Below are 60,358 nucleotides of genomic sequence, written 5' to 3'. Positions count from 1 at the left end.
AAGACATCTTTGAATTTTTGAGCTATTTCCCCACCTAGGATCCCTAAAAAAATAGCATAATATATAATATAAACGAGGTTGGAGTGACAATTTACGTGATAATAACTTTTCCAATGAGGTCTCGCTTCATCTCCGTAGTGATACATGTTCCGATCTTCACCTCCTGTCCTTCTCCTAAACTCACAATTTCAACTAATTCTTTGTGAGGTAGGATTTGTTTCTCATCTTGTTCTACCATCCTCAGTAAATCAGGAGATAGGTTACAGCCTTGGTCATCTTCAAAATCCTGAGAATCATCCATACACGCATCTTGCTCGAAAGGAAATTCTGAGTCACTAGCAGTGTCACTCGTATCATTAATATCTAGGGACCTGTTATGAGGACGAAGGCAGATACAAAGAATCAAAAGAATTCGAAACGTTTATTTGCGTGATATGATTATGGATGACAAATGAAAGAGTATGTAAAAGAATGTTTCAAGAATAAAAGAATTTGAAAGTAATCATTTGTATGGTTATAAATGAAATTGAAAGGACGAGATAACATCTGCTCAAAAATGATAATAACCGTGCATTTTATTGAAATATCATTTTTAAACATCAGCCTATTTCACAAAAGATTCTTATCACTCCTAGGCCTAGAGCAATAAGTGTGTTTTGGACATTACTCTGTATTCGTTCTAAAAACTACAGGGATCTCTTCCGCAGTCCAGTTGTCCAGAACACTTCCAGGTGTGTAAGGGCCAATGTCTGATAAACTTTCTCTTCCGGTCTCCTCTTCATACATGACGTTGATGTCCAAACTTTTCAGGCTTTTTTCTATAACTCCCATCATTGATGTGTCTCTTTCGGGATAGATGATTCCCCCGGACACAAATGTTTTCAATATATGGGGGAATATCATTGGTTTCCACTTGATTTCCTTTCCCGTTAATCTAGCTCTCCTTCTTTCCTGCTTCTTTTCCAGCTCCCTTCTCCTTTGTTTCGCGTCCGGCTTAAATCCTAAGCCGAAGCGGTCTCTCTCATCTTTTAGCATTGGCGTTGCAGTTATTCCTTGTAGATGTCTCCCAAGTCCTTTTCTGGGTAGGGCCCCTTTTCCAAATGTCAGCTGGAGGCTCATCCTCGTGGTTTTGGACAATTTCGGCACCGAAATTTTACTTCCCTCGGCGATGAACGTCGCGTTAACAAATTCCAAAGATCGAAATGAGCATTCGATTGCTTCGTCATCTGTCTCCAAATAGGGTGCATTATTGCTCACAGTTGCAATAATATCTTCTTCAGCCTTAATCGTTATCAACCTTCCCTCCGACACCAGCTTCAATTTTTGATGCAACGAGGAAGGCACTGCCCCAGCTGAATGTATCCAGGACCTCCCCAATAAGCAATTATATGAGGTTTTGATGTCCATTACAAGGAAATCCACCTCATATGTGTTTGACCCAATCTGAAAGGGTACCTCGATTCTTCCCATCACCTTTCTCTCCGTGCCATCGAATGCCTTCACGATGTTCTGGCACTCCTTCATGTGAGAGCTGTCTATAGGTAATCTGTTCAGCGTGGTCAATGGCAGGACGTTCTGGGCGGATCCATTGTCAATTAGTACGCCTGGCAGTGTATACCCTTTACAGCGTGTGGTGATATGCAGAGCTTTAGTCGACCCCATGCCCCCGGGTGGTATCTCATCGTCATTAAAGAAGATATAATTATCGGTACTGATATTGTTAACCAAGCGGTCCAACTTGTTAACGGAGATATCATTGGGAACATACGTTTCATTCAAGACCTTCATTAGCGCGCTGCGATGGACTTCCGAGCTCAGAAGCAAAGCCAGCACTGAAATGCGGGTTGGTTGTTTGCGTAACTGTTCGACCACACTGTATTCGCTATGCTTTAGGAATTTTAAAAACTCCTTGGCCTCTTCTTCGTTAACTGGCTCGTTAACAGGTTTGGTTGCTTTTCCTTTCACTTCCTCGACCATCTAGGCTTTTCCTTTTGTGGGTTGTGCCTCCTCATTCGCCGTATCGTAACGTCTCCTGCTACGTGTATAGGATCCCTTGTCCTGATCCCCTATTGAAGCGTCAATTGGGCTCTCCTTTCCCGGCGTCATCACACTGCAATCATAATTCCATGTGACCTTTTTGCTGTCTTTGTAAGGGAAGATTGCAGGGCTTTGGATTATGACCCTCGGTGGCATTTGTACTCCAGCTTTATTATTTTTGGGTCTCGAAATGATCACCACAGGATAGTTAGGTGTTCGATTTTGTGCCGTCGATTCCCCCTCTGATGCGCATATATCTCTCACTACGGGGTTTTTGGCTTCTTCATAAAATTCCATTTCTTTATTGCTCATCATGTTTTGTATTAGGGCCTTGAACTCCACGCAATCTTGGATTTCATGCCCCACTTCGTCATGAAACTCACAGTAGTTTCTCTCTTCTTCAGGTTCTTCCCTCGAATCCAACGCGATCAATCCTCTCTTGACCATCTTCATCCATACTCGCCTCAACGGAGTCCTGACTTCCCTCAACCTCATACTTGGTCTTCTTGTTCAAGCCTTCGCATATCCCATTCACTCCTTGGTCGGTATGATTGGGGAGCGAGTTTCCCACTATATTGGATGTGGCTAGGTCGTCAAATCTCACGATCCCCATCTTAATGAGTCTTTCAACTAATTTTTTAAACACTGTGCAGTTTTCGATAGAGTGCCTAGTGATTCCCGCATGGTACTCACATTGGGCGTTCACGTCATACCATTTGGGATACGGATGCTACAGTGGCTTTAGGTAGAAAGGGGAGACCACATGAGCATTGAACAGGTTCTGGTACAACTCCCTATACGTCATGGATATAGGGGTGAATTGTGGTCTTTCTGTGTTCTCCCTCGCGTTGGATTCTTGTCTTACAGAGCTTTGCTGATTGGTGGTCACCGTCTTGGGTTGATTACGGTGAATGACTTAGGCTGACCTTTGCTAGATGTGCTTGTGTTGTTCACTTCATTGTCTCTTTTCCTCGGGATCGACTTTCTGGTACTTTCTCCGGCTTCTATCTTGCCACTCCTTACAGCATTTTTGATCATTTCTCCTGTCATTACTATATCAGAGAAGCTCTTGGTGGCGCTTCCCAACATATGAGTAATAAAAGGAGCCTTCAAGGTATTAATAAAGAGCATCGTTGTCTCCTTTTCTAGAAGTGGTGGCTGAACTTGTATGGCCACCTCCCTCCATCTTTGTGCGTACTGCCTGAAGCTTTCATTCGATTTCTTCTCCATATTCTGGAGAGTGATTCTGTCAGGGGTCATGTCTGTCACATGATTGTATTGCTTCATAAAGGCCTGGGCCAGGTCCTTTCACGAGTTAATCTTAGAGCGACTCAATTGGTTGTACCACTTAGACGCCGCCCCGACCAGACTATCTTGAAAGCAATGGATTAATAACTGATCGTTGTTAACATATCCCGTCATTCGCCTGCAGAACATAGTGATGTGGGCTTCAGGGCAGCTCATTCCATTGTATTTCTCAAATTCGGGCATTTTGAATTTAGGGAGAAGGACTAAATCTGGGACCAAACTCAGGTCCTTGGCATCAATCCCTTGATGATGATTCGCGCTTTCCATGGCTTTAAATTTTTCCTCGAGCCATATGCATCGTTCTTCCAATTGTTTTTGTGAATCCATCCTCGCCTTTTCCTTCTCGGCAATTTCATCCAAGTCAAGAACGGGCGGATAGTTCGGGTTGTTGACAAAGTTAGAGCCTGGGTCGGTTTGGAAATTTATCGATCAAGCTCCTACCGAACTCACTTTGGGCATGATCGTGACAGATGGTTTCGGTAAATTAATCTCGGGCTTCATCGGTACATGCGTCGGAGTGAAGCCAGGGGGTATTGAAGATCCTCGTTAGTTTCTTCAACTTTGTCCATAAGGCCCTTTCCCTTATCCGTTCCTCCTAACAGCAGCTGGGATAACTGACTCATCATTTCCCTCTGGGACTCCATCATTTGCTCTTTCATCTCTCGCTGAATCTTGGCTAGTTGCTCTTGCATCTAAGACTGCATTTGTTCTTGTATTTCTTTTTGCATCTGCTCCAATTTCTCGAGTCTCTTATCCATTGATCTTTTTCTTGTTCCGTAGGGGTGTATGGTTGGTTGGTTTTCGTTGGTTTCCAGGTTACTGAAATAATTTTTAATTAATTAATTAAAAAACTCTTATGGCCTTTAATGCATAACGATATGATGCAAATGCATAATGATATGATGCAAATGCAAATGCATGAATGCAAAGGAGACATCAATTTTTTGATTCAATTGCTTTTAGAAAGTTTCTCTTGAAAATAAAATCTTTTACATAAAGTCGAGTTACAAATAAAATTTCGCTCTAACACTTAAAGTCTTAATCTTTTTAAACAACGAGGCCAGCTCTTGTTCGTGATCCGACTGCAACTCATATTTCACGCTCAGTGTGTTCGCCTGAACTGCTAAAGTTTGCAAGTAGTCGACTACCTCCCGAATCTGGGTTATGGCTTCCCCCATAAGATAATCTCTGTTTCTGACTTGGTCTTGCACATGGTGAAGCTGCTTTTTCCAACGATCCTCGTTTGCCTCGAAAAACTGGATACGCATCTCACAGTTCTGCAGTGATGCCTCTAACTCTCTTATTCTTCCTTTTATTTCTTCTATCTTGCTCAAACTTACCCTCAGCTCTATTACGGTGTTACGATTTCTGTACTGATGCAGAGACTTCTCGAGTTCTATTACTCTAGCCCTTAATTCACTTCGCTCGATTCTACTTTCTGACAGACTCTTCTCCAAATCTTCGTTTCGTGCTTGAGCTTCTCAGAATTTTCTTTCCCACCGGTCGGTATTGGCCTTTTCTTCCCAAATTTCATGGCGCCACTGTTCGGAAGTCTTACCTAAGCCCGCAGTCCTCATAGATAGGCGTAGCTTCTTGTAGTCCGTCTTCAGGCTGTCTAGGTCTTCTTCGGCCTTGGTTTTTCCTTTTCTCCACTTCTCAGCCTCTGACCTCTGAACATCGGCATCTAACCTTAAGTGCATCTTTTCTTCTTCCAATTGCTTGATCTTCTTCCCAAGTTCTAAACTCTTTTTCTCGAAATCTTGCTTTATAATTTCCAATTCTGATGGGGCAACTTGTAATTGTTCCCCGATAGGTCGAGCACTCTCTAAGTTTGGCCTAGGAATATTGTCATTAATCCTCTTCTTAAACCACTCGTTGTACTCGGGCGTTACCATGGAACCAACGGCTAACCTTTTCATCCAACAAGTTTGCTTCCAAGCATCCGATAACTCCCGAACTCTCTTTTTATAATGAGCACCCTTAAAAGAGAATTCACTCTGAGCAAGTCCGTAGGTCATGGGTACAAACTGCCTCGACTTATATTGCCTCAAGGCTATCAACGTAGCTCCCCAAATTCCTAACAGTGGTACCCAATCGAAGTTACCACATCAGTACATGATCTCGTCAGGGACCATCCAATAAGATCTCCATTCAATATCCCCCTCCTTGAGGTTTTGAAAAATATCCATCCATTTCTCTTCCGAGATATCCTCTCTCCTCTGTATAGCTGCTTCTTCCTTCAAAGGGGAATAACCTTCGGAAAAGACTCGGTAGGAAACCTTGTCTACCTTCCAAAAGTGCCCATGAAACCATACCATCAATAGTTGAGCACATCCAATAAATTGGCCCTCGCCCGTCTTCCGACATGAGCTCAAAGATCTGAAAATTTCTGCCAATATCACCGGTACAGGAGTGATTCCCTTCTCAAGGCGATCGAACAAGTCGATGACCGCCTCGTCCACGTGCCTCAAAGCCTTAGGAAAGATCACTAATCCGTAGATGCTTAAGGAAAATATATTGACCCTCTTTCTTTCGTCTGGATGAGTCAAGATCAAATCTCGCAAATTCTCCCAAGGGACACATTTGCTATCTCCTTTTTGCTGAATCCGAGCGGTGACCCAAGGCTCGCTCATCCCAGAAATGTTCATCAGTTTCTTCACGAAAGCCTAACTACTAAAAACCTGGGCATAAGTCTTCCGGACCTAAATCTTTGGACACCTAAGCAGCGTAGTGTATTCCTCTATAGTAGGTACCAAATCCACTTCTCCAAAGGTGAAACACTTATATGCGGAATTCCAAAACTGCACCAAGGCTCGGAACAAATGCTTATCCACTCTAATGTCTAGCAGGTAGGATATATCACCATAACTTTGGTAAAATAACTACTTGATCCTTTCATCCCAGCTAGCCCAAATGTCTCTCAACTCTTGCAGCTCATTCTGTACTACATTGACGTGAATGAAATCCTGTAGCTCCGATACATGCCCTTCTGCCAAGCTATCCCCTCTCTCAAATTGTAGCCTTTCCGACCAAGCACGAACAGCCGCATTATCCTCGAATTTACTAAGAAATTCATTCTCCATGTCAAATTTTCTAACTTAGTAATTGAATGTAGATTAACGCCTCCTTTAGTATGCAATGACATGCAAAAAAGACAATCAGAACAAAACATCGGTTAGTATCAAATAATAACGATAAAATGCAAGCACATAAACGGTGATTATAACGCCTATACAGGTAAGTACTAAGGCTCGACGCGGCTCCACCCAAGGATAGCTCCTAAGGTTCACTATATGTGGTTTAGTTCTAGGAAAAGGGGTACCCGAACCAGCAGATTCCTCAATCCTCACCCATTATAGGCTCATATAGATCGAGTTCGGTTCGGGGGGATACATTTCCCTATGACCATGCGGAGATGAAGATCTCACGAAATCATAGGTACGGAAGTACCCCGGAAGCAATCCACTAGCCCATGCGGAGGTGAAAACCTTACGAAAGCGTAGTTTCTTACTCCCACTTAGAAGGTGTGACCACAGTGGCCATGCAATGAAATGCAGTGCTATTTTACAAGACCCGCACCAAAACAATCATACAATCAAATGCAATCGAAAGATAAATGATTTTTAAAATAAATTTTCGGTCTTTTAACAAAAGGACAGTAGATAATCGATTTTTATGGCTTGACTCTCAAGTTCAGTCCCCAGTGGAGTCGCCATGCTGTCGAAACCATCCCTCAATTTAAAAAATTTTATTTTAATGAGAAATGGTGAAGTCGACTTTTTGGGAAATAAAAATATGGAGTCGCCACCGATCTTTTGTTTTGGTGTGATCGGGTCACCTAAGGATTTGATTATTTTAATAAAATGTTTTGGTTTACTAGAATAACGATTTTGGTCTACGAAAATATGAGAAAATGGGCTTGGGAGTCGGTTACGTATGAGGAAGGATTAGCACCCTCACTACGCCCAAAATTGGTACCAAATCGATTAAATACTGTCCTTAGGTCTAAGATAAAAATGTTTTGGAAATGTGGTTCTTTTCTAATAATGTTCGAGTGATCCGAGTTGATTGTCAAAAATCTTCTTATTTTGATGACCGAAAATTTATAATTTGAAAATCACGAAAGGATGCTCAACTATTTAGTCCAATGAAAAATCGAAACCCAGCACAGTAGGGTACGATTCCTCGAATTTCTAAACATTGACCATTGCCTCCCCTTATAAAATACGTGTAAAATTCCGAGGAGATATTCAATTATTTTAGACAAATAAAAAAGCGCAACCCAGCACGATAGGGCACGATTCTCAAATCGTCAAACGTTGAACATCGTCTTCGTTTTTAAGAATGTTTTCTAAAAGTGAGTGAAAACCTAAAGAAATATTTGATTGTTTTGACTAAACGAGAAATCACAACCCAGCACGATAGGGCATGATTCCCGAATCGTCAAACACCGAGTATTGCCTCCATTTTAAAGGATTTTTAGAAGAGCCGAGTGAAATTTTGAAGGGATATTTGATTATTTTAAACAATCGGGAAATTGCTACCCAACACGTTAGGGCATGATCCTGCGAATTGCCAAATATCACATATCGCCTTCGTTTTAGAGATTTTAAAAGACACGAGCAAAATTTTAAAGTGATATTCGATTATTTTGAACAAATGCGAAATTGCAACCCAACACGTTAGGGCACGATTCCGCGAATGGCCAAACATCAAATCTCATCTTCATTTAAGGGATTTTAAAAGATATGAATGAAATTTCGAAGGGAAATTCGATTATTTTGAGCAAATACGAAATTGTAACCCAACACGTTAGGGCACGATTCCTTGAATAGCCGAACATCAAATTTCGTCTTCGTTTTGAAGAATTTTTGGATGAATACTTAAAAACATATTAATTCGATTTGAAATAAGATGACATTAATCATAGAAATTAGATTTTATAAAACCACATTTCGAAAAACCAAATGAAAACGATGAGATGGGATAATAGGCGCATATGAGATACCATACTTGATGAATGAGAATATCGATCAACCAAGAAAATGAGCAATTAAGTATAATTAGCTTGAAAATATGACTCAACCTCAATTATGCATGGAGAACAATTAATCATGGCAATAATGAATAAAATGCAACGACGGCATACATGACATAATAAAATTATTAGAGGCATAAAATAGAATGCAATTCAAAGAAGCAACATGGTATAAAATTATTGTAAAATAATGTCAAGCTTAATAGACACATGCAATCATTAAAATATATATATCGTAGAATGAATATTTTAAAACACATAATGTATGAATTGATGATTTACATAAAAATAAGAATATATATATATAATTATTGAAATAGATATTAGAAAATGAAAATCAATTAAATTGAATGTAAAATGATTTCAGCACAAATTTATTTAAAGAGTTGACAAAAGTATGCGATAATTTAAAATATATACAATACAAAAGAATAGTGGAGATATATGACAAGACATAATGCACAAAATAAATTTATAAAACATGTGTATACGCAAGTTTATTGTAAAAAAACATGAGATTAATAATAAGATATATACATATACATACATATAAATCTAAAGGCAAATACATGCAAAAACATTTAAATATTATGTATAGGGCTAAATTAATTTTATTATAAACTACATAATAGTTTTACTTAACATGCTCATATATATATATAAAGAAAACTACGGTATAAATACATAGATTTAGTAACATATATATATATAAATAGATTAAGCATAGGTGTTAATAAAAAACATATATATATATATATATATACACCATAATAATTTAAAACCATGTTATAAGAGATTATATAATAAAAGACGAGAATATATTTAAAAGAAACTATATATATAGAATAATGTAAGATTAATAACATGCGTAAAATAAAAGTAACCTTATTATAAAGTGTATATATATATAGGAGTTTAAACAAACAAATTTAAAAGAAAATAGATAGATGTATATATGTATATATACATATATATAGTTACATGTATAGATGTATTTACATATAAATAAAAGTACGAATAACAAACCATGCAAAACTTGATAAAATATTCCAAAATAATATATTAAATGGTGAATAATAAATAAGTCTCAAAAATAGAAGGGTTTCAAAGAATAAAAATGCTGAAAATAACAAAAAAAACTCAATTGAAACAAAAATGAGACTAAAAGGATCATTAATAAATAAAATCGATTCTTGAAATTAGGAAAAGGACTAAGTTTTGACGCAGCGAAATGCAAGGGACTAAAACTGGCAATATACCAGAACCCAAAATGATGCGTTTAGGCGCGGATCAGATTGCAACAAAGCATAAATTATAAGCCTAAATAATAAAAAAAGCAAGGCGCATAAGGCGCAATCGAAGGCTCGCGCGAATACAGAGGACCCAGCGCGCAAATTTCCCATTCCGAATGAAAAGGCGCAGATCCGGGTTGCTATCCGGGTTGACGTGCGGACCTTCAATATCCCAAACGGCGCCGTTTCGTCTAATTCCTAAAATTAAAGGCCATTGAATGGCTTTTAGCCATAAGCAGAGAACCCAATTATTAGGTTCTCAACACAGCCGATTTCGATGCTTCCTTAACCCTCTGTTCGACCATTTGACTACCACATTCCACCATTGAAACCGATGGAAGATAGCTCGCCATGAAGTCGTTTCATTTTCCTACTTTAGACCCCGCTCCAAAAGGTAAGATTTTTAGCCCGAAAACCTCTCTTAAGCTTCGATCTCAACGAAGAAGAGATGGTCTCCAATGGCTCATATGCGCAGGTAGATCCTTTCCTCTTTACTTTATTTGCTTTCAAATTAAAATAAAAAAAAAAAAGCAAGAGAATAATCACAAAGAAAGAAAGCCTGGAGATTTAGATCGGAAAATCACCTTCCGATATTGGTTGCTTTTTTGTATTGCTCGTATATCTTGCGTAAAAATGTGTAGGCGTTCGTAACCCTTACAAGGATTAAAAGCTTGGCTTTTTATAGCCGAAGAAAAAAAAAAAGAAAAAAAATGAAAAACGCCCTTTTTCAATTGCTGTTCTGCTATTTTTGTTTGTGTTTGCTGCCGTGTGGTTTGTCCTTTTTGCAGGTAGAGTACGGACGTGCGTTGGCCCTTGGCGTGAGGCGTACGGGGCTGTGTTGGCGTGGTTGCTGGAGACTGGGGCGTACGGAGGCGATGTGGTTGCTGCTCGTGAAGGCTGCGACGAAAGGACCCTTCTGCCCTAGGGTTTGCCGAAGTTTGGCTTGGCTTTCGGGCCGTTTGGGTCTTAGAGCTTTGGGTTGTTTTATAACTGGGCTAGGGTATTAGTTATAGGGTCATGTAATTGGGCTGTTTGTGTTTTAAACTTTTTGTTTATTGATTTATTTTATATTTTGTTTTGGTCTTTTGTGTTTGTTTGGGCCGGGCAAATTTGGCCCACTACAGCCATAATAAAACTATGGTCTTGTACATAGTCACATATCACACACCGAAGCCATAGCCCAGCCATGGTCTTACACAGATCACATACCACACTGATGCTATCCCAGATATGGTCTTACACAGAAGCACATATCACACTGATGCCATATCCCAAATATAGTCTTATACGGAAGCACATAATCACATCACACCAATGCCATAGCCCAACTATGGTCTTATACGGAAATCACATATCACAAGTTTCCATGGTCCAACCATGGTCTTTTTCCTCAATTCGTCTTGGCCACTGAACGAAAGTACTCAAATCCGTCGTTCTAACTAATTTGTACTTTTACTCAAACATTATTTCCCAATCATCACAATTTGATAACATTCATATACAATAATATGCCATATAATTCATGAAATTTTCATAACAAAACATTGAATTTAGCCGTATGAACTTACCTGGCAAATTTGTAAAGGTCGTAAAAAATTCAGGGACTATTCTGGCAATTTTTCTTTTCCACGATTTGCTTCGGTTTCTTGATCTATAATTATAAAATCATGTATTCATTAGCATTTATCTAAATTTTGCTCTACTTCATAATTTATGCCTTTTAATTTTTTAAATTACACTTTTACCCCAAAATTTTTAATTTTTTTACAATTTAGTCCCTGCTCAATTTATTCATCAATTGAACTAATTCCTCTCAAATAACACTTTATCTAGACATGATAAACTATTTCATAACCTTTTACATTCAAAATTTCAACACAAAACCCTAATTCTAAATTCTTCCACAATTTAGTCCTAAATATCAATTTCTATTTAATCATCTCCATAAAATCATCACAAAATGAAGTTAAAGCTTCAATTCCATATTAACTCATCATAAAATTCCAGCACTTATTCATGGAAACTTTATAAATCATTCATAAAATCAAAAACTAATGAATTAGATAAAAGGACCTAGTTGTAAAAGCCTCAAAATCATAAAATTTACAAGAAATAATCAAAAATTGAGCTTACATGTAGTAAAATATGAGAAAAAAGCTTAAGAAAACCCTTCAATGGTGTTTTTGACTGGAGAAGATGAAGAAAAATGAAGAGAAATCTAGATATTCTAATTTAATCCAATTTTTAACTATTCCATTTCAACTTAATTATAGTTTTGCCATTAGTTCACACTGTTTCTCAGACATTTCCTTACCTAACCATCCAACCCAGTTTATTTGGGTCAAATTGCTCTTTAAGTCCCTCTTACTTATTATTTAAGCCATTTAATCACGTTTCACAGTTTTACATCTTATTCAATTTAGTCCTTTTCATTCAATTGACTAACGAAACATTAATACTAACTTATTAACACTCCATAAATATTTATAAAAATATTTATGACTTGTTTTATAATTCCAAGGCCTCGATACCTTGTTTTTATCTCAATTTAACTAAAAATTTTCTTTAATTTGCAAAATTCAATAATTCAAAAATATTTCTAAAATCACACCTAACTTTTACTTATTAATATCTAAACTCACATGTCAGATTTAGTGATCTCAAATCACTATTCTGACACCACTGAAATTTGGGCCGTTACACACCATAATCATTTTCCTCACCCTTGTACTTTGAAGACATAATACTTTCACCATTATGATCACCTCCTGTGATCATAAGAAGTAAAACCACAACAACAAGTTTCACTATAAAAATAATGCTCTTACAAGGTTATTCTCACAATAATAGATTAAATGCCTAATTCTCTTCAACTATTTCTTAGGCAATTCTCTCAAATATATAGACTTTGATTTCGAGGCTTGCTTACAACAGGAGATCCAATACAATCCCAATAAAATAGTAATACTATATAATAACATATGAAATAAGTATGGACTCTATAATAGCTCATCAGCAGAATTACGATCCAATCCAAAGTCCATAATCCAAGAGATTGCTTTAGGAAATTTTGATCCAAATTAATTACCAATATTTGTATTCCTAAGTAGTATGCTCAAATATAAGATTCAATAAATTGTAAACACCTAAATATGAAAATTGCCTCCACATAGATTTGGTGGGTAGGGGAGAGGGTACTCGCTCTGGCACCAAATTGCCAGTTTCATATTTTTCAACAATGTTGGTAGTCAAATTGGACTCTTTTTAAAAGGTTGGGGGCCAAATGAAGCAAAAAACAAAAAAGAAAAAAAGGTATACATTAAAAGGCTAAATTTGTCATTATGCCATTTAAATAACTATATTTCAATGCAATAATTTTGATAACATTAGTGACTATTTTCATCTTTCATTGCCTTTTTTTTCTTTTTTCATGAAGATCTGTATTGGCTCTTCCCAAATCATTAAAATTAATATATATATATATATATATATGTTTTATTTATAGCTAAAATAAAATCTTGACTTGAAATTTGAAAGGAGAAGAAGTTAACAGTCCAGTGACAAAAAGGTAACAATTTGATAATATTAATGACTATTATATAAATTTTAAAAATCAAATAATCGAAATGTAATTTTAAACAAAATTTAAATACTAATTCTTATATATGAACTCCTCCTTAAAATGGGCGGCTGGAATGGATATTAATTAGGGAAAATGACAGGGAACGAATATAATTCGGCGCAGACATGAGGCAGCTAAGAGTAAGATCTGTTCATGTTTTTTTTGCTGAAACGTGGATAGGAATGGTGACCAAAAGGCTTTTTATTTAAACAGTTAATATTATATATAACATCGACATAAATGGGGTATTATCATCAACAGTTTGGATTTAGATAGATGGTGTGGTGTATTTAATTTTTTCTTAAATTATAGTATTGTTATAATATTATTAATTTTATCGTCATTGTTATTTTTACACAAACCACAAACAAACGATATCTTGTCCCATTTAAATTCACTCTTAACTTTTTATTTATTATATATATAAAAATAAATAAATTATCAGAATATTAAAGAAAAGTAATTTGCTACTTTAGAAAAAAAAGGTGATTTGCTCAATCAACTGGATGACATTATTTCACTATTATCATAAACAAAAATAATAATTAGGCCAAATAATGGAGAATATCCCATATTCGGTACTCTTGTAGGGTGACTTAAGAAATTTTAAGTTCATTATGAAGATTTATCAATATTTATATGGAACGATTGTCTTTATTTTATTTTTTACTAATTTTTATGTTCTGATTTCTAGTAATAATTTTGCTTAATAAAAATAAAGGATTTACTATCTTATCATTTTATCATACATTTTGCATATTTGATTTGGATAAGAAGCCTACGGTCCATCCTATTTGTAATTTGGTTAATATATATCACAGACGGCGGCTAACTTTTTGAAAGAAAAAACATAAAATAGACGACGACTAATTAATAAATAGTAATAATTATACAAGTGACAATCAAACTTTCGAATTAGGCAGCTTTCATGAACCCTAACATACATGCATCTTCCAATTAAAATAAACCATATTTCCATTATTATTTTTAAGCAGGTAAAATGCTGCAATTTTGTTAACATTTTTCTCTATTTTTTATATATGAACATGGAGCTAGATAGCTTGCTATCAATTTTGTGGCATTAATTTATGCACTTGATCTAGTTTGAACATTCAAGTGCCAAAACAACAACGTCTATAAATACCTCTCTCAAAACACATAAAATTCATCTCATACTTCAACTTTTCTTCATTGCAATATTCTTATAGAATCAAACTTCAAATGGAGTTTACTTTAGTAGCTCTTACTTCTCTCATAGCCTTAGTCTTGGTCCATCCTTCCCATGCCCAAAACTCACCACAAGACTACTTAGTCCTTCCCTCCCAAGCCCAAGACTCACAACATTACTACCTAGCCTTGGGAGGGGACTCACCACAAGACTACCTCAATGCTCACAATGCAGCTCGAGCAGCCGTCGGTGTTGGCCCTATGATTTGGGATAACACCGTGGCTGCCTATGCACAGAACTACGCTAATCAACGCTATTACGACTGCAACCTTATTCACTCCGGTGGACCTTATGGTGAGAATCTTGCCTGGAGTAGCGCTGACTTTTCGGGCACTAGTGCTGTAAGAATGTGGGTTAGTGAGAGGGTAAACTACAATTACAACTCCAACAGTTGTGCAGCAGGCAAGGTTTGCGGGCATTATACTCAAGTGGTTTGGCGCAACTCGATTCGTCTTGGGTGTGCTAAGGTGAGGTGCAACACTGGTGGAACTTTCATTACTTGCAACTATGCTCCTGCAGGCAATATCATTGGTCAAAGACCTTACTAAAAAGTTTATTTTGCTTAAATATCTTCCAAATCAACTCAATTATCTAACATAAAAATGCTAAATATATGTTAGTACTCATCAGCCTACTGCATGGCAAATAATAAGGAATAAATGAATGTTTTATTGTTTCGATTTACTATTATAATTTTATTATAATGAATATATATATTTCTAAATAGTTTTTCTTAAAGGATCTATATATGATGCATTTATAAAACTCTAAATTCGGTCTAGACGTTACGATCAAATCTTGAGGAATTAAATAAACTTTTTCTAAAATTTCAGATTTTGAACTAGAAAAGTGTGTTTTCTAGAAATGTTAATTTTGACAAATCTCTTGCAATTTTTCGAGATATACACGTAGATCTTATTTACTTGACAAAAAAAAAAATTTGTTATTTAATTTTGCAATGGAAGTTCTAGAGTCGTTAATTTGTAAAGCACGATTTCAAAATGTGGAAAAGAATTATTTTGCAATTTAACAAAACCACAATCCAGTAGTAAGCCCATCAAAAACTAAAATTAAAGTCCAAAATACTTAAACAATGCAAAAAAGTATGAAGTTAAATCTAAAACATAAACCATCTCATTTTATTAAGTAGAAAAACCGTCTCATTTTATTAATTAGAAAACTTGACTATTGTAAGGTGTGTGTGAATTTTTCCAAAATGATAACATACAATACTCAATTTATCAAAAATGTCGCACTATTGACTTTATTTATTATTTTCATAAAACTCATTCTCTCAGTTAAAATGATTTGCAGCGGAAAAACATTTACCTTGTTTAACTTTGAAAGATCAAACGTCAAGGTTTTTTTAATTAATAGAAATCATGCAGAATTTTCAATTAAAGTAACTAACTGAAGTTCCGATGAACTCAAAACCAAAATTAAAAGTCCGAACTTTAGTCCCAAAGTCTTAAAGCCCAGAAAAGTTTAATTAATAATTAATTAATATAATCTTACGTGAGGAAACCAATCCGAGCTCCCGAACGCCGCCCAATCCTAAGTTCGCGAATTACCTGAGAAAATAAAGTAAGCAGGTGAGCTATGAAGCTCAGTGTGTAACATAACCAAATCATAAGTACTACATATAACACAATAAATAGATCAAAATATCGCAGAGAATTTTATCAAATGCAAATGAGCAAAATTGAGCATGCATGGTTATGTCAATGCAGTATTTTCAAAAAATATAATGCAAATTTTTCGAAAAACTTCTTACCCAACTCTGCTACACACCAATTAGAGTTTCCCAAAACTTGTCCTTCATAAAACACACGAACAAATAATTGTGGACAATGCCACCAGAGTTGCAGTTAAAACTGCCAGATCAAATATATGTGGTCGAGCCACCATATTTGCAGTCAAGTTGCTAGAACAGATATGTGGTTAAACCACCAGATAGTGCAGATCATTAAATTGCCAAAACTTCCTCCTTACCATATCATCCCAACCCCATGCAATATGACATGGCATGCAAATATGGAATCATAACAGTAAGCATGTTGTGCATGCTATTGTATTTTTAACAGAAATCAGTAGGCATGGAATTTCATATTTTGTAGAACAGATATGTCAGATTCCAAAAATAACAAATCAATATAATCAGAATAGCCACAATGTCACATGCTATGAGAATTGGAACAAAACATAATTTATCAATAATCGTATAACAATCATTTGACAGATTTAAACAGAATACTTACCTTCTTTCAACACACAAATCCTTCAACACATTCAACCACTCTATAATACTTGTAACAATTTTCACATTACTAAATTTATCAAAAATCAAACATGCTATATACGTATCATACAAGATAAATCATACAAAACAGAAACAACAAATTTCATTGATCGAACAAAACTACATGTCATTCATCTGAGTTTACGAAATTGCTAACCTCAAATATGCAATCCAAAACTCGATCCTAACTAAACTTACTCAAAATGGGCCCACACACCCGTGTGACTCACACCCCTACCTAGCATAGCCCGTGTGGCTCACATGGCTTGACACACAATTGTGTGGCTGACACGGTTGTGTGGCATTGATAGTTTCAAATTTTCGCTATTTTATGAAGTTAAGAGTCAGCTCCACACACCTGATGACTTCCAAGATGCCGGTAAAACAACAACACACCAAATTTTGCACAAACAACATCCAAAAATATTTAATTACACAACCTCACTCCCTAAATCAATCAATTAATAACAAACACATTCCACAACACTATCCCGAAGAAACACCAATCAACTCTCTAAAAATGAGCATTTTGCATTCTAACCTCTAAAGAGAAGACTATCAATACTCAACCTGATAGAGCATGCTCTTTGATTCTCACCTAAACAGAACTGCAGGAACGATTAAAACAAGGTTTACTGATAACTAAAACCACCTACCTTGTACAGAAAATTGGTAGAAACCTTATTATAGAGAAAAGTATACAACACTTACTCAGGAATTGAGATACAATCTACTCGATCGAGAACACCACACAGAAAATAGCACTTAAAATTCAACAACACCACAATGGCAAGGTGACAACAACAAAAGAAACAATAGCAAGGGGACGACAACAGAAGAATTAGAGGTCAAAGAAGAGCAATTTAGGAAAAAAAAAAGAAAAAAAAAAGGAGAAATCAGAGAAATTTTTTTGATAGCAAATTAATGTGAAAACAAAATGAGAATAATGAGGGAGAGTGGAAAAGGAACAATTGTGTGGGAGAGTGTTTTTAAGGAGGGATTTTCTCAAAAAATTTAAAAAGAACAACTAAATCCCAACAAATAAGGTTAGTTGCTATCATATTAGGCTGATCAAAATTCAAATTTAATCTGGCTACTTCCACATGGATGATACAATAAGAATGAATAAAAGTATTTCCACTTTGCTCACAAATAAGATTCAAACACAGGACCTGGTAAGCTGAAATTTTACCACTGAACCAGTGGTTGGAACTAAAATTAATAAAAATTCAAAGAAAGGGATTTGAACACAGGACTTTAGGCAAGTAAACAAAACTCTTAACCACTGAATCCAAATCAATTCACTTTACAAAATCCTTGCAACATTTATTCAAAAACAGGACATGATCACTTTTGATTCACTAACCCAATTTTTACTAACCTGATTTTTGGGATGTGACAGCATTGATATATAAAATTCTATATACTGTTAGTGACTATAATGATATATGTCATAAAAAAATTTTAAAATTAAATTTTATTTTTAATAATGGGATATAGTTTATATTAACAATATTCTTAGGGTGAGTTTGGATAGGTGGTGCGTTTACCTGCAGTTAGTGTAAAAACAACGGTGGCGGTGAGATTGAATACTGTAGCGATACTGTAGCGTGAGACAAAAGGTAAGCTAAACGCACCGCCGCCACAAACCCACCCTTAATTGAAACCACGAGCAAACTTAAAAAAAAAAAGTCTTATTGGTGAAAATAAAAAAACTTTAGTGAAAAATCAAAATATCAATTAAGTTTTAAATAAAATTTCGCACCCAATTGAGCCCTAAAAATGAAATATTAACGCTGATCATTGATTGTTAAGTTTTGCTGTCGTGGCTAATAGAGTAATCAGGTAGCAACACGTGGCAGCTACATGTACACCATGATGATGTGGCATTTTTCCATGTCAAGAAATATTTCTAAAATAAATGATATTTTAAAATAATTATTTAAAAATCACATCTAGGATGAATCTAGACAAACAAATATCCAAGTTCATTTGATCCGGGCAATCACTTGTCTAGGTTCATTCTACATATGGTTTTAGATAATTACAAAAATATATAAAAATTATGGAACATTATTAATAATTATAAGAGGCTATAAAAATATTAAAAACTAATAAAATGTTTAAAATTTATTGAAAATCATGAATAAATCTAGACAAGTGATTTCTAAATGCATTTGAACTTGGTCAATTATTTGTTCACGTTCATTCCAATAATTATTTTTAATAATTTTTAAATAGCTTTTATTTCTTAATTAGTTTAATGATTTTTATAATTTTTATAATTCTTAACCATTTTAAATAATTTTATATAAATTTTTAAATAATTATTTAAAATCACATTTAGGATGAACCTGAACAACCACTTGTCCAGGTTCAAATGAACCTACATAATGTTTGTCTAGATTCATCTTAAATGTAATTTTTAAATAATTATTTTAAAATATTATTTATTTTTAAAAAATTATTGACATGGTAAAATGCCATGTCATCATGGTGTACACATGGGCGCATATATGTCGTCGTTTAATTGGTTTGTTAGCCACGTTAACAAAATTTAACAGTCAAACTTTATCAATATTGACAAAGAGCTTGATTAATTAATTTTTCATATTTAAGGATTCAGTTAGGTGCTAAAATTTGTTAAAAGCCTAATTGATTTTTTTTAAGTTTTAAAACTTATTTTTTTCTAATAAGCCTTAAAAATAATTAAGAACCACGCGTCAAACATAGAGAAGAAAATAGAAACCATGTAAAACCTTTGATTTTGTATGTCAACAATGCTTATGATTTAATTTTGTTCTCTAAAATCCTTTTATAAATTAAACTTTTAAAGGTTTTAAGGGTGTAAAAAGTACTCAAATATTTTTTAAAAAAATTAAATCCTTACTTTTTTTTTTTACACTCAAATGAATACTTAAACTTTCAAAATGCATTAAAACAATTTGTAATTTATAAAAGGGTCACCTAATTATGAAAATAGTTTTATTTTGATCATTAAATTATTTTTTCAATTTAATCATTAAAATTTTCGAAATTCAATTTTTGGATCAATTTGGTCCTAATTCTAAAAAAATGAACAAATTTAGTGATCAACATTTACAAAATTTATTAATTTAGTCATAATTCATAAAAAAATCCAAAAAATAAATTATTTAAATAAGGGTAAACTGCACCTTTAGTTACTAAATTATGGGTAAATTTTCATTTTGGTCAATAAACTAAAAAAAGTTACAATTTGATCATTGAACTATTCAAAAGTTTTCATTTAAGTCACTAGACTATTCAAAAGTTTTTATTCAAGTCACTTGACTGTTAAGGGTTGTTTTTTTTTTTAAATGTTCCAACAACGACCTCCAAGCAACAATTCAGCTATCTGTACGATGGATTAGTACCTATTAACGAGTTATTTAAATTTTGGTTCGCAGATTTGTGACGTCTAAAGCTATTTCATGAAAAGAAGATTGATTTGCAGAAGAGAAGGTGAAAAAGAGCTTTTGATTGGTGTAAGTAGAGAAAGTTATATAGCATTGATTTTAACAACTTAGTAACTTAAATGAGAAGTTTTGAATAGTTCAATGACCAAACCAAAAACTTATGTATAATTTAGTCCTTTTAGAGTAGGATTTTGGTTATGCCCTCAAGCTGAAATTGTTCATTATTATATATACAAACCATTGAGGACACTTTTTTTGTTAATACCAATCTCAAATTTGATGTCTGAATAATTCTTATACAAAATATATAAGAACATCATTATTTCCTTAATTGTTCTTTCAGCTAAATCCTTTCATATACATTATTTTCTCCCAATTTTCCTCCCCATCAGAATTCAAAGAAATTCATGGTTGGGTTGGTTTACTATTCTCCACGCGACCATTCCATTTCTTTGTAAATAATTGCCAAAAAAAACCATCGTTGATATGATGACAGTCCGGCAGGAAACCGTAATGAATATCATGTTACAGCGTGAAAGTGTTTAAAGTTGTTCATGCAATCCGTTTTATGATTGCCGATGAAATTTTAACCTCAAATCCATGCCAGGGATTGGTATCGAAATTAAGTACTGATTGAACCAAACAAATATTCAAACTCCATTTTTGTTTTTCTTTTGTTCGTTTTCCTTTGGTTGGTCAAGACTTTATAGATTAACAACAGGAGAAGAAAAAAAAAAAAAAAAGAAGAAACCCTTCCATTTGATTCAGTCATCGCCCCAGGCATCATCTCTCAACTTTTGCCTTGTAACTATTCGGGTCCTCCTGGCTTCTTCCTGGCTTCTTAATTCTCTAGACCCGAAGTTTGACGGCAATTTTGATCCTATTGCCTGAGCAATCAGCCTCTGGGCAGTTCTTGCCGATGTCTGTGGCCTCTGGCGAGGAGGCTCCAAATCTGAGAGATGAACAACACATTTCACCCCCATTAAAATCTTTACCACGTATTCCTTTATGAGATAAATCCTACAACTCTAAATTATGCAAGATCGGCCCAACAATGGAATAACATCTCTCCCTTTTTTTGAGGTTTGTTACTTGGGGAGAAGCTACCGCAACACTTTAAACAAACAAGTTGCATAATTTATGACATGGAAATATACCATCTACTAGGCATAGAATACTATAAACTGGGATGAGTGTCAAATACTGATATGCATCTCACACAGATATGCTTAATTTTTTTAAGTTTTTTCATATATTTGGAGGATCAAACCTCTATAACTATGTACAAATATATGTTAGGTACATGTTAGATATGATACTTCAGAGAAAATAAAATGTTCGGATAACATAGGCTATAACACAATGTAGAGTTATATCAGTTGAAAAGCTGCTTCATATAAACAGAACTACAGATACAGAAAGAGGGTGTCTGGTCTCAAACAAAAGAGCATCTTCACAAGCCAATAGCATATAAATTAGAAATATCTCAGCATGGTTAATCCAAATTCAACAAAAGCAAATGAATCATTAATGCACAGAGAAAACTAAGCACAAATACACATGGTAAATGGACAGAAAATGTCGTAACTGTTCAATTAAATGGCGCAAGCCTATTTAAATTACCTTTTGCTGAAATTGAGCCCAAAAGTATATCATCCTTGTCAAGTATACGTATAGTAAACGGACATCGAACATGGTTGCGAGCTTCAAGGGCTGGCATCAAAATTTGAGATAGCTAGTCAAATAAAAACTATTGATGCAGAACTGTGCCAGCTGATTGGACATGGAACAATACAATTTATATGTTTAACCCTCTTTTTAAGGACAATGCTATAGATTGTCCAAAGTGGTTCAAAATGGAACAACAAATACATCCATTAATGTTGACTCATTTTAAGTCTGCCATTGTTTCAACGGTCCAAATATGGACAACAAATAAATACAATTGAAGTTTACTTTCATTACAAGTCCTGCCATTGTTTCTACTTGAACCATTAGCTTTTCAAATAAAAAAGCATTGTCCTTTTTCTGATACAATTGAATTTTATCTATCCATGTGAGAGGAAATCTTCCAATAATTTAAAGGGAAGTTGACAACAAGAAGAACTAAAACGAGGAAACAAACAACAACAAAGCACCAAATAAACTGCTTAGAAGGAAAAACATCTCACAGAGCCTTTCCAATATATAGGATTATAAGCAACTTTAGACAAATGGCTACCCACATCCTTAAACATCAGAAGCAAGTTCTGAAAGAAGCTAATGGCATCACAACCTGATCACAATGCTATCTCTGGTTACTTTCTCCCTAAATTTGATAGATATTGAAATTTCAACCAATTTTCAAAAAAATGGTAACCAACAGAACAACCCATCCTGATATTTTTGGCACACAAAATGATTTGTGTTCTAATCTCATAATGGCTTTGAGATGGAAGAACATAAAATTTTGGCTGAAGAGTATATGTCTCATCTAAATAACATTAACAGCTTGAGGACTTATTAAAACAACTAAACTTAAAACATAGATAGCTACTTAAGAAAGATGAGGCTTATTAATATGTTAAAACAACTTTTAGGACATAGCTACAGGGAAAGAAGCACCATTATCACCACTTGTTATACCATGTCAATTTAAAAAGCCTGCAGCGTCAGGCACATACAGATCTCTGATTAAACTATATAAAGATAAAGGCTCCACGCCCATCACAAGTGATGTATAGACCGATATGCTTACAACTTGAAAACCTAGGTCAAGAAGCACTCCGATCTTATAACTTGAAACTAAAAAATGAACCAAAAAATGTAAATGAGAAAACTCACCCTTCCCTCAAGATATCATTTTCCTTAATTGCATTCTGTTCTGGGACACATATTTAACCAAGAGGAATAATGCTCGTATCCGGCCCCAAGTTTAATCGATGCACGTTAAAGAGCTATAACCATGAAACTGATTCCAGTTTTCTGAACTAGTGAAAATTTTAAAAGATAGCCCCTACCTCAAACTAAATTTAGATATTTAATTCACATAGCATACAAAGAAGCATCAATAATAAAGCTAGTAATTATTACCTATAGAAGGTGTTCGAAATACTGCAAGGGCTGTTGTATCATTGACCCAGCGGATGGCAACTCCTCGATCTCTGAAGTCTTCAAACAGCTTCTCTAGGTCTGTTGTCCTAGTACTTGGTGAAAAGTCAGCCAAAACAAGAACATGATGCATGCCATATTTAGCTGCGTTCAAAAGAATTTCCAAACGTAAATGATTAGAAAGACATAAAAAGACAAAACAGAAAAGTTAATTTGAGCATTGACTATCAAACTAAAATCAGCCATCCAATGTGATGAATCAAGGTTCAAGAGGTTCAACAGTAGCATATCCAAATCCATAAAAAAACTTATTACTTGCCCCCAGTTGCAATTTGTATTCATCTTACTGCAATAAAAAAATAAAAAAAAAAAGGATAGCCCAGAGTTCTCAACCTTATACAACTTGTTATATTGATATGCTTGACCAGTATAAAAAGAAAGAAAGACCATAAATAACTTGAAACCGTTGAAAAAGATATGACAAGACAAAAGAAAGTTTGTCATCAAAACACAGTGTTTAATATTTCAGTTTGAAAGGAATTCTACATCCCATTAGATCAAGGCCTGGGAACAAGCAAATAAACATAGTTTCAAGTTCAATAAGAAAGACTAAGCTATCTTATACATATACAGAGCATTTATGGCAAAAAAAAAAAAAAAACTTGAATTGTGGGACATAAAGGCTTACATTCCATCGTTTTTGTTTCAGGGTGTTTGCGCACATCCTCATTATCAGTATCTTTGGATGCAGACACATCGGAGAGTCGATCGCAATACAATTCAGTTTTTCTGTATGAAAATGTTCCCCTTCCCCGTCTCTTAGGGGCTTCAACTTTACTATCCTCCAAAGAAAGATTTGACACTCCAGGCAAGCATTCTGAGGAGAGTAATTCACTTGGTTCACGATCTGCAATAGCTTCCCAATCTGTACAAACCATTAGAATTGCAATTCCATAAAAGGTCATCCAAAAACTATTATACAGACATTTCAGAGAACCAAAAAAAGAGAAAAGACCATTCAGAGGGAAAAAGCTATTGAAACGAAACATACCATCATCTGAAGATGATTTGGGTGTCCAACAATCACCAGGCAATACTGGTAACTTTTCAAGATTCCCTTTTGCAAAAAGAAAAAAAAAAAAAGAAAAATCAGTTTCCACATAATTCATAGAGATACATACAATAAAATCCCCCCAAAATGTAGACATATTAGGTTTTCCATCACACTACCCTACTAAAGAAGCAAATTTCTGCAAGGCACCGAAATACTATATGTGAATTCAGAAACCAAAAAAAAAGTAGCAAACTCGACACTCAAACGAAGGTTAAGGTAAAGAGTAAGTATATTGAGTTGTACCATGAGTCAAAGGATTGTCATTTTCAGCCAAAGAAACATCAGATGAAGTTAAGGAATCCCCCTTCAAGTCCTTGTTTTTCAGCCCTATACTGAAGTTGGAAAAAGAAAAAGTCAAGAAAATTTTAGCATTGAAATTATTTCTATTTACATTAACAATAAATGAAAAGAAAGAGAGTACCTTGAAGAGTGAGCATGATGCTTGAGAAGAGAAGCGCGTGAAAGAAGTTGATCGGATTTGAGGGAGAAACCGATGGAGGAATAGAGAGAAGCTAAGTCAGAGAAAGCAGATGCTAATCGGAGGTCGTCGGAGGAGGACGCCGCCTGGAGTTGGGAAATGAGATTTTCGAGGAAGGAAATAGCGCCTTGCGTGTCTCCAGCAGCCACCAGATCCTCTACTTCCTCACTCCAACTCTCTTCTCCTCCTTTTTCCATTTTTCTTGTTTCTTTTTTCCTCTTTGGTTGCTCTGTTTCTTCACACACACTTCATCACAACAAATCTGTGGCATATTTTATTTTGAAGCTCAGCTCAGCACAGCCAAGCCCAAATTAAAACACAAACTCTTTTAACGCTTCCTTTTGGGCCTAAAGAGAGAGAAAATAACACATATTTTTATTTTTGAGATTAGAGTAGAGCAGTTTTTTTTTTTTTTTTTTTTTTAAGTAAGAGGATGCATGAATATGATATTGTTGAAAGAGGCCATTGTAAACTTTAAACAGGGATGATAAAATAAATTTTAAAACATAAATGAAAAATCAATTAAGAATATGAATGTAATTTTTTTATCATTTCACGAATTAATTTATTTTAGATATAAAACTCATAATTTGAAAAGTAATAAAAGTAATGTATTAATCAAGTTGTTTGATAAATTGAAGAAAAAGATAAGCGTTGAAAAATTAAGTATTAAAAATTTAAATATTAATTTAAGCTATAAAATTTATTTGATAAATTATTAAATTTAATTATTAAATATAATTAAATTATTTAATAAATATAAAATTTAAATTATAAAAATTAATTTTTTATTTTTATCTTTAATTTTAAAAATTTCACCTTATTCTAAAATTTTAAAATTTTTTAAGATAATATAATATTAAATTAAATTAAATTAATCAAAATATTCTCCTAGAGTGATAAGTAGTTCTTATCTACCTATTTTTTTTTTACTTTTTATAAAAGAATCTATAAAACTGTTTTAATTTTAGATTATCAAACATATATAAAAAGAATTAAATTAATTTTGAAAGAATTTAATTTTTTTGAATAATTTATGAAACGACACCAAAGTCTTTGATGTTACAGTTGTCTAGTTTAGTTGGAGAAGAAAATGACATAGAAAGGAAATGTAATTGGCGCCTGCAACATAATAGCTATGGCTAAAATCATATAACTAATGAAGTCGTAAGATATGTATGTACAGAGATATTATTTTAAACTCTGTAAATAGGGTTTATGTTACTAATTTTTTATTCAAAGGTAGAAGTGGGTTATTTGATCTAATAAAATATTAAATTAAATGAATTTATAAAAATATCAGTTTGTTTTATATGACTTTATATTTGTTTCAATTCAATAATACTTTAATTATGACAACTGATATTTTAAGGCCATCAAACCAATGGCTATGTTAAGTCACAATGGATGGGATTGAGATTCAAGTTGTTAGAAGCACCAAGAACCAAATTGAAGAGGGAAAACCCTAGCTTGATGAATAAGCAACTTGAAACGTAACAAGGAAACCAAGAGTTAGATAGAATGGGTAGCAAAAAGAACCACCAAAAGAAGGAATTCACCAACAAAGAATAAATATCAAATGGGTTGAAAGGTTTTTTTTGAGTATCAAAACATGTTTCTAGAAGAGAAAACCTTAGACCTTAAAACTTAAAATTAAACAAGATGAAAGATTATTAAAAAAAGATTCGAAAGAATATAATAAAGATATATAAAGATTTGGGAGAGATGAAAAAAGACTTGATGGAAGGTAATTAAAAGTCGATGCCCTATGAAACCCTTTGAAGAATAGTTCTAAACAACCTTGTTAAAATTAATAGTCGATAATGGCAATATAAAATGATTGCAAAGAAGAAAGAAAAAATGAAACACAAGCAGAGGAGAAATTCACTAATGTTGAAAAACTGAATGATACAATAGGAGTTTCAACTATTATCTAAAGGTTGAAAAACTTTATTCTAATTAAAGTCAAATAGAGAAAGTGTATTTTGGCCCTCAGCCTTATTATTGTATTATTTCTTGAACAGGAATTTAAGTCACACAATTCTATTAAACCTCCTAGAATGACAACCTAATATATTAAAAGGTGTAGAATGCTTTCCGTGGCTTTTTGAAGAAAAACATAATGAAAACACTTGTAAAAATCACAAGAGAAATATCTTGCAAAGAAAGATAAAGAAACTCAAAAAGATGCATATTTCATAAAAAAGATGCTTGTGGTGAACTACATGAGAGGGGCATGGCTTGCCTTATGTAGGCAAAATTAGGGTAAAAATGAACTCCTAATTACACTAGGATTACTTGAACAATAAGTAATAGGTAAATAAATAACTTAATCATGAAATAAGACTATGGAAATAACAAGGGGAATTCGGCCAGCCTAGTAAGGAATGGGCATTGGACAAATTTTACCAGGAAAATAACATAATTGGGCATAATAAAAACGGTTCAAATGGGCCGAAAATAGATTAGGTAAAATTAAAGCAAAACTAAGACTAATAAGGTTTAAATTAACTCAAATTGGACTGAAACTTCAGGGAGGTTAAGGCTTAATTTGGATGAGTGGTGTGTTTACCTCCGGTAAGGTTAAAAACAGAAGTGGCAGTGAGATTAGTTACTGTAGCAGTGAGATTGGATACTGTAGCGGTGAGATTAGAAACAACGGTGGAGTGTGTGTTTGGATTCAAACGCAGCTGTAGCGGTGAGGTGAAAATAAAAAATGACTATTAAGGACATCATATTAGAATTGATATATAATAGAAGTTTTTAAATTATTTTACTTATATAAAATTATTAAAATATGTAAATTTATAAATTCATTTAATAAAATATTAAAATTTATCTTCCAATATTTTATTATAAATATTTTAATGAATTATATAATCAATTTAAATTATTTATTAGATAAAATGATAATAATTTTTAATTTTTTATAGTTAAATATTCTTTTATAACAATGATAAATATTATTTTCGCAAATAGTAACATTATACTTGGATCAAATTTTGAAGTATCTAAACGAATGATTTTTAATAAATATATATATATATATATATATATATATAGTAACATAAGACATAACAAGTTTCATTATTACTAGAAATTAGGTTATGATACAAAATTATTTTTACAAATATTGATTCATTAAACTATTTGCAATGGTTTCCCTTAACATTGCAATTTCAAGGTCACTTTCACTGTTAGAAGAACTCGATTCACCTCTATCAAAATGGCCTAAAGAGATTGGCATGTCGGGTATATTCTCAAATTGTCGAAAATCCTCATCATTTGACCAAGCATGTCTTCGAATATAATTATGCAAAACCATTGTTGCAATAACTATTAAAACTTGCTTGTCGAATGAATAGCTTGGAATATCTCTTAATATTGGCCATTTTTTTTTCCACACTCCAAATGTTCGTTCAATCACAGAGCGTAACGAAGAATGGGCATGATTAAAAATTTCTTTTTTTCCAGATGCTCGATGATTACCTCAATGAAAGTCAGGTAAATGATATCGTTCCCCCTATATAGACCTAGAAAATCTGCCATTTGTGGATATCCTGAATCGACAAGATAATATTTTCCTACAAAAAAGTAAAACATAATATCAAGTTTAAAAAAATATTAAAAATTTTAATATTGGTTTTTATGTAAAGATTAATTAAAAAAATTAAAGTTCAACCTAGTGGAGGGTGTGGAAACTTTAACTCTTGTTTTCTAAGTGCTTGCAAAAAAATTCTACTGTCATGTGCTGTTCCTTCCCAACTAGGAAATGCAAAAATAAAGCACATATTGAAGTCACAAACTGCCATAATATTTTGAGTTGGTTCACCTTTCTGTTTGATATAAGGTATTTGACAAGAATGCGAAATGCATGCTTTTATGTGTGTTCCATCTATGGCCCCTATACAATCCTTTAAAATAAATACAAGTAATGAGATAAAAGTTAGAAATAATTTATATTTTAAAAATATAAAGATTGTGTAAATTTTACCTTAAAGTGAGGCCAATATCTTGTATCATGTCGAATATGGTTCGGTACTTCCTCGAATTGACCTTCAGTGGGTTTAATCGTGTCTATTCCCATTCGAGCAAATATATGTAACATATCAGTAAAAATTCAACTAACACTTTCCCCAGATCGTTGAAATCGCTCTGCTGCATTTGAATTTGATTCTCTATTTCCAAGAATATACAATGATAATGCTAACTTCTCCATCGTAGATACATTCCCATGCTTTAAGCCATAATTGGTTTGCAAATCATGCAACAAGCTGTGAAATATATTTTTTGGCATCCTAAAACTATTCATGCAACGATCATCATACCCATTTAATATTTCGTCCACCCACATTTGACCTGTATAATTTGAATCCATACACGGTTGCTTAGTGAAATAAGTTTCATGGTGTAGCAATATACTGCTTAACACTTGTTCTTCCTCTTCATGATAATTGTTGTGCTCAACTTGTGTAACAATTGTGGCTATTCTTCGTTGAGCTTCTTCACTTAATTCAAGGGTATCATAATTCATATAGAAACTATTATACATATTGTTAAATTCATCCATAACTTGAAAAAGTAATCAAATGAAAATAAATTAATAACTTGTGACATTCTATACAACATAAAAAATTGAATAAAAGCATAGCTAAAAATACCAAACATAAAAAATATCATACATTAGGTTTACCTATAAAAAAGTAGATCATACATTAGTTTTGCATATAAAAAAGTATATCATACATTAGGTTCACATATAAAAAAGTAGATCATACATTAGTTTTGCATATGAAAAAGTAGATCATACATTAGTTTTACATATAAAAAAGTAGCATAGTTATATTACAATAATAATTCTAAGGAGCTTATGGTGGAGGTGATGGATGGTATGGTTGGAAGGGAAAGGAGGATGTTGCTACCAAGGATGAAAATGATGCAATTGGATTTTGTTCAGCATACTCATGTCGAAGCCACCAAACCCTAACATCTGGATCTAAGTTCAAAAACACTTCTCGTTTCACCGGTATTTGGAACATTTTGATGGCAAAATAGTATAGTTCATCTTTTTTTGGAATTTCATCTCCCAAATCACGCAAAGCATCCATTGCATTTGAAATAGTATATTCAGAGTGAGGAAAAACAATTTCATTCACTGACTTCCTTGGACTAGCCATACTCTCACACAATTTCTCAATATGAGTAGCCAATGAATCTCTTGATGATTTTCTACTTGAACTTGATTTTTTTCTTTACCGTGTACAACCCCAAGTATTTCCTTTCTTCGATTAGGAGTTTCACGATGAGGGTTTGATGGTACCGCATTAGGAAGGATGCTTTCATTCTCATTACTATTTTCATTTGAATCACCAAATCCCTCATTAGGTGTATCATCTCCCATAGGAACCCCACTTGGAAGAACACCAGACGAAGGTGCCCATGCATTCTCTCCAGTGGCTACAATGCCACCAAACATTTGCCACATTAAATCATTCAATCGTGGTTCAATTCCTTTCTTCTTAAATCCTTTAAAATTAGGATTTTCCTACATAAAAGTTTAAATGTTATACTCAGATATTTATATTTGTAAATTATTAATTTCACTAAACTTTATGCATTAAAATAATGATAAAGTTAACACTAACCTGTATTTTTTCAGCCCACCATTCTTTGGTAGCATCGACCGTCTTTTTAGATGGACACCATCCAATACCTGTAGATTCCTTGAGCAACTCCCTCCATAACCTCCATTCCTTTTTTAATGTATCCCACTTGTTTTTCAATTGAGGTTTTCCATAATTTTTTTGTGTTTTTGCTTGAAAAAGAGCAACGACATTTTCCCATCCTTTTGAGTTTAGATGAGTTGTTGGTCTATTACCAGCATTGACTTCATTCATGCAAAGCTCACAAAATATCAACGTCAGCTCATCATCCCAAACAGCTGTTGTTGCTAAGGTACTATCTCCCTCCACAAATTTTCGTGTCTTTACCATCTATTATTATTTTGATTTTAAATGTCAACCGACATAAAACCAGAAATATATAATTAGATATAATAATATAGTTTCATAAAAAAATTAAGAATAACACATCACAAAAAGATGAAAGCCATAAGATGAACAGTAAAGAAAAATTCTCAAAGATCCATGGTAAACAATTATGAGGATATAGAAAGGATAATTGATTATCATATGCTTCATAAAATTAAACAAAGACTAATTGTACTATATAACTTGTTTTGGAAATAAATTTTAGACTTAATATATCATTTGGTACCTAAGTTTGACTTTTTTTAATGTAGCAGTACCAACTTTTTAGTATGTAATTCAAGTTTTAAGGTTAATTTGATAAAAATTAATTGCAAATATTATTAGATTTAAATTTTCATATTTTTAATAAAATCATAACATTTCATTTCATCTTCGGATATCATATAGTGATGAACCCGCAATGCCCTTAGAGGTCGAACTCAATAATTCTAAGAAATTACCGAGGAGTACATCGTGTGCTTTTTAAAACACTTAACACTGACAGGTAACTCGTGTTTAAATTTTAAGGTTTGTGTGCTTAATTAATTAAAAAGGATATGATTGCAAATTATGAAGATATTGAGGGCAGTTTTAATAGGATCGAATTGTATGTGGTTTTATTAATTAAAGTGTAATGACTCGAATTTTACCGTTACCGAAAAAGTGTATTTTCGGGTCTCTATTTCTGAAAAATGGATTAGTAAATATTTATTAAAAATATTTACAAAGTTAATCGAGTGGCTAATTAAAGTTTAATTAAGTGAATAGCTTAAATTAAGGATAAAAGGATTAAATTGAATGAAGTGTGAAAGTTTAATTATAGAATAAAGAAAATTGAAAGGACTAAATAAGTAAATAAGCCAAAAGAGTGCTAAGTATATGGCAAAATAAAATACAAGTGTAATAAATATAATACACACATTTGTAATACATGTATGTATTTGCTTATTATTTAAGTAAATATTAGTGTATTTATTATTATTAAATTAATATTATATGATAAATAAATAAAAGTAAGACAAATGTGTGGTAATGATTGGGTACAAGTGTATTAATAAAAAAATGCATACACTTGTAATGCTTGTATTTAAGTATTAATAGATATAATTATTTATAAAAGGAATTTATTAATTAAATAATTATATTATAAGATTTTATGTGAAAAATAAATAAAAAGTTGACAAGTGTATGGTATGTATAGTGACATGTGTAATATTAGTATATGTACATTTATAAAATACATGTACATTTACTTATTATATAAGTATATTATTAAATTATATATTATTATTAAGTAAAAATATTTATATAATAAATACATTAGTGAAAGACAAGTGTAATATTATAAATGGATACAAATGTTAAAAGAATATTTGTTATTAAATAGATTTTTATAATAGATAATTATTAGGTTATTATATTATATATATAATGGTTTAATGAAATAAAGAAAAAAAATAGAAATAGAAACAGAATAGGCAAAACGAAAAGCAGGGAAAGAAAGAAAGAAAGGAGAAAAGAAAGAAGAAAGGGAAAATTGAAAGTTTGATGCTTGAAGCTTAAATAGTCAATGTGGTATCGGAAATCTCGGCTAAGAAAGGACAAGACAAAGTCAACGGGAGTTAGCTCGAAAATTACGGTTTGTATTTCTATAACCCGAACTTAATATTTAATTATTGAATTTATTATTTATTATGTATGGTAGGTGCATTGATTAAATTATTTGAAATAAAATGAATATTGATTGAAATTGAAGGGTGAATTTAATTAATAATTGTTGTATTTTAATTGAATGTTATGGTAAATAATTAAAGTATGAATTATTGGTATTGTGTTTTTATTGAAATGATTTGATTTGAAAATGTGGTGAAATAATTATGAACATGTGTTTATTGTGAAATTGAATATTTATTAGTGAAAAGTGAATAGAATTATATTGAATTGAAAAAAATATAATTAATTAATTAAAATATGAATTAATTGAAAACGAAAAGTGAATTAAATACCCTATTAACTAGTCGGGCTAGTCGGATATAGTTGGCATGCCATAGGATATGAAAGAGTACGGGTTTTTGTCGACTTCGATCGAGCACTTATGTGCCGACTCATCTTATCGTTATCATATCTTTCGTTACCGATTCGGCACTTTGTGTGTCGGATATTATTATTATTCTTATTCTTTATTAATGTTATTCTTTTTGATTTGTTCCGATGAGGTACTCGTGTACCATCTTTATCGCTTCGATTTGTTCCGATGAGGTACTCGTGTACCGTGCATCGCTCATCTTTATCATTATCGTTCCGCTTTGGCCGATGAGGCACTATGTGTCGTCTTGGTGTGTTGGTTGGATCCGTATCCGTCGAGTCCGAGTCATGTTAATAGGGTAAATAAAGGTATAAAATAGCTGATTATTCTTGAATAACCGATCGTTACGGGATAATTGATCACATTCTTGGATATTAGATTCTTGAATAATCGAATATTCTTGAATAATTGATCATTCTTGAATAATTGATTGTCACTTGAATGAATGATCGCTCTTGAATAACTTAATTGTTCTTGAATATCGATTTATTGAATAATTGATCGTTCTTGGATAACCGATCAATTGATCGATCTTGAGTAACTAGTTATTATTGAATAATTCATTGTTACCGAATAAGTGGTAGTCTTGAATAAATAATTGTTCTGATTGTTAATGAACATTACTGATTGATTAATTGCTATTGAAATTAATAAATGATTTGAAATTTAAAGTAGACCAAAACAATGGTTGGAAAGTGGATGTTTGAATACTCATTGAGTTTGAATAGTTCAATATATATAAATTAATAAGTTTTATAATTGTTTAAGTGTTCGGATTATAGAAATACCATCGAGTGTATACTTAGCGTCGGTTTGTTTCGTCATGCAGTTAAGTTAAGGCTAGATCTTGAATCAAGATCCCAGCCGATCCTGAATTCAATGAGATAAAGTATGTTGAGTATTGATAATGGCATGTACCTAGGATGTTTAATGAGAGTCATTTAGGTTGTAAAAGTATTGATGAAATAAGTAAATTATGGTTGTCAACGGTATGTAGTATGAATTTTAAAATTTACTAAAAACTCGTAGTGATTCTAAATTAGTCCTGAATTGAATTCACTGTTCATATTGGATCGCAAGGGCCCATTAAAGGGACGACATCTTAAAACTAGGATGTGTGTGAATATTTATTTTAATTAATGACCGGAATTGGACTGTACTGACTGGTAATGTCTCGTAACCCTATTTCGGAGACGATATAGGGTTAGGGGACGTTACATAAAGTGTTTGCATGGTTATTAAACCATTTAGTTGTAATGGACGGTAGAATAGTAGTTTAAATGGCATTATGCATGATTTTTTTTATATGTTATTTAAGGTTATTTTGGTAAGATAATTATTATTGTAAGTATTATAAAACATAAAAATTAGAAAGCCATGCATGCATTCATTTTAGTGCTGAATTGGATTGGATTTATAAGTTTGAGTGCTTATGTTGTAAATTAACCTTAGACAAAAGCATAGACGGCAATTTGGAGATTGTTAAGATGAAATTATTAGTGAAGATTGATTTTAAGTACTTAATTGGTAAATAACCCTTTTAATTTGATGACTGCCGTATATGTCCATGCCATATGTGCCGGTTTAAAATCAATTAGAAAGGCTAATATAGTAAATTAGTAATAACTCAAATATTGATAAAACAAAACACAAAAATGTTAGTGCTTGCATGTTCATCTTTTGGGGAGCCGAATGTTGGAGAAGAAAAGCTTTGAAATTTCGGCAATTTGAGATCAAAATTCAAGGTGAATTTCTAGTTAATTTTGTTACATTTTGGTAGTTTTGAACTCCTTGCTTAATTCTCTTCAAAGCCCACTTGATAATTTTTGTTATAGTGACTAATTGATAATCTGCTATGGTTTAGAAAGCTATGGAATTTGAGTTTTTATGATAAAAATTTAGATATAAATAATAAGAACAAGAGTTTTTGATAAAATGAATTCCATAATTCTCAGCTTATTTGAAATTTTCTCGAGAAACAAACATAAAAGTACTGTAAATTAAACCAAAACACAATAAAGTTAAAAGAAAAAAAAACTTACTGCCATTTCTTTCTCTCTCAGCAAACTTGAGAAAGAATACCCAGATTTCCCAATAAAAAGAAGCTACTTTGTTATCAAATAATTTTTTAAGAACCCATGCCATTGATAAAGTTTGACCTTCCACTCTCTTCTCTTTTTTCTTTTGGTTTTTTTTTTATCTCTCTGTAATAAAAATCTTTGTTCCTTCTTAGTTTCAGATTTAAAATTTTAATAGTACTTGTTGAATATAATTTAAATTGATAAATTGTTCTAGATGTGGTATATTTGGATTACTGATTGTAAATGTGAATTGAAAGTGTTGGAGTAATGACTTTTACTAGTGTTTAAGCTTATGAAAGTTAGCATGATCAGCTTAGAAAAGCATGAACTATGCATGTGAAATGACTTTTGTTTCGGAGTAATGACTTTCATTTGTCTGCATTTACATATGCATGAAGCGAATATAGTTGAGTGGGCTCCTATCAAGAGTATTTTTGAAGCATGACAATATCAAATATCTTTAATAATGGTGATACTACTTGATAGGATTGACTTTTGTTTTGTTCTACAGAAATGGCTTAAAATTGTTGATATGTTTTCATTTTTAAGAGGCTGATCCATAAAACAGAGTTTACTTCAGACTTCACAGGATTTAAGAAAGATGGGGCACAATGGTTGGTTGATAACACAGACATCAAACTTGTAGGTAAGATTTTACATTTTTCCTTGTAGTTACACGATTTTAAACAAGTTTCACTATTTCAAATACATACCTTGCCTACTTCTACACTAACAAATGAAGTAGGCACTTCAGAGCCTCCAACCTGCAAGACACAAATCATAAGAACAGAATATTGAATGTTGAACTAAGCTCACTTTTTTTCTCACATTTCATAACAAACAAACAAATAATTTATATAATTGTAAGGTTCATTTTCTTCTCACTTTTCATAGCAAACAAACAAAGAATTTATCCTAATGCACTTCTAAAAACTCAATCCCATCAACACAACAAGGACTTGTTTTTTTTTCAGTTCCCATATATTTTTTCAATTAACCAAATTTAACTAAGTTTAGTTTTGGTGTTCAGGACTTCAAATTTGAGTGCCAAAGAAAATCAAAATAGGCTCATATGAAGAAAACAGAAATGGGAAAAGTTCATCTTGCTTTTCCTCATATTTATTAGCAAACAAACAAAGAATTATTTGTATGTACTTCCAAAAACTCAACCCCATCAAGGCCAAAGTCTATTTTCTTTTCAATTCTCCAAATTCAACTAAGCTCATTTTTTTCTGTTCAGGATTTTAAATTTGAGTGCAATAATAACAAAACAGAAATGGTAAAAGTTCTTTTTTTAACCTCACATTTCTCAGTAAACAGACAAAGAATTAACCAAATGCACTTCTAAAACATTAGATCATTAATCTACTGCTTTAACATCAATAGTCAAAAGGACTAACAACTGCGACAAAGAAGAGTAGAAGAAGCCAGAACTAGAGATAATAAGAAATTAATGAAAATACCTCAGCCACAACCAAGAACAAAGCAAAAAAGAGTGGAGAAATCAGTGTTAAAACACTGCTAAACCAAGAACAAAGCAAAAGAAAATGGTTGTTTCGTTCTCAAAAATAATAGTAATAATAATAACAACTGTGACAAAGAAGAGTAGAAGAAGCCAGAACTAGAGATAACAAGAAATTAATGAAAATACCTTCAAAAAGCAGCTACAACCAAGAACAAAGCAAAAAATAGGGGAGAAATTAGTGTTTTACTTCTCAAATATGAAAAAGAAAATGGCTGTTTCATTCCTAAATCTGAAAACAACTGTGGTTGGGGAAGAAATTAATTTAAATTTCAAGGCTAAAATGGTAAAATAATAAATAAAAGTATAGGTATGTTTGTCTCAAAAAAATACCTACAATTGTACTGGCCTTCACTGCAGCTGAATCCTCCAGCCTGTTTTCAGCATATCAGTGTGGCTAAAATAAGTTTTCACTGCATTGTGCTGTTGAACCAAACAACATACCAGTGAGTTTACTATCCCTCACTGCACCACACTAGCCTTCACTAGTAAACCAAAGGAGGCCTAATATGGATTGTTGGAGCTCGTTTTCTTCAAGTCTTTAACTCTATTTAGCTCGTAGATGATTATTCAAGCACGTCTCGCTTCAAGAAATTTGATCTTAAACCAAGGTCTTTTAGAATTGAAACCTTAATTTTCTTTAAATTTAAAATAATCAAATCTGTGAATATAAACTAAGATTTGTGTTCTTAATTGTGTTGAAACTGAGATTGATATTCTTTCTCAATTCTAAGAATGCTCCAAAACCATTCGAAGTTACAAGATCTTTTAGATTTAACTAATGGGCTTTGTAAAAGGTTAAGCCCAACTTTTTCTTACGCTGAAAATTGGACCCTCATACTTGTATTTTTCCTCATCCCTCGAAAAAGATTTATCGTCCAACCTTGTGACAACGTATGAATGGGTGTGGAGGAACAAATTTCTTTTGCCCCTAATTGTTGCCCCTATTCACGCTCACAAATAATTTTTTGTCACGTGGCAATTAGTTTAGTAAAAGTAAAAACAGTAATATGTTAAGTGCAAAATATAAATGAATAAATAAATAGATTTTTTTTTTGGTTCATTCAATAAATAGATATTCAGACAAACGGGGTTTTTTACCTAAATATTATAAAAAAAAATTATACACGAAAATAGGTTGTCAGTCAGATTAATTACGAAAATGGTATATTTTTTTTAGGTCGTGCCTACCGACAAAGTAACCAATTTTTTAATATTAATTTTTTTTTGTTTAAAAAATTATTATTATATATATATATATATATATTTTTTTTCGGGTTATTATACAACCCGTGTATATAGACGGGAAAAGTATATATACATGTTGCGCCTATCTGACAGGCTCAACTAGTTGAGCCTATTTGACAAGCGCGACTAGTTGTGCCTTCTTGGTAGGCGCAACTGGTGGGGTCCAAATGCTTAATTTTTTCCCTATATATTCCCCCGAAAATCAGATGAAGAACATACAGAAAATTTAGCAACAAAATAGAAGTAAGAAGAGAGGGAGAAGAAGGAAAGAAAGGAAAGTAAGAAGAAGGATAAGGTATTTTAATTTATTTATTTTTAAATAGAATGTAGAATTTTGTTAGAAATTTTATTATTTAAAAGTTTGTTAGATTAATAATTTTGTTAACTTCTGAATGAAAAATTTTGCATTAAAAATTTTATGTAACTTTTTTGCTATTCGAAACTATTTTGAGAATTTTGAATTTTTTTTAACAGATCTAGTATTGAATATGGAGAATCAGTTTTTCGTATGCGTTTATTTTGATGGAAAAATTTTGACAACAAGCGTAGGATGTATATTTGAATGTCGCAAACAAGTAGCAATGAGATTCAATAGAAATATCTCTTTTGATGATATGAAGGAAAAAATTAGTGAAAAAATTTATAAACGTTGTGGGAGAAGGATCTCGAAACTTTTCTACAAGTTTCCAGTTTCGACGGATCCCATAAAATTCATCGAAATAGAACTTGTAGATGATGAAGACGTGGAGACAACGGTCGCTCTTTATTGTGGGACTTGGAGTAACCAAAATGCACCGATTCAGTTATTTGCTGAGTTAGCTGGTGTGAAGGAAACTAAAGATCCCACTCCATTAGGTGAAGAAGATGGAGCTCAAGAACAGTGTGTGGTGGTTCCGGTATCATACGTTGGTAGTCAATCAACTATACATGGGATCGACATTGATCTTAATGCTGCACCCAAGACTGCTGTGGTTGGTGATGATGTATACCATAGTAGTGATCCTTCTGATCATGAAGTCAATAGTGAAAGTGATCTCGACGTGGATGAGGTCCCAGATGATATTGACGATGAAGGCGTGAATAGAGAAGTAAATGTTAATGCGTCTTCAGTCAGGAACCAGATTTGTCGTATTGTGATACATAATAATCCTGGGGCACACATGTCTCGGATAGACCCCGATGCGGCGCATGTAGCCGAGTTCCCAGAGTACCCTGAAATACAATCTGCTCATCGGATGATCGTATATTCTGATCCTGAGGAGTTGTTCGTGGGCCAGAGATTCAAAAATAAGGAAGAGTGCGTATTTTCCATTAACGATATAGTATGAATATATCAGTAGACTATAAAGCCGTCGTGTCTAAACCGATATTATATATTGGAGAGTGTTAGAAGTCAGCAGAAGGCTGCAATTGGCGGATACGAGCTACATTTATCCAAAAGTCGCAGATGTGAGAGATACAAAAATTTGTTGGGCCTAACAGATGCACTTCATCACGTATGACAGAAGATCATCGAAAACTTGATTCCAAAACTATCTGTACGTGCATCATGCCAATGATTAAAGACATGCTGACCATTAAAGTTTCGGTACTGATTGCCGAAATACAGGCACGATTCCAGTTTCGAGTGTCATACGGAAGGCATGGATAGCTAAACAGATGGCAATAGAGTAATTGTACGGAGATTTCGATGCATCATATAATGAGTTGAAGGGATGGATTGCCGCTATGAGGGAGTACGTACCAGGGACTACCATTGAGTTGGAGACACGACCTTATTACGGCCCGGATGAGCAACTACAACTGAGAAAAAGAATTTTCCAATGGATGTTCTAGACGTTTGATCCATGTGTACGTGCATTTTCCCATTGCAAGCCGTTTGTGCAAGTAGATGGGACATGGCTATATAGTAAATATACACAGATCTTACTTCTTGCGATTGCTCAGGACGGGAACAATAACGTGCTCCCGATTGCGTTTTCTATTGTAGATAAAGAGAATATAGAGTCGTAGGAATTCTTCCTTACAAACCTGTGGAGGCATGTTATTAGTAATGATAATATTTGCATCATCCCTAATATAGTGTGCCGTGGAGATCTGTTTACTTCATATGGCACATTGCGTCTAACTTCTATCGAGATTATAAGAATGCAGACTGGAAGAGACAAATTGTGAAAATGGGTAAAGAATAACATTATCCTTTCAATATATAACCTAATGTTTTGTGATGAGACTGTAACTTATATTTTCTTAATACATACACAGCATACGAGCTTGAGCTACACATTTTCCGGCAAAGAATGACTCGACTTGAGAATGACATGGAAGGTCAAACGAACACATCTTTTTGACAATGGTTGGGTACCATGGAGCCGTGGCAATGGGCTAAAAGTTTTGACGAGGGCTTTCGTTACGGTCAAATGACCACAAACTTGGTGAAGGGCATCAACGCTGTGTTATTGAAAACACGACATCTTCAGATTTCATCTGTCTTCTCAGCTACATTCTACAGGTTGGCTACCTTGATGCTAAGAATGGGTCAGCAACAAGTCAACCAGATAGAGGCAGGACATGTGTTTATTGAATATGTCTGGGATGCAATGGTTGCAAACCGTCGGATGACGAGGTCGATGAATGTAGAAGTATATTCACGACGTAATGATACGTTTCCCTTTACAGAGACCATCGGTCGTCGACCCGGTATACCACCTAGGTCCTACGGAGTTGATCTCCGAAATAGACGGTGCGATTGTAGGAGGTTCCAGACACTTCATTATCCTTGTGCACATGTTGTAGCAGCTTATGCTAAAGTCTCGCTCAATGTAGATCAATTTATCGATGAAGTGTATACCCTCGAACGCACGTTGCGTGTATGGGAGAATGAGCTTCCCATACTTCCTGACGTATCTACTTGGGAGGTTCCTTCGACGACATTCGAGCTTTTCCCAGACAAAGGGTTGCGTAGGAACCCAAAAGGTCGTCCGCAATCATCTAGAATCCGTAACGAAATGGACATTAGAGAGAAATCCGATGGGAAGTTGTGTGGAGTATACAGATTACTCGGTCATAACCGGAATAAATGCCTGCTCCGAAACTACCATATTGGACAATCGTCACGATCGGATAGAAATTAAGATTTTGTTAATTACATGTTGGAAGAAAAAGTCCCGCCGAGTAGCATTAAATGGATTTTTTAAGCATTTTAAAATTGATTGTTTTTAATACTCCTCTTTTTTTTTCAATTATGTACTTCAACCCAAGCAAATCCAAAATTCGCCTTCGAAGCACATGTTTATATACAATTTACATGCTTACTCCGGGTGAAGCATGACTATTTGTGTTCATACATACTTAACTCAGATTTATTATGTATTTCATTTACTATTATAATTACATTCTTCAACCGGGGGAATGATGACTATCCTTTGTAATTAAATGATAAAAAACTCATTACATAAATAGTCATTACATAATTTTCCAAAAATAAATTAAATTGATAAATAAAATGCCAAAAAAAATTTTACATAAAAAAGGAAGTTATTTATATTACAAAACCCCCTAAAATTGATGGTTTGATGGTGTGGTTCTAGGGGTATATTTTTGTGGAGCCCGAAGCTCACATTGCGGACGACTACGGCGATCAATGTTCTCTTCATCTGTTTGTGAGGGTGTGTGAAACATAGACGAAAAATCATATGTCTTAAACGCCATCGATGAACATGAACCGAGAGGAGTAGAATATGGCAGTGGATATGGGCCGAGAGGAGTAGAGTACGGCGGTGGATACGGCTCTGGAGGAGTTGAGTACATGGGTGGATACGGGTTGGAAGGAGTAGAGTACTGAGATAAATATGAGCTGGGATGACTGGAGTACTGAGTTGGTAGTGGGCTGAAGATATCAAACTCTGAATGATATCCCTGGCCTGAGGAGCTTGAGAAATAGTTATCGCCCCTTAAATCTGGATGATAAGAACTACCTCCAGAGTGCAGTTCCGGCTCTGGCTCCTGCTAGGGCTCCGGCTCTGGTACATGATGCAGATCTGGAAGATGTTGCCCAATTCGTGTCGTATGTGGGGGGACTACCATCGACCGCCCACCAAACAAAAATGGTTTCCCTATCTCACAGTACCACTGTAGGTACTGTAACGAGGGCTGGAGATCCAAGCCACGATTCATCTGAGGTACCCTCCTAAACTGGTTGTTCCACATCGTAACATATTATTCATGCTCATCTCCCCAATCAAGCCCATGCCTTCCCCTCCTGGTCATCCCATGGATATCCCTAATTGTACTGGCGGACTCGGGATATATTAAATGCAACCGAACTGCTGAAGTATTCGATCGCCATGACACCACTTCACTATCTGAAAATTGATAACGGGTGCGCTAATACACCATAAGTTTGAGTGGACCCGGGCAGACGAGGGAATAATCGTCATAATTTCTAGAACAGAATACGGCATCCAAATGAACTGCATAGTTAATCACATTGTTTATATTAACGTAGGTCGAGTGAAATAAAATAATAAAATGAAATTGATATTGGAAAAACTTATCCCTTCTCCAGAATGATTCTCGATCATCAGACGGTATATCAAAACCATGTATGACCTTTCGATACCCAGATTTGTGCTCCATCTAAGAAAAAAATTGTTAGAACAACATAATCCGAAAAAAAAAGTCAACTAATTGTTATAACGCATAAAAATTCATCACCTATTAACGAGTGGAAATATATATGATTGGTGACTAATTGATGCCAAGAATGGCATCCAGTAAAGTGCCCACGACTGCAGCAGTATGAGACATCCGCCTATATCCATCGCAGAAGGATCTGTTGTCCGACAAAGTTCTCGATACAACATGGCTAACACTGTGGACCCCCAATTGTATGAACGGGTGTTATGCAAATTAGATAATAGGGGTAAGTACATCAAGTGAACAGTACTGCCTGTTGTAGGCCAATTTTGGCCCATTTACAACTTAAACCCCAATAACCCAATTTAACCCAAACTAAATTGAACCCAAGCTACCTAAACCCAAAACCCCTAGCCCAACTACAAACCCTAAGCCCAAATCAAAAAAAGAAAGAAACCCTAATCTTCCTAAATTTAGTTGCTGCCAACTCAGCCTCTGCCGCCCCCACTTGCCTCTGACACCGCTGCGACCATCAACTCAGGTCAACTCCACCACCCTAGTCTACCTCCACTTGCACCTGCAAAGAAGAGATAGATAATATTAGAAAATGTATGTAATTCGGCTTTAAAAAGCCACACCGAAATAAAAAAAAAGGAGGGCATTTTCTTCTTTGAAAAATACAAAAAAATTCGGCAAGTTCATCACATGCTCAAACAACAAAACAGTCCCAAAGAATACAGAAGCAATAGTAAGCATTCAAGAAAAAATAAAGCAAACGAACTAAAGGGTATTTTTATTTTTTCTTTTCAATCTTCGCATACATACGTACATTTTCCTTTTATTTTCCCGTCAATATACATATAAAACATATATATTATTAAGAATAAATATAAATAAAAAAATAATATTTTAAAACGTAAAAAAATACAAAAAAATAAAAAAAAATACCTTTTTTGAGTTTTTGGCCACCGTGTATGGTGGCCGACGGTGGCCGGCGACGGTCCGATGACCGGACGGTAACCGGCCCTATGGCCGGAAATCCCCCCTTCTCCCCCTTTCTCTACTTTTTTTTAACTTTCAAATAATACAAATGATTTTTTTTCACAAATTTTGGCCTTATATAGCCCCCCAAAACGACGTCGTTTTGGGGGTTGCCCTTTAACCCCAAAACTACGTCGTTTTAGTCATACCCGATCCGTCCGACCCGGCCCACTAGAGGATCCGTGTGTTTTTGTTTAATGGGTTATTTATGCGCGCGGTCCTTTCGCTTTTTCAAGCTTTTGCAATTAAATCACTTTTTTATTTTCAATTTGGCCCCATGATTTTGTTCCGTGTTCATTTTGATCCCATCTTAAGTGCAGTGTTTTGGTGGGAAAGGAAAATCTCCCTTTTAGTCCCTCATATCATTCGCGCACTTCAAAGGGGTCCCTATTTTTCTTTTTTCAATTTGGCCTCAAAATTTAGTTTCTCAATTCAATTTCGTCCTTTTTTACTTTTCTCGTTATTTTATTTTAATTTTAATATTATTTATACTATTATTACTGTTATTATTATTATAGTTTTTATTTATTAGTATTTCATTATTATTATTACTTAATACTTATATATATTATATATCATTATTAATAGTTTTTTAATATTCTTCTTAATATTATATTATATATATATATATACTTTTATATATAGTATTATTTTCATACATCATTATATTTATTATTATACCTATTATTTTCACTATTATCACTTATTATTTTATTTTAATATTATTATGTATATATTTTTCATATATGTTATGTACATACATTTTCAATATTTATTTTATATATATATATATATTATGTATATATTTTAACATTACTAGTTATATATTTTACTATCTTATGTATATACTTCAAATACTATATATAGTATATTTCTAACACTATTAATATCATTATTATGTATATATATTCATTGTTTTTATTTCGTGTTTAATACTATTATTACGTTTAATATATCGCATGCATTGTTATTGTTTTTAATATTATTGTCGATTTATTATGTGCTTCAATGTATTTCTAACTCTTTTATTTTTGTTTCCCGCCCATTTTATATCATTTTTATTTTTGTGTCCACCCATTTTATATTATTTTGTTATTCACTACTTTAAAGATTTTTTTTATTCATGTTTTTTTACTAATTTCAATAAAAAAGGCAATGAACTAATTTAACATTAAGTCATCGATTTCATCGCTATGTTGGGTGAAATTCGTCGGCTCGCGTTAAAAACGGGACATCTTTCTAAAAAATCGAAAACTAAAAATTCTCGTTTTCCATTCGGATCACGATTAAATGTCAAATTGAATTCGTATTTTTGAAAATCAAGACAACACATGTTTAATGAGATACCAATTTTGGGCGTCACGAGGCTGCTAATACCTTTCTCGTGCGTAACCGACTCCCGAACCCTATTTTTCTCTGGATTTTCGCGTAGACCTAAATTCAGCCTTCATTTTGTTCAAGAATAAAATTTCTTTTCTGAAAAGATGATTTATTAGATGTCCGATCACACCTAGAAAAAGATCGGTGGCGACTCCCTATTTTTTTTTAAAAAAAAACTGAAATTCCATTTTCAAAGTTTTCAAATAATCGCCTCAGCTAGCGACCAAAGCAAAAAAATTTTACATCGCTACAACTGGCGACTCCGCTAGGGAGTAGATTTTTAAGAATCGAGTCGAATTAAACGCGTGTTGTCAAAATTTTCAAAATTCCTTGTTCAAATTAATATTTAGTCGTGATCCCAAAATTGTGTTTTTGAAAAGTCATGCATTTGCATCGTGTTGTATATATTCTTCTAACTTGTTCTATCTGGTTGTTTTTCAGCTTTAAATTTTTATGGTTTTAGTTTTGGTTTAGTTTTTAAATAAAACATAAAGGTTTGTGAGTTTCTCCCCACACACCGTGCACTTGCATTTTTGCATAACATGAGCTCTCTACCCGGGCTCCTTCCGTTTAAGTGAAAGTAAATGCTATGCCTTCATGAGTTAACTCGTCCCTCCGCATAGGCTAGTGAATACTTTCGGGTTACATATGACTTATGCTTTCGTGAGTTAACTTGTCTCTCCGCATAGGCATAAGTAAATGTAATCCCTCGAATTGAACTCGTAAGCCTGTGATGGCCGATGACCGAGGTTCCGTACTAGTCTTAATAGACGATAGTACGAACAATTCGAGTACCTGTCTAGAACCGAAATCGCATATAGTAAACTATACGATCCACCTAACTAGAGCCATGTCGAACCTCCGTCCGTTAGTAGTCACCAAAATAAGTATACGGGAGAAACGACTCTTACCTTTCATTTATACTTTGCAAAGGAATCGGGTCTATTGGACCGGGTAACTTAATTTGTTAGATTTTCTATAGTTTTTCTTCAATTCATATTTATTGTGATTACTAACCAAGGTTGTTTGTCTTTATCTTTATTTTTCATCATGCATTATAGGCATCATATCAGGAGGGTGTTGATTAAAGATCGGTTGCCAAAAACGGGTTTCTAATGGAAGAGTCAATTATATAAACGATCGAGAAAAATGCTGAGGTCCGAGATTGGTCTCTAAGAACCCAAAAAGAAAAAAGGGGGCAGTTTAATGGAAGGATGTATTCCCAACCTACCCGAGCACGTAACTGTGAACGTTCGTCAGAATAACCTTGATGACTTGACTCAGATTTGGAGACAGTGGGATTCGGACATTAGGGGCATCTTCACTAAAAGGTACGGGGATATAGCCAGCCTGATCGCTGTCAACATAGATGAAAGATTGATTCAGGCGATGATCAGATTCTAGGATCCGGCTTACCAGTGTTTCCTTTTCAATCAAGAAGATATGACCCCAACCGTGGAATAGTACGCTGCTTTACTTCGTATTGATAATGTGCAATTCTACAAATTTATGTGAAGGAGCCCAAGCCGATGACTTTCAAGAAAAAGCTGGTAAAGTTGACTGGCTTGACCGACACATGAGCCGAGAAACAAATAAAGAAAAAGAATGAAATCAGCTGTATTCTGTGGTTTTCCCTGCGGGATTTAGTCCTAAATCATCCCGATATTTTGAAGAGAATGAATCTGTTTGCTTTGGCCATTTACGGATTGGTCATCTTCTCAAAAGTTCTAGGACATATAGAGGTAGCAGTAGTGGACTTCTTTGAAAAGTTAAAACAAGGAATCAACCCTATCCCAACTATTTTCGCTGAGACCTTCAGATCCCTAAGCAGTTGTAGGAGGAAAGGGGAAGGACGCTTTATCGGATGTGCGCAATTGCTTAATGTTTGGATTTTGAGCCATTTCTGGAAAGTAAAGCATACACCGTACCACATGTTTTCAAAAACCTTCGCCCCGTTGGAAGCCTATCTTGAGAGAGAATTGCCAAAGGATGTCACCGAAGAGCATTGGGTTTCAGTTTTTCAGAACCTTCATGTAACACTCCTTACCCGAGACTGTTACTAGAATCGAGCACGAGGCATTACTAAACTTAATCTATCCCTTAAATAGGTTTAAATTGTTTATTTAAGCTTTTCGAAATGTGCTGCCATTCTGCGTCGTAGTCGCCTAAAAAGTCATATCTTGAGTTTCGAAACTCAAAATTAAGATCCGCAAATTTTTCCTGAAACTAGACTCATATATCTATCTACTAATTTTTTTCATAGATTTTTGACTTGGCCAATTAGTACAGTTTATTAGTTAAAGTTTCCCCTGTTTCAAAACTCGACTGCACTAACCTCTTGTTACTACGAACCACGTTTCTTCCTCTACAAAATTCATATCACTAAGCCGTTTGTTTCTCTTAAAACTAGACTCAACAAGGATTATAACCATATAAAGTATACCTTCTAATTAGTTTTGTAAAATTTATGGTGAATTTCCAAAGTTGAAACAGGGGTTCCAGAAATCGCTATGACCCTGTTTCACTAAAACTCAGATATATCATGAAATATAATACCTTTACCTATTTTTCTTATTCCATAAGAAAATAGACATAATAAGCTTTAATTTAATATATTATTCATCTTCAAATTATGTTTATAAAATTTTTAGTGATTTTTCAAAGTTACGTCATTGCTGTTACTTGAATCTGTTTTTAGGTTACTTTCACATTTTTCATAATTTTCATGTGATAATCACCATTCAATCATACATATTAATAAACATGCATATCATCGGCCATTTTTATTAGCTAATCACTAGCAAGTATTTAGACATCATTCATTGTTCATATTATACCAAAAGTGGCTAAGTTTCTATACATGCCATACACAAAACAAAACGTCTAATTATACCGAGTTATTTCTTTGATAGTGTGATCGGCCTCCGACGTTTCCTTCGATCCCCGAGTGGCTAGATAAGTACTATAAGAAGAAGAAAATAAAGAGATTAAGCACTAGGCTTAGTAAGCTTACAAGCAAATAAATCACAACATTCAACATAATGGATAATTATGCATAATATCATCTAACATCATAAATTTCTTTACTTCTCAATTTCTATCTTCTTCTTTTTTCCCTTACCTTCTTTCTTACCTGACCTTTCCTTTGTCATAAGTATAATCTAATTTTCCTTTGCTGTTAATTCACTGTAATTTAACTCGTATCCTGACCCGTTGAACCACTCGGAATACTAAGGATACTAGGGTCGCTTCTGCTCTATCAATATCTCGCCAATGCCATGTCTTTGACATGGACTTACATGAATTATTCCTATCTCCAATGCCATATATAATATGGACTTACATGGCTCAATCCTGTCTCCAAAGCCATATTTCTAATATGGACTTACATGGCTCATTTCGTTACGTCTGTCAACCCTAATATCCTAACATTCCTAGGGTTCAACCGGCTTTCTAACACTTTTCCTCCTCACTTCACCTTAAATTCGACTTTAAATATTTTCATAACATAAATATGTAAATGCTGGAAATTGACAATAATAAAGTAAAATAAAATAATATTGCATTTATTTCTTCAAACTTACCTCGATACAAAATGTGACTAAACTTTACAATTTAGTCCTTTACTTTTCTTTTCCCGATCTACTCTCAATTTCGCTCTTCTTGATCTATAATAGCAAATTTAGCTTATTTAATATCAACATTTATCAAAACAACCCTTTACTCAAACTTTGGAAAAATTACATTTTGCCCCTAAACTTTCACATATTTGCACTTTTTCCCCAAGGCTCGTAAATTAAACTTCATCCTATTTTCTTATGTTTTATGACATGCTGATCATTTTCCTTCTATGACAACATCAAATTCACACACTAACATGTACTTATGACTATTAGGTATTTTTACCGATTAAGCCTTTTACTCGCTTTTCACTTAAAACCAAGTAGCACAAGTTGTCTAACATAATTTAAAACCTCATATTCCATCATAAAACATCAAAATACACAAATTTTACCTATGGGTATTTTTCCAAATTTGATTCTAACTTAAATTATTGCTAGCATAAGCTTTATCGAGCTACCGGGACTTCAAAAACGTAAAGATCATTAAAAACGGGGCTTGGAATCACTTACTATGAAGCTTGAAAGTTGGAAAAAACCCCAACTATGGAGAGAGGTAAGGTTCGGCTGGTAACTTGAAGAAGATGATACAATTTTATCATCTTTTTACCTTTTTATTAATGTTAATAACCAAATGACCAAAATGCCCCTCCTTACTAAACTTTCAAAAATTCCTTCCATGTCCTAATTTTGTCCATGAACTTAAAATTGGTCAAATTACCATTTAAGATCTCCTAATTAATATTCCAAAATAATTTCATACTAAAAACTTCTAGAATGCAAGTTTTGCAAATTATTCGATTTAGTCCCTAACCTCAACTTAAGCACTTTATGCATAGAATTTTATTATGAAATTTTCGCACAATCATGTAATCATACCTTGAACCTCAAAATAATAATAAAATAAATTTTTTTTCTACCCCGAATTTGTGGTTTCGCAACCACTATTCCGTTTAAGCCCTATTTCGGAATATTACATTTCTCCCCCCTTTAGGGATTTTCGTCCCGAAAATCTTACCTGTGAAGAGATATGGGTACTGTTTTCGCATAGCCTCTTCGGGTTCCCATGTAGCCTCGTCTACCCCATGTCTATTCCATAGTACTTTCACAAGTACAATACTTTTGTTCCTTAATTGCTTTACCTCTCGAGCTAGAATCTTTACTGGGTTCTTCACCGTAAGTCATGTCCGGTGAATCTCAACCTCTGTCTGAGAAATCACATGTGACGGATCTGAACGATAACGACGTAGCATAGACACATGAAATACATTATGAATCTTCTCTAACTCAATCGGCAAAGCTAACCGATATGCTAATGGTCCGACTCTCTCAATCACTTCAAGCGGTCCAATAAAACGTGGACTTAGTTTGCCTTTCTTGCCAAATCGAGAACTTTCTTCCACGGGATACTTTCAAAAAACTTTGTCACCAACTTGATATTCGATCTCTTTTCTTTTAAATCGCATACGACTTACGCACTGTCAAGTCGCTTTTAAACAATTTCGATAACTTTCACTTTTCTTCCGTTTCTTTAACTAGATCAACCCCAGAATCGGCTTTCTTTAAGCTCATCCAATATAAAGGTGTACGGCATTTACGTCCATACAAAGCTTCATAAGGTGCCATCTTCAAACTTGATGATAACTATTATTGTAGGCAAACTCTACCAATGGTAAGTATTTTTCCCAACTACCTTGAAATTCTAATACACAACATCTAAGCATATCTTCAAGTACTGAATAACTCTCTCTCGACCGACCATCACCGAGGGTGAAAAGTCAGACTAAAACTCAACTTCGCACCTAAAGCCTCTTGTAACTTCTTCCGAACCGTGAAGTAAATCTTGGATCTCATGTCGAAATGATCGATAATGGCACTCCATGTAGTCTAACTATCTCCGAAATGTATAACTCGCCAACTTGTCAAGTGAATAATCCATACGGATTGGGATAAAATGAGTCGACTTAGTTAGCTTATCAATCACAACCCATACTTGCATCTTTCTTTTTCAAGTGTTAACGGTAATCTGTCACAAAATCCATAGTAACTCGTCCCATTTCCATTCCTAACTAGCACAAAGTTGCAATAATCCTAAGGTACCGATGTTCGGCCTTTACCGTTGACAAATCAAGCATCTAGAAACAAACTCAAATATCTCTTTTCATTCCTACCCACCAATACAATTTCTTCAAATCATTATACATTTTTGTACTGCCTGGATGAATAGATAAAGAACTGCTATGTGCTTCCTGTAAAATCTTCCGAATAAGCTCATCATTCTTTGGTACACAAATTCTGTCTCTAAACATCAAACAACCATCAGAACCAATCCAGAAATCTGATTCTATGCCTGACTCACATTGAACTCTTTTAGCTTGTAACTCATTATCATCTTTCTGAGCTTCACAAATCTCTTCAAGAAATACCAGTTTAGCTCTAAATTCAGCTAAAATAGAACCATCATCTGACATGGCTAAATTGGTATTCAAAGCTTGCAATGTAAATAAAAGTTTCCTGCTTAAAGCGTCAGCAACTACATTTGCCTTACCTGAGTGATAATCAATCACTAACTCATAATCTTTAAGCAATTCCAACCATCTTCTTTGCCTCAAATTCAAATCTTTTTGAGTCATCAAGTATTTCAAGCTTTTATGATCGGTAAATATCCCAGCACCTTTCACCATACAAATAATGTCTCCAAATCTTCAATGCAAATACAATAGCATTAACTCTAAATCATGTGTCGGATAATTTTTCTCATGTGGCTTCAATTGTCTAGAGGCATAAGCAATTACCTTTCCTTCCTGCATGAGTACACAACCGAGCCCATTCAAGGATGCATCATCAGAATCACAAATTCTTTACCCGGTTCCTATTTGTACTAAGATAGAGCTTCCGTCAACAATGCTTTTAACTTGTCAAAACTTTGTTGGCACTTATCATCCATTCAAACTTAACATCCTTCCGTAGCGGTCTCATCAACGGGTAGCTATCATGGAAAATCCTCCACAAATCGCCTATAATATCCAAAGAAGACCAAGAAAACTTCTAACTTCGATACATTTCTAGGAGGCTTCCAATCAACAATGGCTGAAATCTTACTCAGTATCAACCTTAATACCTTCACCGAGACAATATGTCCAAGAAAACCAACTTCGTAACGAACTCACTTTTGCTGAACTTGGCATACAACCGATTATCTCTCGAATTTGTAAACTCGTTCTCAAATGCTCGCATGCTCGGTCTCATCATGAGAATAAATCAAAATATCATCAATGAACACAACTACAAACTTATCTAAGTATGGTCTAAAAATTCGGTTCATTAAGTCCATGAAAATGGCAGGAGCATTAGTCAAGCCAAATGGCATCACAAGGAACTCATAATGACCATACCTAGTCCGGAAAGCAGTCTTCAGGACATCTGACTCTTTAACTCGCAACTGATAGTATCTGGATCTCAAATCTATCTTGGAAAACACAGTAGCTCCCTTCAATTGATCAAACAAATCATCAATTCTAGGCAATGGTGTAACGCCCCAAAAAATTGGGCCTAGAAGAGTTGGGCTTTAAGTCTGGGATTCGGATAGAAGAAAACCTGAATATTGAGAAGTTTTAAATATTACTAGTGTTTAAAAAAAATATATTGATAAAATATTTATGTTATTACTAATATTTTAATTTTATGAAAATTATTATCATTATTAGATACAAATATATTTATAAAATTATTGTTGTTAATTTAGTGTTTAAATTAACATATTATTAGAAAATTTTACTGTATCTATTTTTATTGATTTATGGAAATTATAATTATTATTAGGAAAATATATATATTATCGTATTTGAAATTTTCATTATTATGGTTATTATTATTTTAGTTTTTAAATAAATTACAATGTATTTAAAGTGTGGGCAAAATTTTGGACCAAGACTTTAGCAAAAATAATTATTTTTGTTCCTTTAGGGATCTGGACATTAAGGTTTATTAGTAAGTTAGGCTAAAATTAGACATAAGGAGGAGTCCGGCCCAATGGTTAGGATTGTTGGGCGTGAAAGGAAACGAGGTTCGATACCCAAGATGCAAAATGGTTGTTTTTAGTCTGGTCGCTAAAGTAGGACTTAAAAGGAATTGTGAACGTAGTCCGCCACAAAGGAGCACTCGGTCCAAAGGGCTTGAGGCGCTAGATTGATGAGAAGAGTACACGGGTTCAAGGCACGGTGCGCGCATAAGTTGCTTTGTATTTTAGAAGCCACGTCGAGCTAAGGTAAAACTTAAGTATAGTTGCGACCGAGTTATGCCACTAAAAGGTTTGTGGCGCAGGCAGCAGAAGCGTTAGGAGTACCGTGGTGGCTCGGGTTCGAGTCCAGCGCTGTATGTTCTGCTTTTATTTTAAAAAGAACTCGTGACTTCAGCAGTAAGGTTTATAATTAATTGTAACCATATATTACTAAAGGAGAAGCGTGGTGTAGTGGCCAGCAGCTCTCGGTGGGCGCATAGGCGCACGAGGTCCGGAGTTCGAGCCTCATCTCGTAGGGGTGGTGGGGTTTTGCTGCACGCATGGGGAAGGAGTTGAGTCGACCAGGGACTCCTAGCAACAGTCTTTGAAGCGGTGCAAGCAGTGGATAAGGTCGTTGATCGGTTGGGGAGTTTGAATGAAATTCAAACTTCAAATTTGGCCAAAATCAAGGAGCAAATTAGGAATTGGAATTTAAAAGAATTCTATGCGAAATGCACTCATTCGCCATAGCAAAAGAGTGCCGAATATTTTAGGCCTTTAGGATTTTTTTTTTCCTTCTTCTATTTTTTATTCTTTTCTATCCTTCTCTCATCTCTTCCCTCTTCTCTTTTCTTTTCCTCTTAATTCTCATCTTATCTTTTGCGAACCTAAATCCTTCATATTCTTCTTCTTTTCTTTCTTAAATCCTCAACAAACCGGTTAGCAAATTTCCATTGAAGCCAAACCTCGTATCTTTTCTTTCAAAACTGAAATCTTACTACTTTGAGGTACTACAAAGGCCGAACCCTTGGTTGAGTATTTTTCCTTTCTTGTGCGGTAGTTGTATCTACAATCGATTGGGAGTAGTGTCATAACAATATAGGTAAACGCTCGAATCTTTCTTTCGTTATTCATGAATTAAGGTAAAAGCCGAAAAACCCCTATATGCAAAGGGTGCCTGTTGATTGTACTCAAAAGGTTTAGTGGTGATATCTGATTTGTTTTCCTATAGTGTGGATTAAAGGCTACTAATCGAAGGCTTGGATATTTGGAACGACTGAATTAGATCTAGTCCATTTTTTCTAAGAAAGGTAAGAACACTAGTGCCTAAAGTGTTAATGGTCGATTTTTAGGAGTTTTGCAAATAAGTTGCTATGGATTCATAGTTAACGTATTAGTAATTGATTGTAGGCAGTTCGTGTGTGGAACTCGTCAGCGTTTCGTCACAAACAGGTGTGTAAAAGACACCCACTCATAGACTAGATCGGTAAAAGCCGAAAAGCCGAAAAGCCGGCATTTATGAACTTGTGAGCGTGCGAGCGCTTGTGAGGTGGTTTGGTTGTTAATTTTGATAATCGCAAGCAATATGATTGCAGAGTGCGTAATTTCGTGCACTTCGGTATATTTAGGCTTAATGGGTCGAAAATAGGTTAGTGGGCCAACGGGCCCAATTCGGTAAAAACGCTCGGTAAGTGCTTCTGTTAATGTGTTAATGGTTAGAATATGTATGTAAACTCTAGAATAGTAAATTTTATTAAACTACCCCTAAGTATGAAAATTACCGTTTTACCCCTAGGTGCTAAATGACCGTTATACCCCTAGGGTTAATTTTGACCGAAATACATGATATTCGATTACATTTGTTATATGCCATGACATGTATATCTCATTGCATGGGGTTGGGTTTTGTTATGGAGGAAGAACCTGCTACGGTGGCTATGCCACATATTCGATATAAGCGACTTTGTCATGGATTATAGTTAGTGCAAGAACTTGCTAACAATGTAAGTGTAAGGATGGCGTGGGTGATTTATTCCCACGTGAAGTGTAAGGATGGACGGAGGAAGTGCGGGGTTTAATGAGGTTATCATGCATTAATCATATGAGATCTGCTTTTGTTATGGGCCAACTGTATTGAAATGGGCCCAATCGTGTTAATATGGGCAAGACCCAATATATCTCGACTTGTAATAGGCTACGGCCCAGATCGATCTCGATATGGGCTAGGCCCAAGATGCTCGATATTGTAATAGGGCTATGACCCAGATTAATATTGATATGGGCTAAGGCCCGTTAACACTAAATTCTAAATAGAGCTTAGGCCCAAGAAAGCTTGAACCGATTTGGGCTCGGTTGGGATACTTTACACCGAGTTTTCCAAACTCACCCCTCCTTTTCCCCATCTTTGCGGTGAGCCTTAGATCGATGGACTTGGAGTCGGGATTCAGTGGGCCATGAAGATTAAGTTTCGCTTTCTTTAAAATAAGTTTCGATTTATTATTTTGATCATTTTTATTCGGTTTAAGTTGTAATAAGGCCGCTCTTTTTATTATTTTTAATATTTTGGGTTATTAAATTGGTTAGCTCTAAAGCGCGTTTTATAAAATTACTTATTTTCAAAATATCATGATTTTCGAGCAAAGCTTCCGCAACGTAAATGTTTTCAAAGGAAATAAATATTTTAAATAGACTTAAACTTAATTTGTTGTTCGTGGACAAGCAATATGCTTTAAGTGTGGCAATGGATGTGTGCATGTCTAGGATTGGATCCATGAAGAGCTTGGTACTTAAGCAGTCCAATAGACTCACCACCTCTTTTCTGGCTTCCTACCTGGTGCACAGCTTCCATTCACTTTAAGCCATAACAAAGAAGGTTTGATTTCTCGATACTTAACTGTTTTTAAAATAACATGTTTCTGCCACTACAAAGGTTTATAAGTTTTCAAAGTTTCCCATAAGATTTTACAAGGTTGCTAACAATTTTTTGATTATTACAATGAATCACGTTTTGGAAAAAAATAAGGCTAAAGTTTTATACAAGTTTAAACGATAAAAGTTTCTAAACATCAAGAAGGGTTTTCAATGAAAACATGGTTTTCGAAAAACACTTCAATGTGACACGCCAGATTCGGTCGTAACTTCTGGGCCGGGTTTGGGGTGTTACAAATGGATACTTGTTCTTTACTGTTACCTTGTTAAGTTGCCGATAATCTATGCACAATCTCATCGATCCGTCTTTTTTTTTCACAAATAGCACTGGTGCACCCATGGTGAACTCTTGGGTCTTACAAAGCCTTTATCTGTTAATTCTCGAATCGAGCTTTCAATTCTTTCAATTCCAATAGAGCCATTCTATAAGGAGCAATAGAAATGGGCGTGGTACACGGAATCAACTCAATACCAAACTCAACTTCCTAACAGAGGCAAACCAGTAGTTCTTCCTAAACACATCGGAAACTCACATACCACGAGCACTCGATTCAATTTTCAATTCGGATCTTTAGTGTTCAACACAAAAGCAAGATAAGCTTCATACCCTTTTCTCAAGTATTTCGAAGCGGACATAATGTAAATTATGGAAATGAACTATCGACTCTTCCGAATTAACCCAAGAATTTCACCATTTTCACACTTCAACTCAATGAATTTCTTTCCACAATTCACTATCACATCATGTGTAGTCAACCAATCCATACCGAGAATCACATCAAACTCATCAAATGGTAATAGCATGAGATCGGCCGGAAAACAGTAGCCTCTAATCATTAAAGGACAATTTCTACATACTTTATCTACTAATGCATGCTTGCCTAATGGATTCGATACTTTAATCACAAATTCAGAGATTCTATAGGCATGCTTATACTAGGCATCAATTTCATACAAACATAAGAATGAGTTGAACCCGGATCAATCGAGCAATGACATTAATATCATGTAGAGAAAATGTACCAGTAATCACATCGGGAGGATGCCTCTTCGCGTGTCTGAATAGCATAAGTCCTTGCAGGGCTCTAACATCCGGTCTCACACCAATCTCTAGAGGTACCTCACATTTGCTCCTACTCCCGGTTGCCTCGGTGATCTGCCTCTAGTAGGAGCATTTAGGATCTAGCACTCTGTGCTACCTCTCGCTAGCCACTTCGGACATTCTCATACAAAATGATCTGGAGCACCACATTTATAGCAAACATTTTCGCCTGCCCGACAAGGACTATAATGAAGTCTACCACACCGTGGACACCCTGATCTACCCTGTCTGACATTACCTACACTCGTAGTCGAGGTGGTTTGAGCCTTCGGATCCTTAAATCTGCTACCTCTATTCTGACTAGATTGCCCTGCCGAAAAGCTAGATCTAGTAGAAAACTCTTTGGGCCTCTTAGATGTAGCCTGAAATGATCTACTCATCTGTCTCTTCTTTGTATCTTGTGTCTCTGTCTCAACTTTGCCTTTTCTTTTTAATAGCTCCTCTGCCTTACAGGCTCTCTCAACTAAAATAACGAACTCTTTTATTTCTAGGACACCCACCGACAATCGGATATCATCATTTAACCCATCCTCAAACCTTTTACAGGATAGCCTCTGTGGACACACATTCTTGAGCATATTTATCGAGCCCGACAAGTTCACGCTCATAATCGATCACCGCTATATTGCCTTGTTTCAATTCCAGAATTCCTTTCTTCTTCGGTCAATAAACCTCGATGATGTACTTTTTACGAAATTCTTCTGAAAGAAATCCCAAGTGACCCTCTCTTTCAGTACAACCGATACAAGTGTCTTCCACCAGTAGTAGGTGAGTCTCTAAGAAGTGATACTACACATTTCATACATTTCTGTGTACAAGATAATTCGTCAAAGACTCGATAGTATTTTCTAACCAAAATTCGCTCTTTCTGCATCATCATCTTTTGTTGCTCTAACTCTTCGCCTTTGTTTCCTAATTCTATCAACTGGTGGTTTTTCTCTTACCACTGCACTGTGGATCGGGAAGCTTGAGCTACATGGGTAGCCCGAGAATCATGAGGGGTGGAGGTCTAATCGCGGATTCGCATTTAACGAACTCGGCAAACAAATCATTCAAAGCTCTAAGAGAGCTTCTCGAGTCACTCCTCCCCGATCAACTATTACTGGCCTATTCTCGATGGCGCTACCCTTCGTGGAAGCAGCGCATTACTTTCTACATCATCATCACCAGCTACTTGGGATCCATTACTATAAAACAAAATATTTTAAAAAAAAATCGTCGAGTCGTCACACTATCAAAATACAAGTATGGCATGTATAGCTAGACTTTTTCTCACACTAACTGTTCCGAGAACCGACTAAACCTGCTCTGATACCAATAAATGTAACACTTCTTACCCGAGACTGTTTCCAGAATCGAGCACGAGGCATTACTAAACTTAATCTATCCCTTAAATAGGTTTAAATTGTTTATTTAAGCTTTTCGGAATGTGCTGCCATTCTGCGTCGTAGTTGCCTAAAAATTCATATCTTGAGTTTCGAAACTCGAAATTAAGATCCGAAAATTTTTCCTGAAACTAGACTCATATATCTATCTACAAATTTTTTTCATAGATTTTTGACTTGGCCAATTAGTACAGTTTATTAGTTAAAGTTTCCCCTATTTCAAAACTCGGCTGCACTAACCTCTTGTTACTACGAACCATGTTTTTTCCTCTACAAAACTCATATCACTAAGCCGTTTGTTTCTATTAAAACTAGACTCAACAAGGATTATAACCATATAAAGTATACCTTCTAATTAGTTTTGTAAAATTTATGGTGAATTTCCAAAGTTGAAACAGGGGTTCCAAAAATCGCTCTGACCCTGTTTCACTAAAACTCAGATATATCATGAAATATAATACCTTTACCTATTTTTCTTATTCCATAAGAAAATAGACATAATAAGATTTAATTTCATATATTATTCATCTTCAAACTATGTTTATAAAATTTTTAGTGATTTTTCAAAGTTACGTTATTGCTGTTACTTGAATCTGTTTTTAGGTTACTTTCACATTTTTCATAATTTTCATGTGATAATCACCATTCAATCATACATATTAATAAACATGCATATCATCGGCCATTTTTATTAGCTAATCACTAGCAAGTATTTAGACATCATTCATTGTTCATATTATACCAAAAGTGGCTAAGTTTCTATACATACCATACACAAAACAAAACGTCTAATTATACCGAGTTATTTCTTTGATAGTGTGATCGGCCTCCGATGTTTCCTTCGATCCCCGAGTGGCTAGATAAGTACTATAAGAAGAAGAAAATAAAGAGATTAAGCACTAGGCTTAGTAAGCTTACAAGCAAATAAATCACAACATTCAACATAATGGATAATTATGCATAATATCATCTAACATCATAAATTTCTTTACTTCTCAATTTCTATCTTCTTCTTTTTTCCCTTACCTTCTTTCTTACCTGACCTTTCCTTTGTCATAAGTATAATCTAATTTTCCTTTGCTGTTAATTCACTGTAATTTAACTCGTATCCTGACCCGTTGAACCACTCGGAATACTAAGGATACTAGGGTCGTTCCTGTCTATCAATATCCTGCCAATGCCATGTCTTTGACATGGACTTACATGAATTATTCCTATCTCCAATGCCATATATAATATGGACTTACATGGCTCAATCCTGTCTCCAAAGCCATATTTCTAATATGGACTTACATGGCTCATTTCATTACGTCTCACAACCCTAATATCCTAACATTCCTAGGGTTCAACCGGCTTTCTAACACTTTTCCTCTGTCACTTCACCTTAAATTCGACTTTAAATATTTTCATAACATAAATATGTAAATGCTGGAAATTGACAATAATAAAGTAAAATAAAATAATATTGCATTTATTTCTTGTAAACTTACCTCGATACAAAATGTGACTAAACTTTACAATTTAGTCCTTTACTTTTCTTTTCCCGATCTACTCTCGAATTTCGCTCTTCTTGATCTATAATAGCAAATTTAGCTTATTTAATATCAACATTTATCAAAACAACCCTTTACTCAAACTTTGGAAAAATTACATTTTTGCCCCTAAACTTTCACATATTTGCACTTTTTCCCCAAGGCTCGTAAATTAAACTTCATCCTATTTTCTTATGTTTTATGACATGCTGATCATTTTTCCCTTCTATGACAACATCAAATTCACACACTAACATGTACTTATGACTATTAGGTATTTTTACCGATTAAGCCTTTTTACTCGTTTTCACTTAAAACCAAGTAGCACAAGTTGTCTAACATAATTTAAAACCTCATATTCCATCATAAAACATCAAAATACACAAATTTTACCTATGGGTATTTTTCCAAATTTGATTCCTAACTTAAATTATTGCTAGCATAAGCTTTATCGAGCTAAGGGACTTCAAAAACGTAAAGATCATTAAAAGCGGGCTTGGAATCACTTACTATGAAGCTTGAAAGTTGGAAAAACCCCAGCTATGGAGAGAGGTAAGGTTCGGCTGGTAACTTGAAGAAGATGATACAATTTTATCATCTTTTACCTTTTATTAATGTTAATAACCAAATGACCAAAATGCCCTCCTTACTAAACTTTCAAAAATTCCTTCCATGTCCTAATTTTGTCCATGAACTTAAAATTGGTCAAATTACCATTTAAGATCTCCTAATTAATATTCCAAAATAATTTCATACTAAAAACTTCTAAAATGCAAGTTTTGCAAATTATTCGGTTTAGTCCCTAACCTCAACTTAAGCACTT

At 34.2% G+C, this 60,358-nt stretch overlaps 3 protein-coding genes and 3 long non-coding RNA genes across 9 annotated transcripts; 2 read left to right on the top strand and 4 right to left on the bottom strand.

The window, feature by feature from the left end:
- The first annotated feature begins 14,468 nt into the window (after positions 1-14,468).
- On the top strand, positions 14,469-15,249 carry LOC108459872 (pathogenesis-related protein 1-like). The gene has a single exon (XM_017759269.2). The coding sequence runs from the start codon at positions 14,519-14,521 to the stop codon at positions 15,071-15,073; it is 555 nt and encodes a 184-aa protein (XP_017614758.1). The 5' UTR covers positions 14,469-14,518; the 3' UTR covers positions 15,074-15,249.
- A 5,596-nt stretch (positions 15,250-20,845) lies between these two features.
- On the bottom strand, positions 20,846-25,265 carry LOC108458061 (uncharacterized). Its single transcript, XM_017757302.2, has 7 exons — positions 24,887-25,265; positions 24,709-24,797; positions 24,403-24,468; positions 24,040-24,276; positions 23,334-23,495; positions 21,885-21,974; positions 20,846-21,213 (listed from the first exon to the last, which is right to left on the bottom strand). Exons 1-7 carry the CDS (start codon positions 25,138-25,140, stop codon positions 21,026-21,028), a joined length of 1,086 nt encoding a protein of 361 aa, XP_017612791.1. The 5' UTR covers positions 25,141-25,265; the 3' UTR covers positions 20,846-21,025.
- A 4,830-nt stretch (positions 25,266-30,095) lies between these two features.
- On the bottom strand, positions 30,096-30,936 carry LOC108458666 (L10-interacting MYB domain-containing protein-like). The gene is made up of 2 exons (XM_017758072.1): positions 30,589-30,936; positions 30,096-30,488 (listed from the first exon to the last, which is right to left on the bottom strand). Exons 1-2 carry the CDS (start codon positions 30,934-30,936, stop codon positions 30,096-30,098), a joined length of 741 nt encoding a protein of 246 aa, XP_017613561.1.
- A 3,728-nt stretch (positions 30,937-34,664) lies between these two features.
- On the top strand, positions 34,665-47,194 carry LOC128280676 (uncharacterized). 4 transcript variants are annotated; one of them, XR_008270780.1, is made up of 3 exons: positions 34,665-34,803; positions 35,651-35,785; positions 46,030-47,194. It is a non-coding gene; the product is annotated as an uncharacterized LOC128280676 (long non-coding RNA). The 4 variants fall into 4 exon arrangements; XR_008270781.1 differs by lacking the exon at positions 46,030-47,194 and adding an exon at positions 38,116-38,875; XR_008270779.1 differs by lacking the exon at positions 46,030-47,194 and adding an exon at positions 36,170-36,437.
- On the bottom strand, positions 35,755-36,977 carry LOC128280675 (uncharacterized). The gene is made up of 2 exons (XR_008270777.1): positions 36,791-36,977; positions 35,755-35,903 (listed from the first exon to the last, which is right to left on the bottom strand). It is a non-coding gene; the product is annotated as an uncharacterized LOC128280675 (long non-coding RNA).
- A 465-nt stretch (positions 47,195-47,659) lies between the features above and the next one.
- On the bottom strand, positions 47,660-48,600 carry LOC128280677 (uncharacterized). The gene is made up of 2 exons (XR_008270782.1): positions 48,553-48,600; positions 47,660-47,930 (listed from the first exon to the last, which is right to left on the bottom strand). It is a non-coding gene; the product is annotated as an uncharacterized LOC128280677 (long non-coding RNA).
- Positions 48,601-60,358: the final 11,758 nt, after the last annotated feature.

This window comes from Gossypium arboreum, chromosome 9, assembly GCF_025698485.1.
Source record: "Gossypium arboreum isolate Shixiya-1 chromosome 9, ASM2569848v2, whole genome shotgun sequence".
Taxonomy (NCBI): Eukaryota; Viridiplantae; Streptophyta; class Magnoliopsida; order Malvales; family Malvaceae; genus Gossypium; species Gossypium arboreum.
This window is presented reverse-complemented; position numbering and strand designations above follow the sequence as displayed.

Excerpts from the sequence above, each read along its gene's own strand:
- LOC108459872 (XM_017759269.2), top strand. The coding sequence starts at position 14,519 with ATGGAGTTTACTTTAGTAGCTCTTACTTCTCTCATAGCCTTAGTCTTG.
- LOC108458061 (XM_017757302.2), bottom strand. The coding sequence starts at position 25,140 with ATGGAAAAAGGAGGAGAAGAGAGTTGGAGTGAGGAAGTAGAGGATCTG. Across the intron at positions 24,469-24,708 it reads TGACAATCCTTTGACTCATG|GGAATCTTGAAAAGTTACCA; the intron begins GTACAACTCAAT and ends TTTTTGCAAAAG. Across the intron at positions 21,975-23,333 it reads ATTTCGAACACCTTCTATAG|CCCTTGAAGCTCGCAACCAT; the intron begins GTAATAATTACT and ends TTTTGATGCCAG.
- LOC108458666 (XM_017758072.1), bottom strand. The coding sequence starts at position 30,936 with ATGGTAAAGACACGAAAATTTGTGGAGGGAGATAGTACCTTAGCAACA. Across the intron at positions 30,489-30,588 it reads GGTGGGCTGAAAAAATACAG|GAAAATCCTAATTTTAAAGG; the intron begins GTTAGTGTTAAC and ends ACTTTTATGTAG.